Raw genomic sequence first — 72,089 nt, 5'->3', positions numbered from 1 at the left:
CAGACAGGAGATAGTGGATTGGAGTAGGGAGGTTTCAAAGAAACCAGACACTGCCTGGGGAGCACAAGGCTGCCCCTTGCAGGATCCGGCCAAACCGGTTCTGGGGCCTCCCAGCCCCTGTCCCAGCGCGGCCAGGATCAAAGGAGAGGGGTGTAACCACCCCCTTCCTGGGTCCCACCCATAGGAGGGGACCTAGCAGGATGTCCAACCCCCCAGATTCGAATAAGAGGGGGAGCAGTCCCAACGGACCTCAGATCATCCTGAAGAAACATAAGAAACGAAATCTGGACCCTTCGACTTTCTACACGACGTGAGAAGACTGAAGAATCTCCCTTGTGGTCAAGGAGTGACCACCCTGTGCAAACAGGCACCATCCAGCCCTCGACCCTTGCTTTGTTGCAGTTCCCGCTGGAACTCGAGCGACAGAGATCGACGAGATCAAGCTTGCCTGCCTTCTACCTGCCCGATCCACAGTCCCTGCAGAGCTGAGACCCGTGGAGGCGACCGGAAGCGTGGGGCACGCCATCTTGAAAAGGCCACGAGACGCTGACCGTGCAGCCCACGAGTGACCCTCGAAGCTGTACACCGGGGTTTGAGAAGCCCCAGCCCCGAGCTCCACTTGCACCAAAGCTCACCCCTCCACACTCGACGAGTGCTGCGTGGGGCCCTTCTGCTTGTGTGCGCTCGACGCGTTGGCCCGGTCACTTGCCAGCTGGCTTGTGGCCCCTGTGCCGGCGAAACTTGAAATACGACTTGCTTTTCTGGTTGCTCCAGATCTGCACCAGCTCCTGTGAAAAGGAGCACCCACTCTGACCCTCCTGGTTCGAGTGATAAGCAATCTCCCGGTTCTGCGTGGATTGCTTTTGCCAAGTGCTGTTTGCTGCAATCTTGAAGCCGACGGTGCTGACGGCGAGAGCCTACGTGGGACAGATCGTGACAACCGCCTGATTGCGCCCGACATTGCCTGGTTCCGTCCTGGTTCCACCCTGGTCACTGCTGAGTGACCCAGACTCTGTCCCCTCTGCTTTCAGGTACTTTTCTACTTCGATCCACCCTTGAATCGCACCGGACACTTCTGCTTCACAGCGCCTGCAGCTGCAACAGCTCCAAGCACCAAGAACCTGCGTGACAGAACCCGACGCCACTTCGACCCTGTGCACCCACGGCCTGTGGGTGAGGTAACTTTGCAACGCCGGTGTCCTTACACTGGTACACACCTCTAGGGTCTGTGTCTAAAGTTTTGTGTTCCTAGGTTCAGCGGAAGTATCATTTAATTCACTTTATCCAACTTTTACGCACCATTGACTTTGCATTGGTGCGCGCCGCACTTTCCGTGCTGCACCCGTCTCCTGTGGGCTACTCCCGACTTCATCATTGCTAGTCCTGACTGCTCCCAGCGAATCTCTAGGCCCTAGGCCTAACCATTGTTCGATAAGAGTTCCTTATACCATTTTTTTAGTATATGGTTTGAGTGGCCACCCGCCCTCATCCATAATTGTGCAACTTTATATGTTTTACTGTGCTTTTGATTTAACGCTTGTGCCCCTTTCCTCATAAAGAGTACTGGGGAGTAATTTAGAAATAAATACATATATTTTTACAATATATACTTGTGTGGTGTCCTTTCATTTGATTACAGGATTGTATGTGGTAAAACAGCTCGCTTAACACGACCTCTTAAGTTAAGCCTTTAAGGCTGCTTAGTCCATGCTACCACTAGGATAGCTTGTCTACAAGGTTGACTTACAACCTGACATCTTTGGGGTTTGTTTGGACTAATACCCAGTGGTTCCAGAATTGGAAACACTACATATCAGGCCAACTTCTCACATGTCATATATGTCATATATGTCATATGTGTCATTTGTCATATGTGTCATATGTCATGTGTCTCATATATGTCATATGTGTCATATATGTCATATGTGCGATATATGTCATGTGTGTCATATATGTCATATGTGTGATATATGTCATATATGTCATATATGTGATATGTGTTGTGAGAAGTTGGCCTGATATGTAGTGTTTCCAATTCTGGAACCACTGGGTATCAGTCCAAACAAACCCCAAAGATGTCTGGTTGTAAGTCAACCTTGTTAGACAAGCTATCCTAGTGGTAGCATGGACTAAGCAGCCTTAAAGGCTTAACTTAAGAGGTCGTGTTAAGCGAGCTGTTTTACCACATACAATCCTGTAATCAAATGAAAGGACACCACACAAGTATATATTGTAAAAATATATGTATTTATTTCTAAATTACTCCCCAGTACTCTTTATGAGGAAAGGGGCACAAGCGTTAAATCAAAAGCACAGTAAAACATATAAAGTTGCACAATTATGGATGAGGGCGGGTGGCCACTCAGACCATATATTAAAAAAGTGGTATAAGGAACACTTATCGAACAATGGTTAGGCCTAGGGCCTAGAGATTCGCTGGGAGCAGTCAGGACTAGCAATGCTGAAGTCGGGAGTAGCCCACAGGAGACGGGTGCAGCACGGAAAGTGCGGCTCGCATCAATGCAAAGTCAATGGTGCGTAAAAGTTGGATAAAGTGAATTAAAAGATACTTCCGCTGAACCTAGGAACACAAAACTTTAGACACAGACCCTAGAGGTGTGTACCAGTGTTAGGACACCGGCGTTGCAAAGTTACCTCACCCACAGGCCGTGGGTGCACAGGGTTGAAGTGGCGTCGGGTTCTGTCACGCAGGTTCTTGGTGCTTGGAGCTGTTGCAGCTGCAGGCGCTGTGAAGCAGAAGTGTCCGGTGCGATCCAAGGGTGGATCGAAGTAGAAAAGTACCTGAAAGCAGAGGGGACAGAGTCTGGGTCACTCAGCAGTGACCAGGGTGGAACCAGGACGGAACCAGGCAATGTCGGGCGCAATCAGGCGGTTGTCGATAGGCTTCTCTCCGCTGTCACGTGGGCTCTGGGGCATCTGTGACGTCCAGGAGCAGGTCACGATCTGTCCCACGTAGGCTCTCGCCGTCAGCACCGTCGGTTTCAAGATTGCAGCAAACAGCACTTGGCAAAAGCAATCCACGCAGAACCGGGAGATTGCTTATCACTTGAACCAGGAGGGTCAGAGTGGGTGCTCCTTTTCACAGGAGCTGGTGCAGATCTGGAGCAACCAGAAAAGCAAGTCGTATTTCAGTTTTCGTCGGCACAGGGGCCACAAGCCAGCTGGCAAGTGACCGGGCCAACGCGTCGAGCACACACAGGCAGAAGGGCCCCACGCAGCACTCGTCGAGTGTGGAGGGGTGAGCTTTGGTGCAAGTGGAGCTCGGGGCTGGGGCTTCTCAAACCCCGGTGTACAGCTTCGAGGGTCACTCGTGGGCTGCACGGTCAGCGTCTCGTGGCCTTTTCAAGATGGCGTGCCCCACGCTTCCGGTCGCCTCCACGGGTCTCAGCTCTGCAGGGACTGTGGATCGGGCAGGTAGAAGGCAGGCAAGCTTGATCTCGTCGATCTCTGTCACTCGAGTTCCGGCGGGAACTGCAACAAAGCAAGGGTCGAGGGCTGAATGTTGCCTGTTTGCACAGGGTGGTCACTCCTTGACCACAAGGGAGATTCTTCAGTCTTCTCACGTCGTGTAGAAAGTCGAAGGGTCCAGAATTCGTTTCTTATGTTTCTTCAGGATGATCTGAGTTGCATTGGCACTGCTCCCACTCTTATTCGAATCTGGTGGGCTGGACATCCTGCTAGGTCCCCTCCTATGGGTGGGACCCAGGAAGGGGGTGGTTACACCCCTTTTCTTTGATCCAGGCCGCGCTGGGACAGGGGCTGGGAGGCCCCAGAACCGGTTTGGCCGGATTATGCAAGGGGCAGCCTTGTGCTCCCCAGGCAGTGTCTGGTTTCTTTGAAACCTCCCTACTACAATCCACTATCTCCTGTCTGGGGTGGTTTGACACCACCCTGCGACAGGAAACCCTTTGTCCAGGCCACCATATGCTGAGTTTCGGTCAGCAGCAGGAGGCCAGACCCGTGTCTGTGGCAGGGGCATCCATTTTGTGGATCTGAGGCTCATTTTAAATCAACCGCGTTTCAGTAAAGTAACATGTCTTCTCCCTCTAGAAGGGTGGAATGCTACCCCCGTCGCCAGAACTGGCGAGGGGGTAGTATTCCAATTCGTATGACACCTTACACGACATGTTTTGATAAAGCCAAACCAAAGTTGCTATATAACCGCGAGGATTATAAGGCGCTTAAGAGTATATGGTATGGCATTATCCCGGATCAGCTTAGGGAGTTGTTCCCGACAGCTGCAGACAGGCTCAGCTCATGCCAGAGCTCCATCTCACATAAAACCACGCACTCTGCCTCCAGGATTGATGAGGCCTTCCATAGGAGTGGCTCACAGGTTATATATGTGTCCAGATATAGGTTTAGATATAGGTATACTATATCTAAGCAAGGGGTGATTACACCCACTTGCCCCAGCTGAGTGATCAGCCAGTTGTGTCAATTTAAGAACCGGCCAGGGGTGGCAAAAGCTATGCTTCAGCCCCTGGTAGGCCTTGGTGGCACCTATGCCCTGAGCACCTATAGTGCATGGTACAGGGGCTGACAAGGAGTCCATTTCCAATTGTGGTATGTACCTATAGCACATGTATTATAAATTTAGAGAGAGAACAGCAGGCTGGGGGTCTGATTAGCAGGCCCACAGCCTCAGTAAGTCGAAAACCAGTGAAGCAAAAAGCAAAAATTGGGGTGACCATAGGATAGCAGACCCTACTCTCCTACATAACCCCCCCCCCCAAACGCAGGGACATTAAACTTAACCTTGACCAGATAAGTCTTCATGTTCTAAGTGGAAGTACCTGGAGAGACCATCTGCATTACCATGGTCAGTCCCTGGGCGGTGCTCCACTGTAAAGTCTATCCCCTGTAGGGAAATGGACCACCTGAGCAGTTTGGGATTTTCACCCTTCATCTGATTTAGCCACAAGAGGGGCTTATGGTCTGTCTGAATTAGGAAGTGAGTGCCAAACAAGTATGGCCTCAACTTCTTCAGGGCCCAAACCACAGCAAAGGCCTCCCTCTCAATAGCTGACCAACGTTTCTCCCTGGGGGGCAGCCTTCTGCTAATAAAAGCAATGGGCTGGTCTTGACCATCTTGATTAAGTTGTGAAAGCACAGCTCCCACCCCCAACTCAGAAGCATCTGTCTGTACAATGAACTGTTTGGAGTAGTCAGGACTCTTCAGGATAGGTGCAGAGCACATGGCCTTCTTCAGGTCATCAAATGCCTTTTGACAGCTAACTGTCCACTGAACCTTTTTGGGCATCTTCTTGGATGTCAAGTCATTCAATGGTGTCACAATGGACCCATAGTTCTTTACAAATTTTCTGTAATACCCAGTCAGGCCCAAGAAGGCTCTGACTTGTGTCTGGGTAGTTGGAGGAGCCCAGTCCTGTATGGTCTGGATCTTGCTCTCCAGTGGTTGAACTTGACCCCCACCTACTAGGTGGCCCAAGTACACAACCTTGCTCTGCCCTATCTGGCACTTAGTAGCCTTGATAGTCAGGCCTGCCTTTTGCAGGGCCTCCAGAACCTTCTTCAGGTGGATCAGGTGATCCTCCCAGGTGGAGCTAAAGACAGCAATATCATCTAGATATGCTGCACAAAAGTCATCCAGCCCAGCAAGGACTTGATTCACCAACCTTTGGAAGGTGGCAGGTGCATTCTTCAAACCAAAGGGCATTACCACAAATTGATAATGTCCACTAGGGGTCGAAAATGCTGTTTTGGCTTTTGACTCTTCAGCTAGTCTGATTTGCCAGTAGCCAGCTGTCAAATCAAATGTGCTCAGAAACTTGGCAGAAGCCAATTTATCAATGAGCTCATCTGCTCTTGGAATGGGATGAGCATCTGTCCTAGTGACAGCATTGAGACCTCTGTAGTCCACACAAAACCTCATTTCTCTCTTCCCATCTTTGGTATGAGGTTTTGGCACAAGGACCACTGGGCTAGCCCATGGGCTCTCTGATGGCTCAATCACTCCAAGCTCCAACATCTTTTGCACCTCAGCCTTTATACAATCCCTGACATGGTCAGGTTGCCTGTAGATCTTATTCTTCACAGGCAGATTGTCACCAGTGTCCACCTCATGGGTGCACCAGTTAGTCTGACTGGGTGTGAGTGAAAACAAATGTCTGTGGGCCTGCAACACCTGTCTGCAGTCCACCTGTTGCTGCTCAGTGAGGCTGCCTGCCAAGGCTACTCCATCAACTGAACCATCATCAGGGTTCTGGGAAAGCAGGTCTGGGAGAGGGTCACTCTCTTCCTCCTGTTCCCCATCTGTGGCCATGAGGAGACTCATGTCCTCCCTGTCAACAAATGCTTTCAATCTGTTTACATGGAGCACCCTGTGGGGGCTCCTAGGGGTGCCAAAGTCAACCATGTAGGTGACTTCTCCCTTCTTTTCAATGATAGGGTAGGGTCCAGTCCATTTGTCCTGGAGAGCTGCTGGCCCCACTGGGTCCAACACCCACACCTTCTGTCCTGGCTGGAACTCAACCATGACAGCCTTTTGGTCATGCCAAGCTTTCTGTAATTCTTGGCTTGCCTCAAGGTTTTTGGATGCTCTCTCCATGTATTCAGCCATCCTGGAGCGGAGACCAAGTACATAGTCCACAATGTCTAGTTTAGGCTTTTTGAGAGGTAACTCCCATCCTTCCTTCACCAAACTCAATGGACCCCTTACAGGGTGGCCAAACAAAAGTTCAAAAGGGCTGTAGCCAACCCCCTTCTGTGGGACCTCTCTGTAAGCAAAGAGCAAGCAGGGTAAAAGGATGTCCCATTTCCGCCTAAGCTTCTCTGGTAGACCTTTTATCATTCCCTTTAGGGTCTTGTTGAACCTTTCCACAAGCCCATTGCACTGTGGATGGTAGGGTGTGGTAAACTTATAGTTTACTCCACACTCTTTCCACATTGCTTTTAAGTATCCAGACATAAAGTTAGTACCTCTGTCTGAAAGAACCTCCTTTGGAAAGCCCACTCTTGAGAAAACTGCAATGAGGGCTTTTGCCACCACAGGAGCTGTGGTGGTCCTCAGGGGAATTGCCTCTGGGTACCTGGTGGCATGATCCACTACCACCAGTATAAATCTGTGCCCAGATGCTGTTTGAGGATCCATGGGACCCACAATGTCTATTCCAACTCTTTCAAAGGGTACCCCCACCACAGGTAGTGGTATCAGGGGGGCCTTTGTTGTGCCACCTGACTTACCACTGGCTTGGCAAGTGACACAGGAGCGACAAAACTCCTTGACATTTTCTGACATGTGAGGCCAGTGAAAGTGTGGAACAAGCCTGTCCCAAGTCTTATTCTGGCCTAAGTGTCCTGCAAGGGGAATATCATGGGCCAAGGTAAGAAGGAAGCCCCTAAACTTCAAAGGTATAACCAACCTCCTGGTTGTGCCAGGCTTGGGGTCTCTAGCCTCTGAATAAAGGAGTCCCTCATCCCAATACACCTTATGGGTACCTTGAGCATTCCCTGCAGCCTCAGCAGCAGCCTGCTGTCTGAGGGGTTCAAGTGAAGGGCAATCTAATTGAGCCTGCCCCAGATCTGCCCTTGAGGGTCCCCCTGTCCCCAGAAACTCAACCTGTTCAGGTTCAAGCTCATCTGAGACAGTCTCCTCTTGGACTGCAGAATCAGTTTCCTGTGAAACTTGATCCTCAACCTGGGGCAAGTGGGAAGGCACAGCCTTAACCCTCTTGCTCCTCCTCTTGGGTTGTGGTTGGTCTATTGTCTCAAGATCCACCACTGGTTCAGGAAGGCACTTCTTAGCCTGAGACCTTGTCACTGCAAGGACATGAGCTGAAATCCCTAGCATTTCTGCATGAGTCCTGTACTCCACTTCTGACCAAGCTGAGCTTTCAAGATCATTGCCTAACAGACAGTCTACTGGGAGGTCTGCACTCACAACAACTTTCTTTAGGCCATCTACCCCTCCCCAGGAGAAGTTCACAACAGCCACACTATGTGAAGTAGTGGAGTTGCTTGCATTGGTCACTAGGTAACTTTCACCTAGTACAATCTGACCAGGGTCCACAAAGTCAGGTGTCACCATAGTGACACTGGCACAAGTGTCCCTGTAGGCCTGAGCCAGTTTCTCATTGATTAAGGGAGTCTGCCTATATTTGCCCAGGTTACTGGGGCTTACTGCAGTGGTCAAAGATAAGTCCACATCATATAGGAGAACTGCCTGTGTGGGGATTCTGACTAGGCCAGATTCCACCTCAGTACCCAGGGTCAACCCTACTAAACCCTTTGGCTGTGTACCACCACTGCTAACTGTACTAGGGGTTGCAGGTGCTTTAGGAGCTGCAGTGGTGGGGACTGGATTTTTCTTAGTGCATTCACTGCCCCAGTGTGAAACTGATTTGCAGGTATTACACCAAGGTTTCTTTGGGCCATCATTCTTCTTTTTCTTGTTTCCATTTTGGGAACCCCCCTCCTTATTGCTAGTTTGGGGGCCTGAAGACTTCTGGTCCTTTTCTTTATCTTTCTGATTCCCACCCTTCTGGTCTGTTTTCTTCTGGTCACCTTGGTTCTGATTTTTCTGCTTAATCCTTGTTCTGACCCATTTGTCTGCCTTCTTTCCCAATTCTTGGGGAGAGGTCAAATCAGAGTCAACAAGGTATTGATGCAACAGCTGGTTCTGACAGTTATTAAGGATCTGTTCTCTCATCATAAGATTGTACATTCCTGTATAGTCTGAAACTTTACTTCCCTGCAGCCAACCCTCCAGAGCCTTAGTGGCACAATCTACAAAATCAGTCCAGTCCTGAGTCTGTGCTTTTTGGGTGTCTCTGAACAACAACCTGTATTGCTCAGTGGTTAGGCCAAACCCTTCAATAAGAGCACTCTTCAGAACAGAGTAGTTTTTGGCATCCTCAGGTCTAACAGTGAGGAGCCTGTCCCTCCCTTTCTCAGAAAAGGAGTACCATAAAATTGCTGCCCACTGGTCCTCAGGGACCTGCTGTACCATGCAGGCCCTCTCAAGAGCAGTCATCCATTTGTGGATATCATCCCCTTCCTTGTAGGGGGGCACAATTTTTGTCAGGTTTCTATTGTCATAGGCCCTGTCTTTTTCTTTAGGAACTTTGCTGCCACCAGTGGCATCTAAGCCACACAATTTTCTTTCTCTTGCTAAAGCAAGTTTAGCTTGAGCCAAGGCTACCTCTTCCCTTTCTATTTGGAGTTGGACAGCCCTCATCCTGGCCCTATGCTCTTTTCTCTGGGAGGGAGTCATCCCTCTCTGAGATTCTCTTGAGGCACTAGAAAGGTGAGAGTCCCCTGATAGAGATCTCTCCCTTCTGTTACCTGGGAGAATTTGGTTATGAGATCTGGGGAGGTGCTGGCCCTCTCCATTCCCATGTAGGTCTAGGTTGGCCTGGTTAAGCCTGGCAACCTGTACCTGGTTTCCCCTCTGATCCTGATCTTCAGGCTCTTCTACATCAGAGCCTTCCTCTTCCTCTTCCTCCTCCTCTTCTTCTGGAAGATTCTCATTCTCAGGGGAGTTTATTCCTTCACCTGATTCTAAGGGAGCCTGACTCACCTTATCTAGGTCATCCTTTTCTAGGAGAGCTATTAGGGAAGGAATGGTAGGGCCTCTGCCCTTTTTTAGCCCCCTGGCTGTGCACAAGGCACTCAGGTCTTTGTGGCTAAGGTTGTCATATCTGGATGTTGTCCCTATAGGATCAACTTCTACAGGAGCAGAGCCTGAGGCTCTACCTGTATCAGACATGACTGCTAGTGAGGTGTAAGTGATGCACTTACCTACACTAAGTGTTTTCCTACTGTACCTTGCTAGTGAGTTGTAGTCAGGGTGTGCTAATCCCTTTAATCTACAACTACTAAGTTCAGTAGAACTTAATATGCTAAGCTTTTGATTTATATGTACCTAGAGGTACTTGATGTGATCTTTCAATTTGATAAAGATTGCAATGGTAAAACAAACAGCAAGCTCAAATCCCACCGCTGCCACCAATGTGAGAAGTTGGCCTGATATGTAGTGTTTCCAATTCTGGAACCACTGGGTATCAGTCCAAACAAACCCCAAAGATGTCTGGTTGTAAGTCAACCTTGTTAGACAAGCTATCCTAGTGGTAGCATGGACTAAGCAGCCTTAAAGGCTTAACTTAAGAGGTCGTGTTAAGCGAGCTGTTTTACCACATACAATCCTGTAATCATATGAAAGGACACCACACAAGTATATATTGTAAAAATATATGTATTTATTTCTAAATTACTCCCCAGTACTCTTTATGAGGAAAGGGGCACAAGCGTTAAATCAAAAGCACAGTAAAACATATAAAGTTGCACAATTATGGATGAGGGCGGGTGGCCACTCAGACCATATATTAAAAAAGTGGTATAAGGAACACTTATCGAACAATGGTTAGGCCTAGGGCCTAGAGATTCGCTGGGAGCAGTCAGGACTAGCAATGCTGAAGTCGGGAGTAGCCCACAGGAGACGGGTGCAGCACGGAAAGTGCGGCTCGCACCAATGCAAAGTCAATGGTGCGTAAAAGTTGGATAAAGTGAATTAAAAGATACTTCCGCTGAACCTAGGAACACAAAACTTTAGACACAGACCCTAGAGGTGTGTACCAGTGTTAGGACACCGGCGTTGCAAAGTTACCTCACCCACAGGCCGTGGGTGCACAGGGTCGAAGTGGCGTCGGGTTCTGTCACGCAGGTTCTTGGTGCTTGGAGCTGTTGCAGCTGCAGGCGCTGTGAAGCAGAAGTGTCCGGTGCGATCCAAGGGTGGATCGAAGTAGAAAAGTACCTGAAAGCAGAGGGGACAGAGTCTGGGTCACTCAGCAGTGACCAGGGTGGAACCAGGACGGAACCAGGCAATGTCGGGCGCAATCAGGCGGTTGTCGATAGGCTTCTCTCCGCTGTCACGTGGGCTCTGGGGCATCTGCGACGTCCAGGAGCAGGTCACGATCTGTCCCACGTAGGCTCTCGCCGTCAGCACCGTCGGCTTCAAGATTGCAGCAAACAGCACTTGGCAAAAGCAATCCACGCAGAACCGGGAGATTGCTTATCACTCGAACCAGGAGGGTCAGAGTGGGTGCTCCTTTTCACAGGAGCTGGTGCAGATCTGGAGCAACCAGAAAAGCAAGTCGTATTTCAGTTTTCGTTGGCACAGGGGCCACAAGCCAGCTGGCAAGTGACCGGGCCAACGCGTCGAGCACACACAGGCAGAAGGGCCCCACGCAGCACTCGTCGAGTGTGGAGGGGTGAGCTTTGGTGCAAGTGGAGCTCGGGGCTGGGGCTTCTCAAACCTCGGTGTACAGCTTCAAGGGTCACTCGTGGGCTGCACGGTCAGCGTCTCGTGGCCTTTTCAAGATGGCGTGCCCCACGCTTCCGGTCACGTCCACGGGTCTCAGCTCTGCAGGGACTGTGGATCGGGCAGGTAGAAGGCAGGCAAGCTTAATCTCGTCGATCTCTGTCGCTCGAGTTCTGGCGGGAACTGCAACAAAGCAAGGGTCGAGGGCTGGATGTTGCCTGTTTGCACAGGGTGGTCACTCCTTGACCACAAGGGAGATTCTTCAGTCTTCTCACGTCGTGTAGAAAGTCGAAGGGTCCAGAATTCGTTTCTTATGTTTCTTCAGGATGATCTGAGTTGCATTGGCACTGCTCCCACTCTTATTCGAATCTGGTGGGCTGGACATCCTGCTAGGTCCCCTCCTATGGGTGGGACCCAGGAAGGGGGTGGTTACACCCCTTTTCTTTGATCCAGGCCGCGCTGGGACAGGGGCTGGGAGGCCCCAGAACCGGTTTGGCCGGATTATGCAAGGGGCAGCCTTGTGCTCCCCAGGCAGTGTCTGGTTTCTTTGAAACCTCCCTACTACAATCCACTATCTCCTGTCTGGGGTGGTTTGACACCGCCCTGCGACAGGAAACCCTTTGTCCAGGCCACCATATGCTGAGTTTCGGTCAGCAGCAGGAGGCCAGACCCGTGTCTGTGGCAGGGGCATCCATTTTGTGGATCTGAGGCTCATTTTAAATCAACCGCGTTTCAGTAAAGTAACATGTCTTCTCCCTCTAGAAGGGTGGAATGCTACCCCCGTCGCCAGAACTGGCGAGGGGGTAGTATTCCAATTCGTATGACACCTTACACGACATGTTTTGATAAAGCCAAACCAAAGTTGCTATATAACCGCGAGGATTATAAGGCGCTTAAGAGTATATGGTATGGCATTATCCCGGATCAGCTTAGGGAGTTGTTCCCGACAGCTGCAGACAGGCTCAGCTCATGCCAGAGCTCCATCTCACATAAAACCACGCACTCTGCCTCCAGGATTGATGAGGCCTTCCATAGGAGTGGCTCACAGGTTATATATGTGTCCAGATATAGGTTTAGATATAGGTATACTATATCTAAGCAAGGGGTGATTACACCCACTTGCCCCAGCTGAGTGATCAGCCAGTTGTGTCAATTTAAGAACCGGCCAGGGGTGGCAAAAGCTATGCTTCAGCCCCTGGTAGGCCTTGGTGGCACCTATGCCCTGAGCACCTATAGTGCATGGTACAGGGGCTGACAAGGAGTCCATTTCCAATTGTGGTATGTACCTATAGCACATGTATTATAAATTTAGAGAGAGAACAGCAGGCTGGGGGTCTGATTAGCAGGCCCACAGCCTCAGTAAGTCGAAAACCAGTGAAGCAAAAAGCAAAAATTGGGGTGACCATAGGATAGCAGACCCTACTCTCCTACATGTGTCATGTGTCATATGTCATATGTGTCATATATGTCATATGTGTCATATGTCATATGTCATATGTCACATGTGTCATATATGTCATATGTGTCATATGTCATGTGTGTCATATGTCATATGTGTCATATATGTCTTATGTCATATGTGTCATATGTGTCATATATGTCATATGTGTCATATATGTCATATGTGTCATATATGTCATATGTGTCATATGTCTCATATATATCAAGTCTCATATATGTCATATTTGTCATATGTGTCATATGTGTCATATATCTCATATGTGTCATATGTGTTATATGTGTCATATATGTCATATGTCATATGTGTCATATATCTCATATGTGTCATATGTGTTATATGTGTCATATATGTCATATGTCATATGTGTCATATATGTCTTATGTGTCATATGTGTCATATATGTCATATGTGTCATGTGTTATATGTCATGTGTGGCATATATGTCATATGTCATACGTGTCATATGTGTCATAAGTGTTGTGAGAAGTTGGCCTGATATGTAGTGTTTCCAATTCTGGAACCACTGGGTATCAGTCCAAACAAACCCCAAAGATGTCAGGTTGTAAGTCAACCTTGTAGACAAGCTATCCTAGTGGTAGCATGGACTAAGCAGCCTTAAAGGCTTAACTTAAGAGGTCGTGTTAAGCGAGCTGTTTTACCACATACAATCCTGTAATCAAATGAAAGGACACCACACAAGTATATATTGTAAAAATATATGTATTTATTTCTAAATTACTCCCCAGTACTCTTTATGAGGAAAGGGGCACAAGCGTTAAATCAAAAGCACTGTTAAACATATAAAGTTGGCACAATTATGGCTGAGGGCGGGGGGCCACTCAGACCATATACTAAAAAAATGGTATAAGTAACACTTATCGAGCAATGGTTAGGCCTAGGGCCTAGAGATTCGCTGGGAGCAGTCAGGACAAGCAATGAAGAAGTCGGGAGTAGCCCACAGGATACGGGTGCAGCACGGAAAGTGCGGCACGCACCAATGTAATGTCAATGGTGCGTAAAAGTTAGTTAAAGTGAATTAAATGATACTTCCGCTGAACCTAGGAACACAAAACTTCAGACACAGACCCTAGAGGTGTGTGCCAGTGTAAGGACACCGGCGTTGCAAAGTTACCTCACCCACAGGCCGTGGGTGCACAGGGTCGAAGTGGCGTCGGGTTCTGTCACGCAGGTTCTTGGTGCTTGGAGCTGTTGCAGCTGCAGGCGCTGTGAAGCAGAAGTGTCCGGTGCGATCCAAGGGTGGATCGAAGTAGAAAAGTACCTGAAAGCAGAGGGGACAGAGTCTGGGTCACTCAGCAGTGACCAGGGTGGAACCAGGACGGAACCAGGCAATGTCGGGCGCAATCAGGCGGTTGTCGATAGGCTTCTCTCCGCTGTCACGTGGGCTCTGGGGCATCTGCGACGTCCAGGAGCAGGTCACGATCTGTCCCACGTAGGCTCTCGCCGTCAGCACCGTCGGCTTCAAGATTGCAGCAAACAGCACTTGGCAAAAGCAATCCACGCAGAACCGGGAGATTGCTTATCACTCGAACCAGGAGGGTCAGAGTGGGTGCTCCTTTTCACAGGAGCTGGTGCAGATCTGGAGCAACCAGAAAAGCAAGTCGGATTTCAAGTTTCGTCGGCACAGGGGCCACAAGCCAGCTGGCAAGTGACCGGGCCCACGCGTCGAGCACACACAGGCAGAAGGGCCCCACGCAGCACTCGTCGAGTGTGGAGGGGTGAGCTTTGGTGCAAGTGGAGCTCGGGGCTGGGGCTTCTCAAACCCCGGTGTACAGCTTCGAGGGTCACTCGTGGGCTGCACGGTCAGCGTCTCGTGGCCTTTTCAAGATGGCGTGCCCCACGCTTCCGGTCGCCTCCACGGGTCTCAGCTCTGCAGGGACTGTGGATCGGGCAGGTAGAAGGCAGGCAAGCTTGATCTCGTCGATCTCTGTCGCTCGAGTTCCGGCGGGAACTGCAACAAAGCAAGGGTCGAGGGCTGGATGGTGCCTGTTTGCACAGGGTGGTCACTCCTTGACCACAAAGGAGATTCTTCAGTCTTCTCACGTCGTGTAGAAAGTCGAAGGGTCCAGATTTCGTTTCTTATGTTTCTTCAGGATGATCTGAAGTCCGTTGGGACTGCTCCCCCTCTTATTCGAATCTAGGGGGTTGGACATCCTGCTAGGTCCCCTCCTATGGGTGGGACCCAGGAAGGGGGTGGTTACACCCCTCTCCTTTGATCCTGGCCGCGCTGGGACAGGGGCTGGGAGGCCCCAGAACCGGTTTGGCCGGATCCTGCAAGGGGCAGCCTTGTGCTCCCCAGGCAGTGTCTGGTTTCTTTGAAACCTCCCTACTCCAATCCACTATCTCCTGTCTGGGGTGGTTTGACACCGCCCTGTGACAGGAAACTCTTTGTCCAGGCCTCCTCTGCCGGGTTTCGGTCAGCAGCAGGAGGCCAGACCCGTGTCTGTGGCAGGGGCATCCATTTTGTGGATCTGAGGCTCATTTTAAATCAACCGCGTTTCAGTAAAGTAACATGTCTTCTCCCTCTAGAAGGGTGGAATGCTACCCCCGTCGCCAAAACTGGCGAGGGGGTAGTATTCCAATTCGTATGACACCTTACACGACATGTTTTGATAAAGCCAAACCAAAGTTGCTATATAACCGCGAGGATTATAAGGCGCTTAAGAGTATATGGTATGGCATTATCCCGGATCAGCTTAGGGAGTTGTTCCCGACAGCTGCAGACAGGCTCAGCTCATGCCAGAGCTCCATCTCACATAAAACCACGCACTCTGCCTCCAGGATTGATGAGGCCTTCCATAGGAGTGGCTCACAGGTTATATATGTGTCCAGATATAGGGTTAGATATAGGTATACTATATCTAAGCAAGGGGTGATTACACCCACTTGCCCCAGCTGAGTGATCAGCCAGTTGTGTCAATTTAAGAACCAGCCAGGGGTGGCAAAAGCTATGCTTCAGCCCCTGGTAGGCCTTGGTGGCACCTATGCCCTGAGCACCTATAGTGCATGGTACAGGGGCTGACAAGGAGTCCATTTCCAATTGTGGTATGTACCTATAGCACATGTATTATAAATTTAGAGAGAGAACAGCAGGCTGGGGGTCTGATTAGCAGGCCCACAGCCTCAGTAAGTCGAAAACCAGTGAAGCAAAAAGCAAAAATTGGGGTGACCATAGGATAGCAGACCCTACTCTCCTACATAACCCCCCCCAAACGCAGGGACATTAAACTTAACCTTGACCTGTGAGAAGTTGGCCTGATATGTAGTGTTTCCAATTCTGGAACCACTGGGTATCAGTCCAAACAAACCCCAAAGATGTCTGGTTGTAAGTCAACCTTGTTAGACAAGCTATCCTAGTGGTAGCATGGACTAAGCAGCCTAAAGGCTAAACTTAAGAGGTCGTGTTAAGCGAGCTGTTTTACCACATACAATCCTGTAATCAAATGAAAGGACACCACACAAGTATATATTGTAAAAATATATGTATTTATTTCTAAATTACTCCCCAGTACTCTTTATGAGGAAAGGGGCACAAGCGTTAAATCAAAAGCACTGTTAAACATATAAAGTTGGCACAATTATGGCTGAGGGCGGGGGGCCACTCAGACCATATACTAAAAAAGTGGTATAAGTAACACTTATCGAGCAATGGTTAGGCCTAGGGCCTAGAGATTCGCTGGGAGCAGTCAGGACAAGCAATGAAGAAGTCGGGAGTAGCCCACAGGATACGGGTGCAGCACGGAAAGTGCGGCGCGCACCAATGTAAAGTCAATGGTGCGTAAAAGTTAGTTAAAGTGAATTAAATGATACTTCCGCTGAACCTAGGAACACAAAACTTCAGACACAGACCCTAGAGGTGTGTGCCAGTGTAAGGACACCGGCGTTGCAAAGTTACCTCACCCACAGGCCGTGGGTGCACAGGGTCGAAGTGGCGTCGGGTTCTGTCACGCAGGTTCTTGGTGCTTGGAGCTGTTGCAGCTGCAGGCGCTGTGAAGCAGAAGTGTCCGGTGCGATCCAAGGGTGGATCGAAGTAGAAAAGTACCTGAAAGCAGAGGGGACAGAGTCTGGGTCACTCAGCAGTGACCAGGGTGGAACCAGGACGGAACCAGGCAATGTCGGGCGCAATCAGGCGGTTGTCGATAGGCTTCTCTCCGCTGTCACGTGGGCTCTGGGGCATCTGCGACGTCCAGGAGCAGGTCACGATCTGTCCCACGTAGGCTCTCGCCGTCAGCACCGTCGGCTTGAAGATTGTAGCAAACAGCACTTGGCAAAAGCAACCCACGCGGAACCGGGAGATTGCTTATCACTCGAACCAGGAGGGTCAGAGTGGGTGCTCCTTTTCACGGGAGCTGGTGCAGATCTGGAGCAACCAGAAAAGCAAGTCGGATTTCAAGTTTCGTCGGCACAGGGGCCACAAGCCAGCTGGCAAGTGACCGGGCCAACGCGTCGAGCACACACCGGCAGAAGGGCCCCACGCAGCACTCGTCGAGTGTGGAGGGGTGAGCTTTGGTGCAAGTGGAGCTCGGGGCTGGGGCTTCTCAAACCCCGGTGTACAGCTTCGAGGGTCACTCGTGGGCTGCACGGTCAGCGTCTCGTGGCCTTTTCAAGATGGCGTGCCCCACGCTTCCGGTCGCCTCCACGGGTCTCAGCTCTGCAGGGACTGTGGATCGGGCAGGTAGAAGGCAGGCAAGCTTGATCTCGTCGATCTCTGTCGCTCGAGTTCCGGCGGGAACTGCAACAAAGCAAGGGTCGAGGGCTGGATGGTGCCTGTTTGCACAGGGTGGTCACTCCTTGACCACAAGGGAGATTCTTCAGTCTTCTCACGTCGTGTAGAAAGTCGAAGGGTCCAGATTTCGTTTCTTATGTTTCTTCAGGATGATCTGAAGTCCGTTGGGACTGCTCCCCCCTCTTATTCGAATCTAGGGGGTTGGACATCCTGCTAGGTCCCCTCCTATGGGTGGGACCCAGGAAGGGGGTGGTTACACCCCTCTCCTTTGATCCTGGCCGCGCTGGGACAGGGGCTGGGAGGCCCCAGAACCGGTTTGGCCGGATCCTGCAAGGGGCAGCCTTGTGCTCCCCAGGCAGTGTCTGGTTTCTTTGAAACCTCCCTACTCCAATCCACTATCTCCTGTCTGGGGTGGTTTGACACCGCCCTGTGACAGGAAACTCTTTGTCCAGGCCTCCTCTGCCGGGTTTCGGTCAGCAGCAGGAGGCCAGACCCGTGTCTGTGGCAGGGGCATCCATTTTGTGGATCTGAGGCTCATTTTAAATCAACCGCGTTTCAGTAAAGTAACATGTCTTCTCCCTCTAGAAGGGTGGAATGCTACCCCCGTCGCCAGAACTGGCGAGGGGGTAGTATTCCAATTCGTATGACACCTTACACGACATGTTTTGATAAAGCCAAACCAAAGTTGCTATATAACCGCGAGGATTATAAGGCGCTTAAGAGTATATGGTATGGCATTATCCCGGATCAGCTTAGGGAGTTGTTCCCGACAGCTGCAGACAGGCTCAGCTCATGCCAGAGCTCCATCTCACATAAAACCACGCACTCTGCCTCCAGGATTGATGAGGCCTTCCATAGGAGTGGCTCACAGGTTATATATGTGTCCAGATATAGGGTTAGATATAGGTATACTATATCTAAGCAAGGGGTGATTACACCCACTTGCCCCAGCTGAGTGATCAGCCAGTTGTGTCAATTTAAGAACCAGCCAGGGGTGGCAAAAGCTATGCTTCAGCCCCTGGTAGGCCTTGGTGGCACCTATGCCCTGAGCACCTATAGTGCATGGTACAGGGGCTGACAAGGAGTCCATTTCCAATTGTGGTATGTACCTATAGCACATGTATTATAAATTTAGAGAGAGAACAGCAGGCTGGGGGTCTGATTAGCAGGCCCACAGCCTCAGTAAGTCGAAAACCAGTGAAGCAAAAAGCAAAAATTGGGGTGACCATAGGATAGCAGACCCTACTCTCCTACATAACCCCCCCCCAAACGCAGGGACATTAAACTTAACCTTGACCAGATAAGTCTTCATGTTCTAAGTGGAAGTACCTGGAGAGACCATCTGCATTACCATGGTCAGTCCCTGGGCGGTGCTCCACTGTAAAGTCCATCCCCTGTAGGGAAATGGACCACCTGAGCAGTTTGGGATTTTCACCCTTCATCTGATTTAGCCACAAGAGGGGCTTATGGTCTGTCTGAATTAGGAAGTGAGTACCAAACAAGTATGGCCTCAACTTCTTCAGGGCCCAAACCACAGCAAAGGCCTCCCTCTCAATAGCTGACCAACGTTTCTCCCTGGGGGTCAGCCTTCTGCTAATAAAAGCAATGGGCTGGTCTTGACCATCTTGATTAAGTTGTGAAAGCACAGCTCCCACCCCCAACTCAGAAGCATCTGTCTGTACAATGAACTGTTTGGAGTAGTCAGGACTCTTCAGGATAGGTGCAGAGCACATGGCCTTCTTCAGGTCATCAAATGCCTTTTGACAGCTAACTGTCCACTGAACCTTTTTGGGCATCTTCTTGGATGTCAAGTCATTCAATGGTGTCACAATGGACCCATAGTTCTTTACAAATTTTCTGTAATACCCAGTCAGGCCCAAGAAGGCTCTGACTTGTGTCTGGGTAGTTGGAGGAGCCCAGTCCTGTATGGTCTGGATCTTGCTCTCCAGTGGTTGAACTTGACCCCCACCTACTAGGTGGCCCAAGTACACAACCTTGCTCTGCCCTATCTGGCACTTAGTAGCCTTGATAGTCAGGCCTGCCTTTTGCAGGGCCTCCAGAACCTTCTTCAGGTGGATCAGGTGATCCTCCCAGGTGGAGCTAAAGACAGCAATATCATCTAGATATGCTGCACAAAAGTCATCCAACCCAGCAAGGACTTGGTTCACCAACCTTTGGAAAGTGGCAGGTGCATTTTTCAAGCCAAAGGGCATTACCACAAATTGATAATGTCCACTAGGGGTCGAAAATGCTGTTTTGGCTTTTGACTCCTCAGCTAGTCTGATTTGCCAGTAGCCAGCTGTCAAATCAAATGTGCTCAGAAACTTGGCAGAAGCCAATTTATCAATGAGCTCATCTGCTCTTGGAATGGGATGAGCATCTGTCCTAGTGACAGCATTGAGACCTCTGTAGTCCACACAAAACCTCATTTCTCTCTTCCCATCTTTGGTATGAGGTTTTGGCACAAGGACCACTGGGCTAGCCCATGGGCTCTCTGATGGCTCAATCACTCCAAGCTCCAACATCTTTTGCACCTCAGCCTTTATACAATCCCTGACATGGTCAGGTTGCCTGTAGATCTTATTCTTCACAGGCAGATTGTCACCAGTGTCCACCTCATGGGTGCACCAGTTAGTCTGACTGGGTGTGAGTGAAAACAATTGTCTGTGGGCCTGCAACACCTGTCTGCAGTCCACCTGTTGCTGCTCAGTGAGGCTGCCTGCCAAGGCTACTCCATCAACTGAACCATCATCAGGGTTCTGGGAAAGCAGGTCTGGGAGAGGGTCACTCTCTTCCTCCTGTTCCCCATCTGTGGCCATGAGGAGACTCATGTCCTCCCTGTCAACAAATGCTTTCAATCTGTTCACATGGAGCACCCTGTGGGGGCTCCTAGGGGTACCAAAGTCAACCAAGTAGGTGACTTCTCCCTTCTTTTCAATGATAGGGTAGGGTCCAGTCCATTTGTCCTGGAGAGCTGCTGGCCCCACTGGGTCCAACACCCACACCTTCTGTCCTGGCTGGAACTCAACCATAACAGCCTTTTGGTCATGCCAGGCTTTCTGTAATTCCTGACTTGCCTCAAGGTTTTTGGATGCTCTCTCCATGTATTCAGCCATCCTGGAGCGGAGACCAAGTACATAGTCCACAATGTCTAGTTTAGGCTTTTTGAGAGGTAACTCCCATCCTTCCTTCACCAAACTCAATGGACCTCTTACAGGGTGGCCAAACAAAAGTTCAAAAGGGCTGTAGCCAACCCCCTTCTGTGGGACCTCTCTGTAAGCAAAGAGCAAGCAGGGTAAAAGGATGTCCCATTTCCGCCTAAGCTTCTCTGGTAAACCTTTTATCATTCCCTTTAGGGTCTTGTTGAACCTTTCCACAAGCCCATTGCACTGTGGATGGTAGGGTGTGGTAAACTTATAGTTTACTCCACACTCTTTCCACATTGCTTTTAAGTATCCAGACATAAAGTTAGTACCTCTGTCTGAAAGAACCTCCTTTGGAAAGCCCACTCTTGAGAAAACTGCAATGAGGGCTTTTGCCACCACAGGAGCTGTGGTGGTCCTCAGGGGAATTGCCTCTGGGTACCTGGTGGCATGATCCACTACCACCAGTATAAATCTGTGCCCAGATGCTGTTTGAGGATCCATGGGACCCACAATGTCTATTCCAACTCTTTCAAAGGGTACCCCCACCACAGGTAGTGGTATCAGGGGGGCCTTTGTTGTGCCACCTGACTTACCACTGGCTTGGCAAGTGACACAGGAGCGACAAAACTCCTTGACATTTTCTGACATGTGAGGCCAGTGAAAGTGTGGAACAAGCCTGTCCCAAGTCTTATTCTGGCCTAAGTGTCCTGCAAGGGGAATATCATGGGCCAAGGTAAGAAGGAAGCCCCTAAACTTCAAAGGTATGACCAACCTCCTGGTTGTGCCAGGCTTGGGGTCTCTAGCCTCTGAATAAAGGAGCCCTTCATCCCAATACACCTTATGGGTACCTTGAGCATTCCCTGCAGCCTCAGCAGCAGCTTGCTGTCTGAGGGGTTCAAGTGAAGGGCAATCTAATTGGGCCTGCCCCAGGTCTGCCCTTGAGGGTCCCCCTGTCCCCAGAAACTCAACCTGTTCAGGTTCAAGCTCATCTGAGACAGTCTCCTCTTGGACTGCAGAATCAGTTTCCTGTGAAACTTGATCCTCAACCTGGGGCAAGTGGGAAGGCACAGCCTTAACCCTCTTGCTCCTCCTCTTGGGTTGTGGTTGGTCTATTGTTTCAAGATCCACCACTGGTTCAGGAAGGCACTTCTTAGCCTGAGACCTTGTCACTGCAAGGACATGAGCTGAAATCCCTAGCATTTCTGCATGAGTCCTGTACTCCACTTCTGACCAAACTGAGCTTTCAAGATCATTGCCTAACAGACAGTCTACTGGGAGGTCTGCACTCACAACAACTTTCTTTAGGCCATCTACCCCTCCCCAGGAGAAGTTCACAACAGCCACACTATGGGAAGTAGTGGAGTTGCTTGCATTGGTCACTAGGTAACTTTCACCTAGTACAATCTGTCCAGGGTCCACAAAGCCAGGTGTCACCATTGTGACACTGGCACAAGTGTCCCTGTAGGCCTGAGCCAGTTTCTCATTAATTAAGGGAGTCTGCCTATATTTGCCCAGGTTACTGGGGCTTACTGCAGTGGGCAAAGATATGTCCACATCATATAGGAGAACTGCCTGTGTGGGGATTCTGACTAGGCCAGATTCCACCTCAGTACCCAGGGTCAACCCTACTAAACCCTTTGGCTGTGTACCACCACTGTTAACTGTACTAGGGGGTGCAGGTGCTTTAGGAGCTGCAGTGGTGGGGACTGGATTTTTCTTAGTGCATTCACTGCCCCAGTGTGAAACTGATTTGCAGGTATTACACCAAGGTTTCTTTGGGCCATCATTCTTCTTTTTCTTGTTTCCATTTTGGGAACCCCCCTCCTTATTGCTAGTTTGGGGGCCTGAAGACTTCTGGTCCTTTTCTTTATCTTTCTGATTCCCACCCTTCTGGTCTGTTTTCTTCTGGTCACCTTGGTTCTGGTTTTTCTGCTTAATCCTTGTTCTGACCCATTTGTCTGCCTTCTTTCCCAATTCTTGGGGAGAGGTCAGATCAGAGTCAACAAGGTATTGATGCAACAGCTGGTTCTGACAGTTATTAAGGATCTGTTCTCTCATCATAAGATTGTACAATCCTGTATAGTCTGAAACTTTACTTCCCTGCAGCCAACCCTCCAGAGCCTTAGTGGCACAATCTACAAAATCAGTCCAGTCCTGAGTCTGTGCTTTTTGGGTGTCTCTGAACAACAACCTGTATTGCTCAGTGGTTAGGCCAAACCCTTCAATAAGAGCACTCTTCAGAACAGAGTAGTTTTTGGCATCCTCAGGTCTAACAGTGAGGAGCCTGTCCCTCCCTTTCTCAGAAAAGGAGTACCATAAAATTGCTGCCCACTGATCCTCAGGGACCTGCTGTACCAGGCAGGCCCTCTCAAGAGCAGTCATCCATTTGTGGATATCATCCCCTTCCTTGTAGGGGGGCACAATTTTTGTCAGGTTTCTATTGTCATAGGCCCTGTCTTTTTCTTTAGGAACTTTGCTGCCACCAGTGGCATCTAAGCCACTTATTTTTTTCTCCCTTGCCAAGGTAAGTTTAGCTTGTTCCAAGGTAAGCTTAGCTTGAGCCAGGGCTACCTCTTCCCTCTCTATCTGGAGTTGGACAGCCCTCATTCTGGCCCTATGCTCTTTTCTCTGGGAGGAAGTCATTCCTCTTTGAGATTCTCTTGAGGCACTAGAAAGGTGAGAGTCCCTTGATAGAGATCTCTCCCTTCTATTGCCTGGGAGAATTAGGTTATGAGATCTGGGGTGGTGCTGGCCTCCTCCATTCCCATGTAGGTCCAAGTTGGCCTGGTTAAGGCTGGCAACCTGTACCTGGTTTCCCTGCTGATCCTGATCTTCAGGCTCTTCTACATCAGAGCCTTCCTCTTCCTCTTCCTCCTCCTCTTCTTCTTCTGGAAGATTCTCATTCTCAGGGGAGTGTATCCCTTCACCTGATTCTAAGGGAGCCTGACTCACCTTATCTAGGTCATCCCTTTCTAGGAGAGCTATTAGGGAAGGAATGGTAGGGCCTCTGCCCTTTTTTAGCCCCCTGGCTGTGCACAAGGCACTCAGGTCTTTGTGGCTAAGGTTGTCATATCTGGATGTTGTCCCTATAGGATCAACTTCTACAGGAGCAGAGCCTGAGGCTCTATCTGCATCAGACATGACTGCTAGTGAGGTGTAAGTGGTGCACTTACCTACACTAAGTGGTTTCCTACTGTACCTTGCTAGTGAGTTGTAGTCAGGGTGTGCTACTCCCTTTAATCTACAACTACTAAGTTCAGTAGAACTTAATATGCTAAGCTTTTGATTTATATGTACCTAGAGGTACTTGATGTGATCTTTCAATTTGATAAAGATTGCAATGGTAAAACAAACAGCAAGCTCAAATCCGCACCGCTGCACACCAATGTGAGAAGTTGGCCTGATATGTAGTGTTTCCAATTCTGGAACCACTGGGTATCAGTCCAAACAAACCCCAAAGATGTCAGGTTGTAAGTCAACCTTGTAGACAAGCTATCCTAGTGGTAGCATGGACTAAGCAGCCTTAAAGGCTTAACTTAAGAGGTCGTGTTAAGCGAGCTTGTTTTACCACATACAATCCTGTAATCAAATGAAAGGACACCACACAAGTATATATTGTAAAAATATATGTATTTATTTCTAAATTACTCCCCAGTACTCTTTATGAGGAAAGGGGCACAAGCGTTAAATCAAAAGCACTGTTAAACATATAAAGTTGGCACAATTATGGCTGAGGGCGGGGGGCCACTCAGACCATATACTAAAAAAATGGTATAAGTAACACTTATCGAGCAATGGTTAGGCCTAGGGCCTAGAGATTCGCTGGGAGCAGTCAGGACAAGCAATGAAGAAGTCGGGAGTAGCCCACAGGAGACGGGTGCAGCACGGAAAGTGCGGCGCGCACCAATGTAAAGTCAATGGTGCGTAAAAGTTAGTTAAAGTGAATTAATTGATACTTCCGCTGAACCTAGGAACACAAAACTTCAGACACAGACCCTAGAGGTGTGTGCCAGTGTAAGGACACCGGCGTTGCAAAGTTACCTCACCCACAGGCCGTGGGTGCACAGGGTCGAAGTGGCGTCGGGTTCTGTCACGCAGGTTCTTGGTGCTTGGAGCTGTTGCAGCTGCAGGCGCTGTGAAGCAGAAGTGTCCGGTGCGATCCAAGGGTGGATCAAAGTAGAAAAGTACCTGAAAGCAGAGGGGACAGAGTCTGGGTCACTCAGCAGTGACCAGGGTGGAACCAGGACGGAACCAGGCAATGTCGGGCGCAATCAGGCGGTTGTCGATAGGCTTCTCTCCGCTGTCACGTGGGCTCTGGGGCATCTGCGACGTCCAGGAGCAGGTCACAATCTGTCCCACGTAGGCTCTCGCCGTCAGCACCGTCGGCTTCAAGATTGCAGCAAACAGCACTTGGCAAAAGCAATCCACGCAGAACCGGGAGATTGCTTATCACTCAAACCAGGAGGGTCAGAGTGGGTGCTCCTTTTCACAGGAGCTGGTGCAGATCTGGAGCAACCAGAAAAGCAAGTCGGATTTCAAGTTTCGTCGGCACAGGGGCCACAAGCCAGCTGGCAAGTGACCGGGCCAATGCGTCGAGCACACACAGGCAGAAGGGCCCCACGCAGCACTCGTCGAGTGTGGAGGGGTGAGCTTTGGTGCAAGTGGAGCTCGGGGCTGGGGCTTCTCAAACCCCGGTGTACAGCTTCGAGGGTCACTCGTGGGCTGCACGGTCAGCGTCTCGTGGCCTTTTCAAGATGGCGTGCCCCACGCTTCCGGTCGCCTCCACGGGTCTCAGCTCTGCAGGGACTGTGGATCGGGCAGGTAGAAGGCAGGCAAGCTTGATCTCGTCGATCTCTGTCGCTCGAGTTCCGGCGGGAACTGCAACAAAGCAAGGGTCGAGGGCTGGATGGTGCCTGTTTGCACAGGGTGGTCACTCCTTGACCACAAGGGAGATTCTTCAGTCTTCTCACGTCGTGTAGAAAGTCGAAGGGTCCAGATTTCGTTTCTTATGTTTCTTCAGGATGATCTGAAGTCCGTTGGGACTGCTCCCCCTCTTATTCGAATCTAGGGGGTTGGACATCCTGCTAGGTCCCCTCCTATGGGTGGGACCCAGGAAGGGGGTGGTTACACCCCTCTCCTTTGATCCTGGCCGCGCTGGGACAGGGGCTGGGAGGCCCCAGAACCGGTTTGGCCGGATCCTGCAAGGGGCAGCCTTGTGCTCCCCAGGCAGTGTCTGGTTTCTTTGAAACCTCCCTACTCCAATCCACTATCTCCTGTCTGGGGTGGTTTGACACCGCCCTGTGACAGGAAACTCTTTGTCCAGGCCTCCTCTGCCGGGTTTCGGTCAGCAGCAGGAGGCCAGACCCGTGTCTGTGGCAGGGGCATCCATTTTGTGGATCTGAGGCTCATTTTAAATCAACCGCGTTTCAGTAAAGTAACATGTCTTCTCCCTCTAGAAGGGTGGAATGCTACCCCCGTCGCCAGAACTGGCGAGGGGGTAGTATTCCAATTCGTATGACACCTTACACGACATGTTTTGATAAAGCCAAACCAAAGTTGCTATATAACCGCGAGGATTATAAGGCGCTTAAGAGTATATGGTATGGCATTATCCCGGATCAGCTTAGGGAGTTGTTCCCGACAGCTGTAGACAGGCTCAGCTCATGCCAGAGCTCCATCTCACATAAAACCACGCACTCTGCCTCCAGGATTGATGAGGCCTTCCATAGGAGTGGCTCACAGGTTATATATGTGTCCAGATATAGGTTTAGATATAGGTATACTATATCTAAGCAAGGGGTGATTACACCCACTTGCCCCAGCTGAGTGATCAGCCAGTTGTGTCAATTTAAGAACCAGCCAGGGGTGGCAAAAGCTATGCTTCAGCCCCTGGTAGGCCTTGGTGGCACCTATGCCCTGAGCACCTATAGTGCATGGTACAGGGGCTGACAAGGAGTCCATTTCCAATTGGGGTATGTACCTATAGCACATGTATTATAAATTTAGAGAGAGAACAGCAGGCTGGGGGTCTGATTAGCAGGCCCACAGCCTCAGTAAGTCGAAAACCAGTGAAGCAAAAAGCAAAAATTGGGGTGACCATAGGATAGCAGACTCTACTCTCCTACACACACCCTGACTACAACTCACTAGCAAGGTACAGTAGGAAACACTTAGTGTAGGTAAGTGCACCACTTACACCTCACTAGCAGTCATGTCTGATACAGGTAGACCCTCAGGCTCTGCTCCTGTAGAAGTTGATCCTATAGGGACAACATCCAGATATGACAACCTTAGCCACAAAGACCTGAGTGCCTTGTGCACAGCCAGGGGGCTAAAAAAGGGCAGAGGCCCTACCATTCCTTCCCTAATAGCTCTCCTAGAAAAGGATGACCTAGATAAGGTGAGTCAGGCTCCCTTAGAATCAGGTGAAGGGATAAACTCCCCTGAGAATGAGAATCTTCCAGAAGAAGAGGAGGAGGAAGAGGAAGAGGAAGGCTCTGATGTAGAAGAGCCTGAAGATCAGGATCAGAGGGGAAACCAGGTACAGGTTGCCAGGCTTAACCAGGCCAACTTGGACCTACATGGGAATGGAGAGGGCCAGCACCTCCCCAGATCTCATAACCACATTCTCCCAGGTAATAGGAGGGAGAGATCCCTATCAAGGGACTCTCACCTTTCTAGTGCCTCAAGAGAATCTCAAAGAGGGATGACTTCCTCCCAGAGAAAAGAGCATAGGGCCAGGATGAGGGCTGTCCAACTCCAAATAGAAAGGGAAGAGGTAGCCTTGGCTCAAGCTAAACTTGCTTTAGCAAGAGAAAGAAAATTGTGTGGCTTAGATGCCACTGGTGGCAGCAAAGTTCCTAAAGACAGGGCCTATGACAATAGAAACCTGACAAAAATTGTGCCCCCCTACAAGGAAGGGGATGATATCCACAAATGGATGACTGCTCTTGAGAGGGCCTGCATGGTACAGCAGGTCCCTGAGGATCAGTGGGCAGCAATTTTATGGTACTCCTTTTCTGAGAAAGGGAGGGACAGGCTCCTCACTGTTAGACCTGAGGATGCCAAAAACTACTCTGTTCTGAAGAGTGCTCTTATTGAAGGGTTTGGCCTAACCACTGAGCAATACAGGTTGTTGTTCAGAGACACCCAAAAAGCACAGACTCAGGACTGGACTGATTTTGTAGATTGTGCCACTAAGGCTCTGGAGGGTTGGCTGCAGGGAAGTAAAGTTTCAGACTATACAGGATTGTACAATCTTATGATGAGAGAACAGATCCTTAATAACTGTCAGAACCAGCTGTTGCATCAATACCTTGTTGACTCTGATTTGACCTCTCCCCAAGAATTGGGAAAGAAGGCAGACAAATGGGTCAGAACAAGGATTAAGCAGAAAAACCAGAACCAAGGTGACCAGAAGAAAACAGACCAGAAGGGTGGGAATCAGAAAGATAAAGAAAAGGACCAGAAGTCTTCAGGCCCCCAAACTAGCAATAAGGAGGGGGGTTCCCAAAATGGAAACAAGAAAAAGAAGAATGATGGCCCAAAGAAACCTTGGTGTAATACCTGCAAATCAGTTTCACACTGGGGCAGTGAATGCACTAAGAAAAATCCAGTCCCCACCACTGCAGCTCCTAAAGCACCTGCACCCCCTAGTACAGTTAACAGTGGTGGTACACAGCCAAAGGGTTTAGTAGGGTTGACCCTGGGTACTGAGGTGGAATCTGGCCTAGTCAGAATCCCCACACAGGCAGTTCTCCTATATGATGTGGACTTATCTTTGCCCACTGCAGTAAGCCCCAGTAACCTGGGCAAATATAGGCAGACTCCCTTAATTAATGAGAAGCTGGCTCAGGCCTACAGGGACACTTGTGCCAGTGTCACAATGGTGACACCTGGCTTTGTGGATCCTGGACAGATTGTACTAGGTGAAAGTTACCTAGTGACCAATGCAAGCAACTCCACTACTTCCCATAGTGTGGCTGTTGTGAACTTCTCCTGGGGAGGGGTAGATGGCCTAAAGAAAGTTGTTGTGAGTGCAGATGTGAGAAGTTGGCCTGATATGTAGTGTTTCCAATTCTGGAACCACTGGGTATCAGTCCAAACAAACCCCAAAGATGTCAGGTTGTTAGTCAACCTTGTTAGACAAGCTATCCTAGTGGTAGCATGGACTAAGCAGCCTTAAAGGCTTAACTTAAGAGGTCGTGTTAAGCGAGCTGTTTTACCACATACAATCCTGTAATCAAATGAAAGGACACCACACAAGTATATATTATAAAAATATATGTATTTATTTCTAAATTACTCCCCAGTACTCTTTATGAGGAAAGGGGCACAAGCGTTAAATCAAAAGCACAGTAAAACATATAAAGTTGCACAATTATGGATGAGGGCGGGTGGCCACTCAAACCATATATTAAAAAAGTGGTATAAGGAACACTTATCGAACAATGGTTAGGCCTAGGGCCTAGAGATTCGCTGGGAGCAGTCAGGACTAGCAATGCTGAAGTCGGGAGTAGCCCACAGGAGACGGGTGCAGCACGGAAAGTGCGGCTCGCACCAATGCAAAGTCAATGGTGCGTAAAAGTTGGATAAAGTGAATTAAAAGATACTTCCGCTGAACCTAGGAACATAAAACTTTAGACACAGACCCTAGAGGTGTGTACCAGTGTAAGGACACCGGCGTTGCAAAGTTACCTCACCCACAGGCCGTGGGTGCACAGGGTCGAAGTGGCGTCGGGTTGTGTCACGCAGGTTCTTGGCGCTTGAAGCTGAAGATGCTGCAGGCGCTGTGAAGGAGAAGTGTCCGGTGGATCCAAGGGTGGATCTGAAGTGGTGAAGACCTGAAAGCAGAGGGGACAATGTTCAAAGTCACTGACCAGTGACCACCGTGGAACCAGATTGGAACCAGGCAAAGTCGGGTGCAAACAGGTGATCAGGGGTTGCTTCTCTCTGCAGCTGCGTGGACACGAAGAGGTCAAGGACGTCCAGGAGTCGATCACGAGCTGTCCCTCAAAGGCTCTAGCTGATGGCGGTGTCGGCAACTCGATTGAAGCAAACAAGCCTTGGCTAATGCAAGCCACGGGGAAAGTGAAAAAGGCTTATTACTCCGACCAGCAAGGTCAGAGCGGGTACTCCTTTCTACAGGAGCGAGGGCAGATCTGGAGCAACCAGACCCACAGTGTAAATCGTAGGATTCGTCGCCAAGATGGCCGCTGACCACGTGACAAGCGGCTGGGATGGCGAGTCGAGTGGCACAAAACAAAAGGGCCCCACGCAGATCGTGGAGATGCTGGAGGGCTGATCTTTGGTGCAAATGCTGCTCGGTTGTGAGGCTTCTCAAACCCCAAAGCACAGAGTCGAGGGTGCCTCGGGTGCTGCGCAGTCAGCGTCTCGGGGGTCTTTCAAGATGGCCGCTCCCACGTCTCTCGGTGCCTCCACGGGTCCCTTCTTTGCAGGGACTGTGGATCGGGCTGTGAGAAGTCTGGGAAGCTGGGTCTTGTCAGGCTCTGCACTCGGGCTCCGGCGGGAGGCGGCGGCAAAGCAGACGTCGAGGTGCTGGGTGATGCCTGTGTTCACAGGGTGGCCCCTCCTAGGCCACAAGGGAGATGCTCTTCAGTCTTCTATTCATCAGAAAGTCGAAGTCCAGTCGTCTTCTTAGTTTAAAGTTGATTTCAGGATGATCTGAGTTGCATTGGCACTGCTCCCCCTCTTATTCCAATCTGAGGGGTGGATCTCCTGCTAGGTCCCTCCCCTATGGGTGGGACCAGGAAGGGGGGTGGTTACACCCCCTTTCCTTTGTCCAGGTCTCACTGGAGCTGGGGCTGGGCTGCCCCAGAACCGCTTTGACCGGATTATGCAAGGGGAAGCCTTGTGCTCCCCAGGCACTGTCTGGTTTCATTCAAACCTCCCTGCTACAATCCACTATCTCCTGTCTGGGGTGGTGTCACACCTCCCTGTGACAGGAAATCCTTTGTCCAGGCCTCCTCTGCTGAGTTTCGGTCAGCAGCAGGAGGTCAGACATGTGTCTGTGGCAGAAGCATCCATTTTGTGGATCTGAGGCTCTTTTAAAAATCAACCGCGTTTTAGCAAAAGTAACATGTCGTCCCCTCTAGAGGGGTGGAATGCTACCCCCGTCACCAGGACTGGCGAGGGGGTAGTATTCCAAATCGTATGACACCTTACACGACATGTTTTGATAAAGCCAAACCAAAGTTGACATATAACCGCGAGGATTATAATGCACTTAATAGTATATGGTTTGGCATTATCCCGGAACAGCTAAGGGAATTGGTCCCGACAGCTGCAGACAGGCTCAGCTCATGCTAGAGCACCATCTCACATTAAACCACGCACTCTGCCTTCAGGATTGTTATGGCCTGCCATAGGAGTGGCTCACAGGTTTATATGTGTCCAGATAGGTTTAGATATAGGCATACTATATCTAAGCAAGGGGTGATTACACCACCTTGCCCCAGCTGAGTGATCAGCCAATTGTGTCAATTTTAGATAGCCAGCCAGGGGTGGCAAAAGATATGCTGCAGCCCCTGGTAGGCCTTGGATGCACCTATGCCCTGGGCACCTATAGTGCTCTGTACAGGGGCTGATAAGGTGACCCAAGCCAATCTAGTTATGCACCTAGGGTACATGGAATCCATTTTACAGAGAGAGCAGATAGCCTGGGGCCCTGATTAGCAGGGAACCAGGCCAACTAAGTCGAAAACCAGCTAAACACAAGGCAAAAAATCTGGGGTAACCATAGTCAGGTAGCCACCTTCCTACATAACCCCCCCCCAAACGAAAGGAGATAAGGCTATCCTTGGCCAGGTAAGCCTTTATTGCCTGAGTGGCCATATAAGGAAGTACCTGCACTAGCATGGGTACCCCCTGTCTCATGGTCCACTAAGCAGTCCCTCACCCTAGGGGTATTAGAGGGTCTCCAGCATAGGGAATCACTACCTTGGGTGTGTTTATGCAAAGTTAAAGGCTGGTTTGGATATGGAGTATTGAAGTGAGGCTCCACTATTTTTGGGCTCAACTTCCTCCAATTATCTTCCACCATGTGTGCCTTTCTTTCTTCAACTGAGTTGCACTGAGCTCTCAGGGTCAACCTCTGGCTACCTAAAGCTGGAGGCTGGGTCCCTCTGTTTGGCTTGCTGGAGGGACAGTTCAGGTTTGGGCCCTTTGGGTCCCAGGTTTGGCTGTGCCCAACAGAATCCATCTGTGGGAGGTCCCTAACTGTTTTTAAGGGGGCTCCCTCAGGAGTTTTTAAAGTTTTCACCTTACTAGGCCTACTAGTTTTGGTGCCCCTAATCTGTTGATGGGGGTGCTTTATTTGACAGGGGGCCCTCTGGGTCTCACTGTCCTTCTTGTCCTCTGCAGCCCTGGGCTGACTGAGGCAAGGTAGAGAGGGGCAGGTTACCTGCTCCAGACTGGATCCCACCTGAGAAGGGTCCACTGCCATCAGAGGCTCTGTCAGGCCAGGCCTAACAACCTCTGGGGCAGTTCCTTCATCAGGGGTAAGATCAGTTCCCTGAGGAGGCTGATCCTGTCCTACTGTCTGGTGAGGGGGAGATTTCTCTTCCTCCTCCATGCTCTCAGTTTGGGTGGAGTGATCCATCATTTCAGGCTTCACAACACACATATCTGTTTGAGTTTGGGCTGTGGCCATCACAGCCCCACCAACCTTTTCAGGAGGAGACTCAGTTTGGGTTTCTGCTGTTATCATAACAGCTTTGCTATTCTGTTTTGGAAGAGCTTCTGGTAAAGATGGGGCAGAGAGTTGCTCAGCCCTACCAACCTTTTCAGGAAGGACATCTTGAATTGGGGCTATAGCCAGTACAGCCCCACTAACCTTTCCATTGGAATTTACCATTCTAGAATGGATTTCCTGTTCAACCTCAGCCCAGGCTGAGATTTCCAAATCATTACCCAGTAGACAGTCTACAGGCAAGTTTGGTGACACTGCCACTCTCTTTGGGCCAATGACACCTCCCCAGCTGAGACTTACTACTGCCATGGGATGATTTGTTTGGATGCCTTCAATGTTTGTTACCTGGTATGTGGCACCTGGTAAAAGCTGCTTAGAGGGGACTATACAGTCAGCCACCATGGTGATGCTAGCCCCTGTGTCTCTAAAAGCTTCAACTTTCAAACCATTGATGATGGGTTCTTGTCTATATTTGCTCAAGGTATTTGGGCAAACTGAGAAGTTGGCAAACCCCATGCCAGTCTCATAAACAAGATCATTTGGGGATGGGGACCTGGATAGGCCAGGGTCCCCTTGGGCTCCAAAAGTAAACCCACCCAGATTCCTGGGTGTGCTCCCACTTCCTGGGGGATTACTGCTGACAGTAACAGGAGGTGTTGGAGCTGGCTTTGGAGGTATGTTTTCTTTATTGCCATTCTTGGGACAACAGCTGTCTGTTTTGTAATGCCCAACCTGTTTACAGGCATGACAATAAGGCTTTTTGTCAGTTGATGAAGTGTCTTGGGACCCACCCCCCTTCTTGGAGTTTTGGGGCCCTGGGGAAGTGTTTTCTTTACTTTTATCCCCACCCTTATCTTGAGGCTTGGTAGACTCCTTCTTCTGGTTATTGTCCTGATTCTTAGGCCTAATCCTGGTTCTGACCCATTTATCTGCCCTCTTTCCCAATTTTTGGGGAGAGGTCAAATCTGAGTCCACCAGGTGCTGGTGTAAGAGCTGGTTCTGACAATTACTTAGGATCTGCTCCCTCATAATCAAATTATACAATCCTGTGAAGTCATGTACTTTGCTGCCATTTAGCCAACCCTCCAGAGCCTTAGTTGCACAATCAACAAAATCAGTCCAGTCCTGAGTCTGTGTCTTCTGGGTGTCTCTGAACTTTAACCTGTACTGTTCAGTGGTTAAGCCAAACCCATCTATTAGAACACTCTTCAGGACTTTGTAATTGCTGGCATCCTCATGTCTGACAGTGAGGAGCCTATCTCTCCCTTTCTCTGAAAAGGAGTACCATAAGATTGCTGCCCACTGTTCCTCAGGAACCTGCTGTACCATGCAGGCTCTCTCAAGAGCAGTCATCCATTTGTGGATGTCATCCCCTTCCTTGTAGGGGGGCACAATCTTTGTCAGGTTTCTACTATCATAGGACCTGGGTTTCTCTTTAGGAACGTTGCTGCCACCAGTGGCATCTAAGCCACACAATTTTCTTTCTCTTGCTAAAGCAAGTTTAGCTTGAGCCAAGGCTACCTCTTCCCTTTCTATTTGGAGTTGGACAGCCCTCATCCTGGCCCTATGCTCTTTTCTCTGGGAGGGAGTCATCCCTCTTTGAGATTCTCTTGAGGCACTAGAAAGATGAGAGTCCCTTGATTGAGATCTCACCCTCCTGTTACCTGGGAGAATTTGGTTATGAGATCTGGAGTGGTGCTGGCCCTCTCCATTCTCATGTAGGTCCAGGTTGGCCTGGTTAAGCCTGGCAACCTGTACCTGGTTTCCCCTCTGATCCTGATCTTCAGGCTCTTCTACATCAGAGCCTTCCTCTTCCTCTTCCTCCTCCTCTTCTTCTTCTGGAAGATTCTCATTCTCAGGGGAGTTGTTCCCTTCACCTGAATCTAAGGGAGCCTGACTCACCTTATCTAGATCATCCTTTTCTAGGAGAGCTATTAGGGAAGGAATGGTAGGGCCTCTGCCCTTTTTTAGCCCCCTGGCTGTGCACAAGGCACTCAGGTCTTTGTGGCTAAGGTTGTCATATCTGGATGTTGTCCCTATAGGATCAACTTCTACAGGAGCAGAGCCTGAGGCTCTATCTGCATCAGACATGACTGCTAGTGAGGTGTAAGTGGTGCACTTACCTACACTAAGTGGTTTCCTACTGTACCTTGCTAGTGAGTTGTAGTCAGGGTGTGCTACTCCCTTTAATCTACAACTACTAAGTTCAGTAGAACTTAATATGCTAAGCTTTTGATTTATATGTACCTAGAGGTACTTGATGTGATCTTTCAATTTGATAAAGATTGCAATGGTAAAACAAACAGCAAGCTCAAATCCGCACCGCTGCACACCAATGTGAGAAGTTGGCCTGATATGTAGTGTTTTCAATTCTGGAACCACTGGGTATCAGTCCAAACAAACCCCAAAGATGTCAGGTTGTTAGTCAACCTTGTTAGACAAGCTATCCTAGTGGTAGCATGGACTAAGCAGCCTTAAAGGCTTAACTTAAGAGGTCGTGTTAAGCGAGCTGTTTTACCACATACAATCCTGTAATCAAATGAAAGGACACCACACAAGTATATATTATAAAAATATATGTATTTATTTCTAAATTACTCCCCAGTACTCTTTATGAGGAAAGGGGCACAAGCGTTAAATCAAAAGCACAGTAAAACATATAAAGTTGCACAATTATGGATGAGGGCGGGTGGCCACTCAAACCATATATTAAAAAAGTGGTATAAGGAACACTTATCGAACAATGGTTAGGCCTAGGGCCTAGAGATTCGCTGGGAGCAGTCAGGACTAGCAATGCTGAAGTCGGGAGTAGCCCACAGGAGACGGGTGCAGCACGGAAAGTGCGGCTCGCACCAATGCAAAGTCAATGGTGCGTAAAAGTTGGATAAAGTGAATTAAAAGATACTTCCGCTGAACCTAGGAACATAAAACTTTAGACACAGACCCTAGAGGTGTGTACCAGTGTAAGGACACCGGCGTTGCAAAGTTACCTCACCCACAGGCCGTGGGTGCACAGGGTCGAAGTGGCGTCGGGTTCTGTCACGCAGGTTCTTGGCGCTTGAAGCTGAAGATGCTGCAGGCGCTGTGAAGGAGAAGTGTCCGGTGGATCCAAGGGTGGATCTGAAGTGGTGAAGACCTGAAAGCAGAGGGGACAATGTTCAAAGTCACTGACCAGTGACCACCGTGGAACCAGATTGGAACCAGGCAAAGTCGGGTGCAAACAGGTGATCAGGGGTTGCTTCTCTCTGCAGCTGCGTGGACACGAAGAGGTCAAGGACGTCCAGGAGTCGATCACGAGCTGTCCCTCAAAGGCTCTAGCTGATGGCGGTGTCGGCAACTCGATTGAAGCAAACAAGCCTTGGCTAATGCAAGCCACGGGGAAAGTGAAAAAGGCTTATTACTCCGACCAGCAAGGTCAGAGCGGGTACTCCTTTCTACAGGAGCGAGGGCAGATCTGGAGCAACCAGACCCACAGTGTAAATCGTAGGATTCGTCGCCAAGATGGCCGCTGACCACGTGACAAGCGGCCGGGATGGCGAGTCGAGTGGCACAAAACAAAAGGGCCCCACGCAGATCGTGGAGATGCTGGAGGGCTGATCTTTGGTGCAAATGCTGCTCGGTTGTGGGGCTTCTCAAACCCCAAAGCACAGAGTCGAGGGTGCCTCGGGTGCTGCGCAGTCAGCGTCTCGGGGGTCTTTCAAGATGGCCGCTCCCACGTCTCTCGGTGCCTCCACGGGTCCCTTCTTTGCAGGGACTGTGGATCGGGCTGTGAGAAGTCTGGGAAGCTGGGTCTTGTCAGGCTCTGCACTCGGGCTCCGGCGGGAGGCGGCGGCAAAGCAGACGTCGAGGTGCTGGGTGATGCCTGTGTTCACAGGGTGGCCCCTCCTAGGCCACAAGGGAGATGCTCTTCAGTCTTCTATTCATCAGAAAGTCGAAGTCCAGTCGTCTTCTTAGTTTAAAGTTGATTTCAGGATGATCTGAGTTGCATTGGCACTGCTCCCCCTCTTATTCCAATCTGAGGGGTGGATCTCCTGCTAGGTCCCTCCCCTATGGGTGGGACCAGGAAGGGGGGTGGTTACACCCCCTTTCCTTTGTCCAGGTCTCACTGGAGCTGGGGCTGGGCTGCCCCAGAACCGCTTTGACCGGATTATGCAAGGGGAAGCCTTGTGCTCCCCAGGCACTGTCTGGTTTCATTCAAACCTCCCTGCTACAATCCACTATCTCCTGTCTGGGGTGGTGTCACACCTCCCTGTGACAGGAAATCCTTTGTCCAGGCCTCCTCTGCTGAGTTTCGGTCAGCAGCAGGAGGTCAGACATGTGTCTGTGGCAGAAGCATCCATTTTGTGGATCTGAGGCTCTTTTAAAAATCAACCGCGTTTTAGCAAAAGTAACATGTCGTCCCCTCTAGAGGGGTGGAATGCTACCCCCGTCACCAGGACTGGCGAGGGGGTAGTATTCCAAATCGTATGACACCTTACACGACATGTTTTGATAAAGCCAAACCAAAGTTGACATATAACCGCGAGGATTATAATGCACTTAATAGTATATGGTTTGGCATTATCCCGGAACAGCTAAGGGAATTGGTCCCGACAGCTGCAGACAGGCTCAGCTCATGCTAGAGCACCATCTCACATTAAACCACGCACTCTGCCTTCAGGATTGTTATGGCCTGCCATAGGAGTGGCTCACAGGTTTATATGTGTCCAGATAGGTTTAGATATAGGCATACTATATCTAAGCAAGGGGTGATTACACCACCTTGCCCCAGCTGAGTGATCAGCCAGTTGTGTCAATTTTAGATAGCCAGCCAGGGGTGGCAAAAGATATGCTGCAGCCCCTGGTAGGCCTTGGATGCACCTATGCCCTGGGCACCTATAGTGCTCTGTACAGGGGCTGATAAGGTGACCCAAGCTGTAGGAGAGTAGGGTCTGCTATCCTATGGTCACCCCAATTTTTGCTTTTTGCTTCACTGGTTTTCGACTTACTGAGGCTGTGGGCCTGCTAATCAGACCCCCAGCCTGCTGTTCTCTCTCTAAATTTATAATACATGTGCTATAGGTACATACCACAATTGGAAATGGACTCCTTGTCAGCCCCTGTACCATGCACTATAGGTGCTCAGGGCATAGGTGCCACCAAGGCCTACCAGGGGCTGAAGCATAGCTTTTGCCACCCCTGGCTGGTTCTTAAATTGACACAACTGGCTGATCACTCAGCTGGGGCAAGTGGGTGTAATCACCCCTTGCTTAGATATAGTATACCTATATCTAACCCTATATCTGGACACATATATAACCTGTGAGCCACTCCTATGGAAGGCCTCATCAATCCTGGAGGCAGAGTGCGTGGTTTTATGTGAGATGGTGCTCTGGCATGAGCTGAGCCTGTCTGCAGCTGTCGGGAACAACTCCCTAAGCTGATCCGGGATAATGCCATACCATATACTCTTAAGCGCCTTATAATCCTCGCGGTTATATAGCAACTTTGGTTTGGCTTTATCAAAACATGTCGTGTAAGGTGTCATACGAATTGGAATACTACCCCCTCGCCAGTTCTGGCGACGGGGGTAGCATTCCACCCTTCTAGAGGGAGAAGACATGTTACTTTACTGAAACGCGGTTGATTTAAAATGAGCCTCAGATCCACAAAATGGATGCCCCTGCCACAGACACGGGTCTGGCCTCCTGCTGCTGACCGAAACCCGGCAGAGGAGGCCTGGACAAAGAGTTTCCTGTCACAGGGCGGTGTCAAACCACCCCAGACAGGAGATAGTGGATTGGAGTAGGGAGGTTTCAAAGAAACCAGACACTGCATGGGGAGCACAAGGCTGCCCCTTGCAGGATCCGGCCAAACCGGTTCTGGGGCCTCCCAGCCCCTGTCCCAGCGCGGCCAGGATCAAAGGAGAGGGGTGTAACCACCCCCTTCCTGGGTCCCACCCATAGGAGGGGACCTAGCAGGATGTCCAACCCCCTAGATTCGAATAAGAGGGGGAGCAGTCCCAACGGACTTCAGATCATCCTGAAGAAACATAAGAAACGAAATCTGGACCCTTCGACTTTCTACACGACGTGAGAAGACTGAAGAATCTCCCTTGTGGTCAAGGAGTGACCACCCTGTGCAAACAGGCACCATCCAGCCCTCGACCCTTGCTTTGTTGCAGTTCCCGCCGGAACTCGAGCGACAGAGATCGACGAGATCAAGCTTGCCTGCCTTCTACCTGCCCGATCCACAGTCCCTGCAGAGCTGAGACCCGTGGAGGCGACCGGAAGCGTGGGGCACGCCATCTTGAAAAGGCCACGAGACGCTGACCGTGCAGCCCACGAGTGACCCTCGAAGCTGTACACCGGGGTTTGAGAAGCCCCAGCCCCGAGCTCCACTTGCACCAAAGCTCAGCCCTCCACACTCGACGAGTGCTGCGTGGGGCCCTTCTGCCTGTGTGTGCTCGACGCGTTGGCCCGGTCACTTGCCAGCTGGCTTGTGGCCCCTGTGCCGACGAAACTTGAAATCCGACTTGCTTTTCTGGTTGCTCCAGATCTGCACCAGCTCCTGTGAAAAGGAGCACCCACTCTGACCCTCCTGGTTCGAGTGATAAGCAATCTCCCGGTTCCGCGTGGATTGCTTTTGCCAAGTGCTGTTTGCTACAATCTTCAAGCCGACGGTGCTGACGGCGAGAGCCTACGTGGGACAGATCGTGACCTGCTCCTGGACGTCGCAGATGCCCCAGAGCCCACGTGACAGCGGAGAGAAGCCTATCGACAACCGCCTGATTGCGCCCGACATTGCCTGGTTCCGTCCTGGTTCCACCCTGGTCACTGCTGAGTGACCCAGACTCTGTCCCCTCTGCTTTCAGGTACTTTTCTACTTCGATCCACCCTTGGATCGCACCGGACACTTCTGCTTCACAGCGCCTGCAGCTGCAACAGCTCCAAGCACCAAGAACCTGCGTGACAGAACCCGACGCCACTTCGACCCTGTGCACCCACGGCCTGTGGGTGAGGTAACTTTGCAACGCCGGTGTCCTTACACTGGTACACACCTCTAGGGTCTGTGTCTAAAGTTTTGTGTTCCTAGGTTCAGCGGAAGTATCATTTAATTCACTTTATCCAACTTTTACGCACCATTGACATTGCATTGGTGCGAGCCGCACTTTCCGTGCTGCACCCGTCTCCTGTGGGCTACTCCCGACTTCAGCATTGCTAGTCCTGACTGCTCCCAGCGAATCTCTAGGCCCTAGGCCTAACCATTGTTCGATAAGTGTTACTTATACCATTTTTTTTAGTATATGGTCTGAGTGGCCCCCCGCCCTCAGCCATAATTGTGCCAACTTTATATGTTTAACAGTGCTTTTGATTTAACGCTTGTGCCCCTTTCCTCATAAAGAGTACTGGGGAGTAATTTAGAAATAAATACATATATTTTTACAATATATACTTGTGTGGTGTCCTTTCATTTGATTACAGGATTGTATGTGGTAAAACAAGCTCGCTTAACACGACCTCTTAAGTTAAGCCTTTAAGGCTGCTTAGTCCATGCTACCACTAGGATAGCTTGTCTACAAGGTTGACTTACAACCTGACATCTTTGGGGTTTGTTTGGACTGATACCCAGTGGTTCCAGAATTGGAAACACTACATATCAGGCCAACTTCTCACATTGGTGTGCAGCGGTGCGGATTTGAGCTTGCTGTTTGTTTTACCATTGCAATCTTTATCAAATTGAAAGATCACATCAAGTACCTCTAGGTACATATAAATCAAAAGCTTAGCATATTAAGTTCTACTGAACTTAGTAGTTGTAGATTAAAGGGATTAGCACACCCTGACTACAACTCACTAGCAAGGTACAGTAGGAAACCACTTAGTGTAGGTAAGTGCACCACTTACACCTCACTAGCAGTCATGTCTGATGCAGATAGAGCCTCAGGCTCTGCTCCTGTAGAAGTTGATCCTATAGGGACAACATCCAGATATGACAACCTTAGCCACAAAGACCTGAGTGCCTTGTGCACAGCCAGGGGGCTAAAAAAGGGCAGAGGCCCTACCATTCCTTCCCTAATAGCTCTCCTAGAAAAGGATGACCTAGATAAGGTGAGTCAGGCTCCCTTAGAATCAGGTGAAGGGATAAACTCCCCTGAGAATGAGGATCTTCCAGATGATGATGCAGTGGAGGAGGAAGAGGAAGAGGAAGGCTCTGACTTAGAAGAGCCTGAAGATCAGGATCAGAGGGGAAACCAGGTACAGGTTGCCAGCCTTAACCAGGCCAACTTGGACCTACATGGGAATGGGGAGGGCCAGCACCACCCCAGATCTCATAACCAAATTCTCCCAGGTAATAGGAGGGAGAGGTCTCTATCAGGGGACTCTCACCTTTCTAGTGCCTCAAGAGAATCTCAAAGAGGGATGACTTCCTCCCAGAGAAAAGAGCATAGGGCCAGAATGAGGGCTGTCCAACTCCAGATAGAGAGGGAAGAGGTAGCCCTGGCTCAAGCTAAGCTTACCTTGGAACAAGCTAAACTTACCTTGGCAAGGGAGAAAAAAATAAGTGGCTTAGATGCCACTGGTGGCAGCAAAATTCCTAAAGAAAAAGACAGGGCCTATGACAATAGAAACCTGACAAAAATTGTGCCCCCCTACAAGGAAGGGGATGATATCCACAAATGGATGACTGCTCTTGAGAGGGCCTGCATGGTACAGCAGGTCCCTGAGGATCAGTGGGCAGCAATTTTATGGTACTCCTTTTCTGAGAAAGGGAGGGACAGGCTCCTCACTGTTAGACCTGAGGATGCCAAAAACTACTCTGTTCTGAAGAGTGCTCTTATTGAAGGGTTTGGCCTAACCACTGAGCAATACAGGTTGTTGTTCAGAGACACCCAAAAAGCACAGACTCAGGACTGGACTGATTTTGTAGATTGTGCCACTAAGGCTCTGGAGGGTTGGCTGCAGGGAAGTAAAGTTTCAGACTATACAGGATTGTACAATCTTATGATGAGAGAACAGATCCTTAATAACTGTCAGAACCAGCTGTTGCATCAATACCTTGTTGACTCTGATTTGACCTCTCCCCAAGAATTGGGAAAGAAGGCAGACAAATGGGTCAGAACAAGGATTAAGCAGAAAAACCAGAACCAAGGTGACCAGAAGAAAACAGACCAGAAGGGTGGGAATCAGAAAGATAAAGAAAAGGACCAGAAGTCTTCAGGCCCCCAAACTAGCAATAAGGAGGGGGGTTCCCAAAATGGAAACAAGAAAAAGAAGAATGATGGCCCAAAGAAACCTTGGTGTAATACCTGCAAATCAGTTTCACACTGGGGCAGTGAATGCACTAAGAAAAATCCAGTCCCCACCACTGCAGCTCCTAAAGCAACTGCACCCCCTAGTACAGTCAGCAGTGGTGGTACACAGCCAAAGGGTTTAGTAGGGTTGACCCTGGGTACTGAGGTGGAATCTGGCCTAGTCAGAATCCCCACACAGGCAGTTCTCCTATATGATGTGGACATATCTTTGCCCACTGCAGTAAGCCCCAGTAACCTGGGCAAATATAGGCAGACTCCCTTAATTAATGAGAAACTGGCTCAGGCCTACAGGGACACTTGTGCCAGTGTCACAATGGTGACACCTGGCTTTGTGGACCCTGGACAGATTGTACTAGGTGAAAGTTACCTAGTGACCAATGCAAGCAACTCCACTACTTCCCATAGTGTGGCTGTTGTGAACTTCTCCTGGGGAGGGGTAGATGGCCTAAAGAAAGTTGTTGTGAGTGCAGACCTCCCAGTAGACTGTCTGTTAGGCAATGATCTTGAAAGCTCAGTTTGGTCAGAAGTGGAGTACAGGACTCATGCAGAAATGCTAGGGATTTCAGCTCATGTCCTTGCAGTGACAAGGTCTCAGGCTAAGAAGTGCCTTCCTGAACCAGTGGTGGATCTTGAAACAATAGACCAACCACAACCCAAGAGGAGGAGCAAGAGGGTTAAGGCTGTGCCTTCCCACTTGCCCCAGGTTGAGGATCAGGTTTCACAGGAAACTGATTCTGCAGTCCAAGAGGAGACTGTCTCAGATGAGCTTGAACCTGAACAGGTTGAGTTTCTGGGGACAGGGGGACCCTCAAGGGCAGACCTGGGGCAGGCCCAATTAGATTGCCCTTCACTTGAACCCCTCAGACAGCAAGCTGCTGCTGAGGCTGCAGGGAATGCTCAAGGTACCCATAAGGTGTATTGGGATGAAGGGCTCCTTTATTCAGAGGCTAGAGACCCCAAGCCTGGCACCACCAGGAGGTTGGTTATACCTTTGAAGTTTAGGGGCTTCCTTCTTACCTTGGCCCATGATATTCCCCTTGCAGGACACTTAGGCCAGAATAAGACTTGGGACAGGCTTGTTCCACACTTTCACTGGCCTCACATGTCAGAAAATGTCAAGGAGTTTTGTCGCTCCTGTGTCACTTGCCAAGCCAGTGGCAAGTCAGGTGGCACAACAAAGGCCCCCCTGATACCACTACCTGTGGTGGGGGTACCCTTTGAAAGAGTTGGAATAGACATTGTGGGTCCCATGGATCCTCAAACAGCATCTGGGCACAGATTTATACTGGTGGTAGTGGATCATGCCACCAGGTACCCAGAGGCAATTCCCCTGAGGACCACCACAGCTCCTGTGGTGGCAAAAGCCCTCATTGCAGTTTTCTCAAGAGTGGGCTTTCCAAAGGAGGTTCTTTCAGACAGAGGTACTAACTTTATGTCTGGATACTTAAAAGCAATGTGGAAAGAGTGTGGAGTAAACTATAAGTTTACCACACCCTACCATCCACAGTGCAATGGGCTTGTGGAAAGGTTCAACAAGACCCTAAAGGGAATGATAAAAGGTTTACCAGAGAAGCTTAGGCGGAAATGGGACATCCTTTTACCCTGCTTGCTCTTTGCTTACAGAGAGGTCCCACAGAAGGGGGTTGGCTACAGCCCTTTTGAACTTTTGTTTGGCCACCCTGTAAGAGGTCCATTGAGTTTGGTGAGGGAAGGATGGGAGTTACCTCTCAAAAAGCCTAAACTAGACATTGTGGACTATGTACTTGGTCTCCGCTCCAGGATGGCTGAATACATGGAGAGAGCATCCAAAAACCTTGAGGCAAGTCAGGAATTACAGAAAGCCTGGCATGACCAAAAGGCTGTTATGGTTGAGTTCCAGCCAGGACAGAAGGTGTGGGTGTTGGACCCAGTGGGGCCAGCAGCTCTCCAGGACAAATGGACTGGACCCTACCCTATCATTGAAAAGAAGGGAGAAGTCACCTACTTGGTTGACTTTGGTACCCCTAGGAGCCCCCACAGGGTGCTCCATGTGAACAGATTGAAAGCATTTGTTGACAGGGAGGACATGAGTCTCCTCATGGCCACAGATGGGGAACAGGAGGAAGAGAGTGACCCTCTCCCAGACCTGCTTTCCCAGAACCCTGATGATGGTTCAGTTGATGGAGTAGCCTTGGCAGGCAGCCTCACTGAGCAGCAACAGGTGGACTGCAGACAGGTGTTGCAGGCCCACAGACAATTGTTTTCACTCACACCCAGTCAGACTAACTGGTGCACCCATGAGGTGGACACTGGTGACAATCTGCCTGTGAAGAATAAGATCTACAGGCAACCTGACCATGTCAGGGATTGTATAAAGGCTGAGGTGCAAAAGATGTTGGAGCTTGGAGTGATTGAGCCATCAGAGAGCCCATGGGCTAGCCCAGTGGTCCTTGTGCCAAAACCTCATACCAAAGATGGGAAGAGAGAAATGAGGTTTTGTGTGGACTACAGAGGTCTCAATGCTGTCACTAGGACAGATGCTCATCCCATTCCAAGAGCAGATGAGCTCATTGATAAATTGGCTTCTGCCAAGTTTCTGAGCACATTTGATTTGACAGCTGGCTACTGGCAAATCAGACTAGCTGAGGAGTCAAAAGCCAAAACAGCATTTTCGACCCCTAGTGGACATTATCAATTTGTGGTAATGCCCTTTGGCTTGAAGAATGCACCTGCCACTTTCCAAAGGTTGGTGAACCAAGTCCTTGCTGGGTTGGATGACTTTTGTGCAGCATATCTAGATGATATTGCTGTCTTTAGCTCCACCTGGGAGGATCACCTGATCCACCTGAAGAAGGTTCTGGAGGCCCTGCAAAAGGCAGGCCTGACTATCAAGGCTACTAAGTGCCAGATAGGGCAGAGCAAGGTTGTGTACTTGGGCCACCTAGTAGGTGGGGGTCAAGTTCAACCACTGGAGAGCAAGATCCAGACCATACAGGACTGGGCTCCTCCAACTACCCAGACACAAGTCAGAGCCTTCTTGGGCCTGACTGGGTATTACAGAAAATTTGTAAAGAACTATGGGTCCATTGTGACACCATTGAATGACTTGACATCCAAGAAGATGCCCAAAAAGGTTCAGTGGACAGTTAGCTGTCAAAAGGCATTTGATGACCTGAAGAAGGCCATGTGCTCTGCACCTATCCTGAAGAGTCCTGACTACTCCAAACAGTTCATTGTACAGACAGATGCTTCTGAGTTGGGGGTGGGAGCTGTGCTTTCACAACTTAATCAAGATGGTCAAGACCAGCCCATTGCTTTTATTAGCAGAAGGCTGACCCCCAGGGAGAAACGTTGGTCAGCTATTGAGAGGGAGGCCTTTGCTGTGGTTTGGGCCCTGAAGAAGTTGAGGCCATACTTGTTTGGTACTCACTTCCTAATTCAGACAGACCATAAGCCCCTCTTGTGGCTAAATCAGATGAAGGGTGAAAATCCCAAACTGCTCAGGTGGTCCATTTCCCTACAGGGGATGGACTTTACAGTGGAGCACCGCCCAGGGACTGACCATGGTAATGCAGATGGTCTCTCCAGGTACTTCCACTTAGAACATGAAGACTTATCTGGTCAAGGTTAAGTTTAATGTCCCTGCGTTTGGGGGGGGGTTATGTAGGAGAGTAGGGTCTGCTATCCTATGGTCACCCCAATTTTTGCTTTTTGCTTCACTGGTTTTCGACTTACTGAGGCTGTGGGCCTGCTAATCAGACCCCCAGCCTGCTGTTCTCTCTCTAAATTTATAATACATGTGCTATAGGTACATACCACAATTGGAAATGGACTCCTTGTCAGCCCCTGTACCATGCACTATAGGTGCTCAGGGCATAGGTGCCACCAAGGCCTACCAGGGGCTGAAGCATAGCTTTTGCCACCCCTGGCTGGTTCTTAAATTGACACAACTGGCTGATCACTCAGCTGGGGCAAGTGGGTGTAATCACCCCTTGCTTAGATATAGTATACCTATATCTAACCCTATATCTGGACACATATATAACCTGTGAGCCACTCCTATGGAAGGCCTCATCAATCCTGGAGGCAGAGTGCGTGGTTTTATGTGAGATGGTGCTCTGGCATGAGCTGAGCCTGTCTGCAGCTGTCGGGAACAACTCCCTAAGCTGATCCGGGATAATGCCATACCATATACTCTTAAGCGCCTTATAATCCTCGCGGTTATATAGCAACTTTGGTTTGGCTTTATCAAAACATGTCGTGTAAGGTGTCATACGAATTGGAATACTACCCCCTCGCCAGTTCTGGCGACGGGGGTAGCATTCCACCCTTCTAGAGGGAGAAGACATGTTACTTTACTGAAACGCGGTTGATTTAAAATGAGCCTCAGATCCACAAAATGGATGCCCCTGCCACAGACACGGGTCTGGCCTCCTGCTGCTGACCGAAACCCGGCAGAGGAGGCCTGGACAAAGAGTTTCCTGTCACAGGGCGGTGTCAAACCACCCCAGACAGGAGATAGTGGATTGGAGTAGGGAGGTTTCAAAGAAACCAGACACTGCCTGGGGAGCACAAGGCTGCCCCTTGCAGGATCCGGCCAAACCGGTTCTGGGGCCTCCCAGCCCCTGTCCCAGCGCGGCCAGGATCAAAGGAGAGGGGTGTAACCACCCCCTTCCTGGGTCCCACCCATAGGAGGGGACCTAGCAGGATGTCCAACCCCCTAGATTCGAATAAGAGGGGGAGCAGTCCCAACGGACTTCAGATCATCCTGAAGAAACATAAGAAACGAAATCTGGACCCTTCGACTTTCTACACGACGTGAGAAGACTGAAGAATCTCCCTTGTGGTCAAGGAGTGACCACCCTGTGCAAACAGGCACCATCCAGCCCTCGACCCTTGCTTTGTTGCAGTTCCCGCCGGAACTCGAGCGACAGAGATCAACGAGATCAAGCTTGCCTGCCTTCTACCTGCCCGATCCACAGTCCCTGCAGAGCTGAGACCCGTGGAGGCGACCGGAAGCGTGGGGCACGCCATCTTGAAAAGGCCACGAGACGCTGACCGTGCAGCCCACGAGTGACCCTCGAAGCTGTACACCGGGGTTTGAGAAGCCCCAGCCCCGAGCTCCACTTGCACCAAAGCTCAGCCCTCCACACTCGACGAGTGCTGCGTGGGGCCCTTCTGCCTGTGTGTGCTCGACGCGTTGGCCCGGTCACTTGCCAGCTGGCTTGTGGCCCCTGTGCCGACGAAACTTGAAATCCGACTTGCTTTTCTGGTTGCTCCAGATCTGCACCAGCTCCTGTGAAAAGGAGCACCCACTCTGACCCTCCTGGTTCGAGTGATAAGCAATCTCCCGGTTCCGCGTGGATTGCTTTTGCCAAGTGCTGTTTGCTACAATCTTCAAGCCGACGGTGCTGACGGCGAGAGCCTACGTGGGACAGATCGTGACCTGCTCCTGGACGTCGCAGATGCCCCAGAGCCCACGTGACAGCGGAGAGAAGCCTATCGACAACCGCCTGATTGCGCCCGACATTGCCTGGTTCCGTCCTGGTTCCACCCTGGTCACTGCTGAGTGACCCAGACTCTGTCCCCTCTGCTTTCAGGTACTTTTCTACTTCGATCCACCCTTGGATCGCACCGGACACTTCTGCTTCACAGCGCCTGCAGCTGCAACAGCTCCAAGCACCAAGAACCTGCGTGACAGAACCCGACGCCACTTCGACCCTGTGCACCCACGGCCTGTGGGTGAGGTAACTTTGCAACGCCGGTGTCCTTACACTGGTACACACCTCTAGGGTCTGTGTCTAAAGTTTTGTGTTCCTAGGTTCAGCGGAAGTATCATTTAATTCACTTTATCCAACTTTTACGCACCATTGACATTGCATTGGTGCGAGCCGCACTTTCCGTGCTGCACCCGTCTCCTGTGGGCTACTCCCGACTTCAGCATTGCTAGTCCTGACTGCTCCCAGCGAATCTCTAGGCCCTAGGCCTAACCATTGTTCGATAAGTGTTACTTATACCATTTTTTTAGTATATGGTCTGAGTGGCCCCCCGCCCTCAGCCATAATTGTGCCAACTTTATATGTTTAACAGTGCTTTTGATTTAACGCTTGTGCCCCTTTCCTCATAAAGAGTACTGGGGAGTAATTTAGAAATAAATACATATATTTTTACAATATATACTTGTGTGGTGTCCTTTCATTTGATTACAGGATTGTATGTGGTAAAACAAGCTCGCTTAACACGACCTCTTAAGTTAAGCCTTTAAGGCTGCTTAGTCCATGCTACCACTAGGATAGCTTGTCTACAAGGTTGACTTACAACCTGACATCTTTGGGGTTTGTTTGGACTGATACCCAGTGGTTCCAGAATTGGAAACACTACATATCAGGCCAACTTCTCACACAAGCCAATCTAGTTATGCACCTAGGGTACATGGAATCCATTTTACAGAGAGAGCAGATAGCCTGGGGCCCTGATTAGCAGGGAACCAGGCCAACTAAGTCGAAAACCAGCTAAACACAAGGCAAAAAATCTGGGGTAACCATAGTCAGGTAGCCACCTTCCTACAGCAGACCTGCCAGTAGACTGTCTGTTAGGCAATGATCTTGAAAGCTCAGTTTGGTCAGAAGTGGAGTACAGGACTCATGCAGAAATGCTAGGGATTTCAGCTCATGTCCTTGCAGTGACAAGGTCTCAGGCTAAGAAGTGCCTTCCTGAACCAGTGGTGGATCTTGAAACAATAGACCAACCACAACCCAAGAGGAGGAGCAAGAGGGTTAAGGCTGTGCCTTCCCACTTGCCCCAGGTTGAGGATCAAGTTTCACAGGAAACTGATTCTGCAGTCCAAGAGGAGACTGTCTCAGATGAGCTTGAACCTGAACAGGTTGAGTTTCTGGGGACAGGGGGACCCTCAAGGGCAGACCTGGGGCAGGCTCAGTTAGATTGCCCTTCACTTGAACCCCTCAGACAGCAAGCTGCTGCTGAGGCTGCAGGGAATGCTCAAGGTACCCATAAGGTGTATTGGGATGAAGGGCTCCTTTATTCAGAGGCTAGAGACCCCAAGCCTGGCACAACCAGGAGGTTGGTCATACCTTTGAAGTTTAGGGGCTTCCTTCTTACCTTGGCCCATGATATTCCCCTTGCAGGACACTTAGGCCAGAATAAGACTTGGGACAGGCTTGTTCCACACTTTCACTGGCCTCACATGTCAGAAAATGTCAAGGAGTTTTGTCGCTCCTGTGTCACTTGCCAAGCCAGTGGTAAGTGTAGGAGAGTAGGGTCTGCTATCCTATGGTCACCCCAATTTTTGCTTTTTGCTTCACTGGTTTTCGACTTACTGAGGCTGTGGGCCTGCTAATCAGACCCCCAGCCTGCTGTTCTCTCTCTAAATTTATGATACATGTGCTATAGGTACATACCACAATTGGAAATGGACTCCTTGTCAGCCCCTGTACCATGCACTATAGGTGCTCAGGGCATAGGTGCCACCAAGGCCTACCAGGGGCTGAAGCATAGCTTTTGCCACCCCTGGCTGGTTCTTAAATTGACACAACTGGCTGATCACTCAGCTGGGGCAAGTGGGTGTAATCACCCCTTGCTTAGATATAGTATACCTATATCTAACCCTATATCTGGACACATATATAACCTGTGAGCCACTCCTATGGAAGGCCTCATCAATCCTGGAGGCAGAGTGCGTGGTTTTATGTGAGATGGAGCTCTGGCATGAGCTGAGCCTGTCTGCAGCTGTCGGGAACAACTCCCTAAGCTGATCCGGGATAATGCCATACCATATACTCTTAAGCGCCTTATAATCCTCGCGGTTATATAGCAACTTTGGTTTGGCTTTATCAAAACATGTCGTGTAAGGTGTCATACGAATTGGAATACTACCCCCTCGCCAGTTCTGGCGACGGGGGTAGCATTCCACCCTTCTAGAGGGAGAAGACATGTTACTTTACTGAAACGCGGTTGATTTAAAACGAGCCTCAGATCCACAAAATGGATGCCCCTGCCACAGACACGGGTCTGGCCTCCTGCTGCTGACCGAAACCCGGCAGAGGAGGCCTGGACAAAGAGTTTCCTGTCACAGGGCGGTGTCAAACCACCCCAGACAGGAGATAGTGGATTGGAGTAGGGAGGTTTCAAAGAAACCAGACACTGCCTGGGGAGCACAAGGCTGCCCCTTGCAGGATCCGGCCAAACCGGTTCTGGGGCCTCCCAGCCCCTGTCCCAGCGCGGCCAGGATCAAAGGAGAGGGGTGTAACCACCCCCTTCCTAGGTCCCACCCATAGGAGGGGACCTAGCAGGATGTCCAACCCCCTAGATTCGAATAAGAGGGGGAGCAGTCCCAACGGACTTCAGATCATCCTGAAGAAACATAAGAAACGAAATCTGGACCCTTCGACTTTCTACACGACGTGAGAAGACTGAAGAATCTCCCTTGTGGTCAAGGAGTGACCACCCTGTGCAAACAGGCACCATCCAGCCCTCGACCCTTGCTTTGTTGCAGTTCCCGCCGGAACTCGAGCGACAGAGATCGACGAGATCAAGCTTGCCTGCCTTCTACCTGCCCGATCCACAGTCCCTGCAGAGCTGAGACCCGTGGAGGCGACCGGAAGCGTGGGGCACGCCATCTTGAAAAGGCCACGAGACGCTGACCGTGCAGCCCACGAGTGACCCTCGAAGCTGTACACCGGGGTTTGAGAAGCCCCAGCCCCGAGCTCCACTTGCACCAAAGCTCACCCCTCCACACTCGACGAGTGCTGCGTGGGGCCCTTCTGCCTGTGTGTGCTCGACGCGTTGGCCCGGTCACTTGCCAGCTGGCTTGTGGCCCCTGTGCCGACGAAACTTGAAATCCGACTTGCTTTTCTGGTTGCTCCAGATCTGCACCAGCTCCTGTGAAAAGGAGCACCCACTCTGACCCTCCTGGTTCGAGTGATAAGCAATCTCCCGGTTCTGCGTGGATTGCTTTTGCCAAGTGCTGTTTGCTGCAATCTTGAAGCCGACAGTGCTGACGGCGAGAGCCTACGTGGGACAGATCGTGACCTGCTCCTGGACGTCGCAGATGCCCCAGAGCCCACGTGACAGCGGAGAGAAGCCTATCGACAACCGCCTGATTGCGCCCGACATTGCCTGGTTCCGTCCTGGTTCCACCCTGGTCACTGCTGAGTGACCCAGACTCTGTCCCCTCTGCTTTCAGGTACTTTTCTACTTCGATCCACCCTTGGATCGCACCGGACACTTCTGCTTCACAGCGCCTGCAGCTGCAACAGCTCCAAGCACCAAGAACCTGCGTGACAGAACCCGACGCCACTTCGACCCTGTGCACCCACGGCCTGTGGGTGAGGTAACTTTGCAACGCCAGTGTCCTTACACTGGCACACACCTCTAGGGTCTGTGTCTGAAGTTTTGTGTTCCTAGGTTCAGCGGAAGTATCATTTAATTCACTTTAACTAACTTTTACGCACCATTGACTTTACATTGGTGCGCGCCGCACTTTCCGTGCTGCACCCGTATCCTGTGGGCTACTCCCGACTTCTTCATTGCTTGTCCTGACTGCTCCCAGCGAATCTCTAGGCCCTAGGCCTAACCATTGCTCGATAAGTGTTACTTATACCATTTTTTTAGTATATGGTCTGAGTGGCCCCCCGCCCTCAGCCATAATTGTGCCAACTTTATATGTTTAACAGTGCTTTTGATTTAACGCTTGTGCCCCTTTCCTCATAAAGAGTACTGGGGAGTAATTTAGAAATAAATACATATATTTTTACAATATATACTTGTGTGGTGTCCTTTCATTTGATTACAGGATTGTATGTGGTAAAACAAGCTCGCTTAACACGACCTCTTAAGTTAAGCCTTTAAGGCTGCTTAGTCCATGCTACCACTAGGATAGCTTGTCTACAAGGTTGACTTACAACCTGACATCTTTGGGGTTTGTTTGGACTGATACCCAGTGGTTCCAGAATTGGAAACACTACATATCAGGCCAACTTCTCACATTGGTGTGCAGCGGTGCGGATTTGAGCTTGCTGTTTGTTTTACCATTGCAATCTTTATCAAATTGAAAGATCACATCAAGTACCTCTAGGTACATATAAATCAAAAGCTTAGCATATTAAGTTCTACTGAACTTAGTAGTTGTAGATTAAAGGGATTAGCACACCCTGACTACAACTCACTAGCAAGGTACAGTAGGAAACCACTTAGTGTAGGTAAGTGCACCACTTACACCTCACTAGCAGTCATGTCTGATACAGGTAGACCCTCAGGTTCTGCTCCTGTAGAAGTTGATCCTATAGGGACAACATCCAGATATGACAACCTTAGCCACAAAGACCTGAGTGCCTTGTGCACAGCCAGGGGGCTAAAAAAGGGCAGAGGCCCTACCATTCCTTCCCTGATAGCTCTCCTAGAAAAGGATGACCTAGATAAGGTGAGTCAGGCTCCCTTAGAATCAGGTGAAGGGATACACTCCCCTGAGAATGAGAATCTTCCAGAAGAAGAAGAGGAGGAGGAAGAGGAAGAGGAAGGCTCTGATGTAGAAGAGCCTGAAGATCAGGATCAGCAGGGAAACCAGGTACAGGTTGCCAGCCTTAACCAGGCCAACTTGGACCTACATGGGAATGGAGGAGGCCAGCACCACCCCAGATCTCATAACCTAATTCTCCCAGGCAATAGAAGGGAGAGATCTCTATCTAGGGACTCTCACCTTTCTAGTGCCTCAAGAGAATCTCAAAGAGGAATGACTTCCTCCCAGAGAAAAGAGCATAGGGCCAGGATGAGGGCTGTCCAACTCCAAATAGAAAGGGAAGAGGTAGCCTTGGCTCAAGCTAAACTTGCTTTAGCAAGAGAAAGAAAATTGTGTGGCTTAGATGCCACTGGTGGCAGCAAAGTTCCTAAAGAAAAAGACAGGGCCTATGACAATAGAAACCTGACAAAAATTGTGCCCCCCTACAAGGAAGGGGATGATATCCACAAATGGATGACTGCTCTTGAGAGGGCCTGCATGGTACAGCAGGTCCCTGAGGATCAGTGGGCAGCAATTTTATGGTACTCCTTTTCTGAGAAAGGGAGGGACAGGCTCCTCACTGTTAGACCTGAGGATGCCAAAAACTACTCTGTTCTGAAGAGTGCTCTTATTGAAGGGTTTGGCCTAACCACTGAGCAATACAGGTTGTTGTTCAGAGACACCCAAAAAGCACAGACTCAGGACTGGACTGATTTTGTAGATTGTGCCACTAAGGCTCTGGAGGGTTGGCTGCAGGGAAGTAAAGTTTCAGACTATACAGGATTGTACAATCTTATGATGAGAGAACAGATCCTTAATAACTGTCAGAACCAGCTGTTGCATCAATACCTTGTTGACTCTGATTTGACCTCTCCCCAAGAATTGGGAAAGAAGGCAGACAAATGGGTCAGAACAAGGATTAAGCAGAAAAACCAGAACCAAGGTGACCAGAAGAAAACAGACCAGAAGGGTGGGAATCAGAAAGATAAAGAAAAGGACCAGAAGTCTTCAGGCCCCCAAACTAGCAATAAGGAGGGGGGTTCCCAAAATGGAAACAAGAAAAAGAAGAATGATGGCCCAAAGAAACCTTGGTGTAATACCTGCAAATCAGTTTCACACTGGGGCAGTGAATGCACTAAGAAAAATCCAGTCCCCACCACTGCAGCTCCTAAAGCAACTGCACCCCCTAGTACAGTCAGCAGTGGTGGTACACAGCCAAAGGGTTTAGTAGGGTTGACCCTGGGTACTGAGGTGGAATCTGGCCTAGTCAGAATCCCCACACAGGCAGTTCTCCTATATGATGTGGACATATCTTTGCCCACTGCAGTAAGCCCCAGTAACCTGGGCAAATATAGGCAGACTCCCTTAATTAATGAGAAACTGGCTCAGGCCTACAGGGACACTTGTGCCAGTGTCACAATGGTGACACCTGGCTTTGTGGACCCTGGACAGATTGTACTAGGTGAAAGTTACCTAGTGACCAATGCAAGCAACTCCACTACTTCCCATAGTGTGGCTGTTGTGAACTTCTCCTGGGGAGGGGTAGATGGCCTAAAGAAAGTTGTTGTGAGTGCAGACCTCCCAGTAGACTGTCTGTTAGGCAATGATCTTGAAAGCTCAGTTTGGTCAGAAGTGGAGTACAGGACTCATGCAGAAATGCTAGGGATTTCAGCTCATGTCCTTGCAGTGACAAGGTCTCAGGCTAAGAAGTGCCTTCCTGAACCAGTGGTGGATCTTGAAACAATAGACCAACCACAACCCAAGAGGAGGAGCAAGAGGGTTAAGGCTGTGCCTTCCCACTTGCCCCAGGTTGAGGATCAAGTTTCACAGGAAACTGATTCTGCAGTCCAAGAGGAGACTGTCTCAGATGAGCTTGAACCTGAACAGGTTGAGTTTCTGGGGACAGGGGGACCCTCAAGGGCAGACCTGGGGCAGGCCCAATTAGATTGCCCTTCACTTGAACCCCTCAGACAGCAAGCTGCTGCTGAGGCTGCAGGGAATGCTCAAGGTACCCATAAGGTGTATTGGGATGAAGGGCTCCTTTATTCAGAGGCTAGAGACCCCAAGCCTGGCACCACCAGGAGGTTGGTTATACCTTTGAAGTTTAGGGGCTTCCTTCTTACCTTGGCCCATGATATTCCCCTTGCAGGACACTTAGGCCAGAATAAGACTTGGGACAGGCTTGTTCCACACTTTCACTGGCCTCACATGTCAGAAAATGTCAAGGAGTTTTGTCGCTCCTGTGTCACTTGCCAAGCCAGTGGTAAGTCAGGTGGCACAACAAAGGCCCCCCTGATACCACTACCTGTGGTGGGGGTACCCTTTGAAAGAGTTGGAATAGACATTGTGGGTCCCATGGATCCTCAAACAGCATCTGGGCACAGATTTATACTGGTGGTAGTGGATCATGCCACCAGGTACCCAGAGGCAATTCCCCTGAGGACCACCACAGCTCCTGTGGTGGCAAAGCCCTCATTGCAGTTTTCTCAAGAGTGGGCTTTCCAAAGGAGGTTCTTTCAGACAGAGGTACTAACTTTATGTCTGGATACTTAAAAGCAATGTGGAAAGAGTGTGGAGTAAACTATAAGTTTACCACACCCTACCATCCACAGTGCAATGGGCTTGTGGAAAGGTTCAACAAGACCCTAAAGGGAATGATAAAAGGTTTACCAGAGAAGCTTAGGCGGAAATGGGACATCCTTTTACCCTGCTTGCTCTTTGCTTACAGAGAGGTCCCACAGAAGGGGGTTGGCTACAGCCCTTTTGAACTTTTGTTTGGCCACCCTGTAAGAGGTCCATTGAGTTTGGTGAAGGAAGGATGGGAGTTACCTCTCAAAAAGCCTAAACTAGACATTGTGGACTATGTACTTGGTCTCCGCTCCAGGATGGCTGAATACATGGAGAGAGCATCCAAAAACCTTGAGGCAAGTCAGGAATTACAGAAAGCCTGGCATGACCAAAAGGCTGTTATGGTTGAGTTCCAGCCAGGACAGAAGGTGTGGGTGTTGGACCCAGTGGGGCCAGCAGCTCTCCAGGACAAATGGACTGGACCCTACCCTATCATTGAAAAGAAGGGAGAAGTCACCTACTTGGTTGACTTTGGTACCCCTAGGAGCCCCCACAGGGTGCTCCATGTGAACAGATTGAAAGCATTTGTTGACAGGGAGGACATGAGTCTCCTCATGGCCACAGATGGGGAACAGGAGGAAGAGAGTGACCCTCTCCCAGACCTGCTTTCCCAGAACCCTGATGATGGTTCAGTTGATGGAGTAGCCTTGGCAGGCAGCCTCACTGAGCAGCAACAGGTGGACTGCAGACAGGTGTTGCAGGCCCACAGACAATTGTTTTCACTCACACCCAGTCAGACTAACTGGTGCACCCATGAGGTGGACACTGGTGACAATCTGCCTGTGAAGAATAAGATCTACAGGCAACCTGACCATGTCAGGGATTGTATAAAGGCTGAGGTGCAAAAGATGTTGGAGCTTGGAGTGATTGAGCCATCAGAGAGCCCATGGGCTAGCCCAGTGGTCCTTGTGCCAAAACCTCATACCAAAGATGGGAAGAGAGAAATGAGGTTTTGTGTGGACTACAGAGGTCTCAATGCTGTCACTAGGACAGATGCTCATCCCATTCCAAGAGCAGATGAGCTCATTGATAAATTGGCTTCTGCCAAGTTTCTGAGCACATTTGATTTGACAGCTGGCTACTGGCAAATCAGACTAGCTGAGGAGTCAAAAGCCAAAACAGCATTTTCGACCCCTAGTGGACATTATCAATTTGTGGTAATGCCCTTTGGCTTGAAGAATGCACCTGCCACTTTCCAAAGGTTGGTGAACCAAGTCCTTGCTGGGTTGGATGACTTTTGTGCAGCATATCTAGATGATATTGCTGTCTTTAGCTCCACCTGGGAGGATCACCTGATCCACCTGAAGAAGGTTCTGGAGGCCCTGCAAAAGGCAGGCCTGACTATCAAGGCTACTAAGTGCCAGATAGGGCAGAGCAAGGTTGTGTACTTGGGCCACCTAGTAGGTGGGGGTCAAGTTCAACCACTGGAGAGCAAGATCCAGACCATACAGGACTGGGCTCCTCCAACTACCCAGACACAAGTCAGAGCCTTCTTGGGCCTGACTGGGTATTACAGAAAATTTGTAAAGAACTATGGGTCCATTGTGACACCATTGAATGACTTGACATCCAAGAAGATGCCCAAAAAGGTTCAGTGGACAGTTAGCTGTCAAAAGGCATTTGATGACCTGAAGAAGGCCATGTGCTCTGCACCTATCCTGAAGAGTCCTGACTACTCCAAACAGTTCATTGTACAGACAGATGCTTCTGAGTTGGGGGTGGGAGCTGTGCTTTCACAACTTAATCAAGATGGTCAAGACCAGCCCATTGCTTTTATTAGCAGAAGGCTGACCCCCAGGGAGAAACGTTGGTCAGCTATTGAGAGGGAGGCCTTTGCTGTGGTTTGGGCCCTGAAGAAGTTGAGGCCATACTTGTTTGGCACTCACTTCCTAATTCAGACAGACCATAAGCCCCTCTTGTGGCTAAATCAGATGAAGGGTGAAAATCCCAAACTGCTCAGGTGGTCCATTTCCCTACAGGGGATGGACTTTACAGTGGAGCACCGCCCAGGGACTGACCATGGTAATGCAGATGGTCTCTCCAGGTACTTCCACTTAGAACATGAAGACTTATCTGGTCAAGGTTAAGTTTAATGTCCCTGCGTTTGGGGGGGGGGTTATGTAGGAGAGTAGGGTCTGCTATCCTATGGTCACCCCAATTTTTGCTTTTTGCTTCACTGGTTTTCGACTTACTGAGGCTGTGGGCCTGCTAATCAGACCCCCAGCCTGCTGTTCTCTCTCTAAATTTATGATACATGTGCTATAGGTACATACCACAATTGGAAATGGACTCCTTGTCAGCCCCTGTACCATGCACTATAGGTGCTCAGGGCATAGGTGCCACCAAGGCCTACCAGGGGCTGAAGCATAGCTTTTGCCACCCCTGGCTGGTTCTTAAATTGACACAACTGGCTGATCACTCAGCTGGGGCAAGTGGGTGTAATCACCCCTTGCTTAGATATAGTATACCTATATCTAACCCTATATCTGGACACATATATAACCTGTGAGCCACTCCTATGGAAGGCCTCATCAATCCTGGAGGCAGAGTGCGTGGTTTTATGTGAGATGGAGCTCTGGCATGAGCTGAGCCTGTCTGCAGCTGTCGGGAACAACTCCCTAAGCTGATCCGGGATAATGCCATACCATATACTCTTAAGCGCCTTATAATCCTCGCGGTTATATAGCAACTTTGGTTTGGCTTTATCAAAACATGTCGTGTAAGGTGTCATACGAATTGGAATACTACCCCCTCGCCAGTTCTGGCGACGGGGGTAGCATTCCACCCTTCTAGAGGGAGAAGACATGTTACTTTACTGAAACGCGGTTGATTTAAAACGAGCCTCAGATCCACAAAATGGATGCCCCTGCCACAGACACGGGTCTGGCCTCCTGCTGCTGACCGAAACCCGGCAGAGGAGGCCTGGACAAAGAGTTTCCTGTCACAGGGCGGTGTCAAACCACCCCAGACAGGAGATAGTGGATTGGAGTAGGGAGGTTTCAAAGAAACCAGACACTGCCTGGGGAGCACAAGGCTGCCCCTTGCAGGATCCGGCCAAACCGGTTCTGGGGCCTCCCAGCCCCTGTCCCAGCGCGGCCAGGATCAAAGGAGAGGGGTGTAACCACCCCCTTCCTGGGTCCCACCCATAGGAGGGGACCTAGCAGGATGTCCAACCCCCTAGATTCGAATAAGAGGGGGAGCAGTCCCAACGGACTTCAGATCATCCTGAAGAAACATAAGAAACGAAATCTGGACCCTTCGACTTTCTACACGACGTGAGAAGACTGAAGAATCTCCCTTGTGGTCAAGGAGTGACCACCCTGTGCAAACAGGCACCATCCAGCCCTCGACCCTTGCTTTGTTGCAGTTCCCGCCGGAACTCGAGCGACAGAGATCGACGAGATCAAGCTTGCCTGCCTTCTACCTGCCCGATCCACAGTCCCTGCAGAGCTGAGACCCGTGGAGGCGACCGGAAGCGTGGGGCACGCCATCTTGAAAAGGCCACGAGACGCTGACCGTGCAGCCCACGAGTGACCCTCGAAGCTGTACAGCGGGGTTTGAGAAGCCCCAGCCCCGAGCTCCACTTGCACCAAAGCTCACCCCTCCACACTCGACGAGTGCTGCGTGGGGCCCTTCTGCCTGTGTGTGCTCGACGCGTTGGCCCGGTCACTTGCCAGCTGGCTTGTGGCCCCTGTGCCGACGAAACTTGAAATCCGACTTGCTTTTCTGGTTGCTCCAGATCTGCACCAGCTCCTGTGAAAAGGAGCACCCACTCTGACCCTTCTGGTTCGAGTGATAAGCAATCTCCCGGTTCTGCGTGGATTGCTTTTGCCAAGTGCTGTTTGCTGCAATCTTGAAGCCGACAGTGCTGACGGCGAGAGCCTACGTGGGACAGATCGTGACCTGCTCCTGGACGTCGCAGATGCCCCAGAGCCCACGTGACAGCGGAGAGAAGCCTATCGACAACCGCCTGATTGCGCCCGACATTGCCTGGTTCCGTCCTGGTTCCACCCTGGTCACTGCTGAGTGACCCAGACTCTGTCCCCTCTGCTTTCAGGTACTTTTCTACTTCGATCCACCCTTGGATCGCACCGGACACTTCTGCTTCACAGCGCCTGCAGCTGCAACAGCTCCAAGCACCAAGAACCTGCGTGACAGAACCCGACGCCACTTCGACCCTGTGCACCCACGGCCTGTGGGTGAGGTAACTTTGCAACGCCGGTGTCCTTACACTGGCACACACCTCTAGGGTCTGTGTCTGAAGTTTTGTGTTCCTAGGTTCAGCGGAAGTATCATTTAATTCACTTTAACTAACTTTTACGCACCATTGACTTTACATTGGTGCGCGCCGCACTTTCCGTGCTGCACCCGTATCCTGTGGGCTACTCCCGACTTCTTCATTGCTTGTCCTGACTGCTCCCAGCGAATCTCTAGGCCCTAGGCCTAACCATTGCTCGATAAGTGTTACTTATACCATTTTTTTAGTATATGGTCTGAGTGGCCCCCCGCCCTCAGCCATAATTGTGCCAACTTTATATGTTTAACAGTGCTTTTGATTTAACGCTTGTGCCCCTTTCCTCATAAAGAGTACTGGGGAGTAATTTAGAAATAAATACATATATTTTTACAATATATACTTGTGTGGTGTCCTTTCATTTGATTACAGGATTGTATGTGGTAAAACAAGCTCGCTTAACACGACCTCTTAAGTTAAGCCTTTAAGGCTGCTTAGTCCATGCTACCACTAGGATAGCTTGTCTACAAGGTTGACTTACAACCTGACATCTTTGGGGTTTGTTTGGACTGATACCCAGTGGTTCCAGAATTGGAAACACTACATATCAGGCCAACTTCTCACAGTAAGTCAGGTGGCACAACAAAGGCCCCCCTGATACCACTACCTGTGGTGGGGGTACCCTTTGAAAGAGTTGGAATAGACATTGTGGGTCCCATGGATCCTCAAACAGCATCTGGGCACAGATTTATACTGGTGGTAGTGGATCATGCCACCAGGTACCCAGAGGCAATTCCCCTGAGGACCACCACAGCTCCTGTGGTGGCAAAAGCCCTCATTGCAGTTTTCTCAAGAGTGGGCTTTCCAAAGGAGGTTCTTTCAGACAGAGGTACTAACTTTATGTCTGGATACTTAAAAGCAATGTGGAAAGAGTGTGGAGTAAACTATAAGTTTACCACACCCTACCATCCACAGTGCAATGGGCTTGTGGAAAGGTTCAACAAGACCCTAAAGGGAATGATAAAAGGTTTACCAGAGAAGCTCAGGCGGAAATGGGACATCCTTTTACCCTGCTTGCTCTTTGCTTACAGAGAGGTCCCACAGAAGGGGGTTGGCTACAGCCCTTTTGAACTTTTGTTTGGCCACCCTGTAAGAGGTCCATTGAGTTTGGTGAAGGAAGGATGGGAATTACCTCTCAAAAAGCCTAAACTAGACATTGTGGACTATGTACTTGGTCTCCGCTCCAGGATGGCTGAATACATGGAGAGAGCATCCAAAAACCTTGAGGCAAGTCCGGAATTACAGAAAGCCTGGCATGACCAAAAGGCTGTTATGGTTGAGTTCCAGCCAGGACAGAAGGTGTGGGTGTTGGACCCAGTGGGGCCAGCAGCTCTCCAGGACAAATGGACTGGACCCTACCCTATCATTGAAAAGAAGGGAGAAGTCACCTATTTGGTTGACTTTGGTACCCCTAGGAGCCCCCACAGGGTGCTCCATGTGAACAGATTGAAAGCATTTGTTGACAGGGAGGACATGAGTCTCCTCATGGCCACAGATGGGGAACAGGAGGAAGAGAGTGACCCTCTCCCAGACCTGCTTTCCCAGAACCCTGATGATGGTTCAGTTGATGGAGTAGCCTTGGCAGGCAGCCTCACTGAGCAGCAACAGGTGGACTGCAGACAGGTGTTGCAGGCCCACAGACAATTGTTTTCACTCACACCCAGTCAGACTAACTGGTGCACCCATGAGGTGGACACTGGTGACAATCTGCCTGTGAAGAATAAGATCTACAGGCAACCTGACCATGTCAGGGATTGTATAAAGGCTGAGGTGCAAAAGATGTTGGAGCTTGGAGTGATTGAGCCATCAGAGAGCCCATGGGCTAGCCCAGTGGTCCTTGTGCCAAAACCTCATACCAAAGATGGGAAGAGAGAAATGAGGTTTTGTGTGGACTACAGAGGTCTCAATGCTGTCACTAGGACAGATGCTCATCCCATTCCAAGAGCAGATGAGCTCATTGATAAATTGGCTTCTGCCAAGTTTCTGAGCACATTTGATTTGACAGCTGGCTACTGGCAAATCAGACTAGCTGAGGAGTCAAAAGCCAAAACAGCATTTTCGACCCCTAGTGGACATTATCAGTTTGTGGTAATGCCCTTTGGCTTGAAAAATGCACCTGCCACTTTCCAAAGGTTGGTGAACCAAGTCCTTGCTGGGTTGGATGACTTTTGTGCAGCATATCTAGATGATATTGCTGTCTTTAGCTCCACCTGGGAGGATCACCTGATCCACCTGAAGAAGGTTCTGGAGGCCCTGCAAAAGGCAGGCCTGACTATCAAGGCTACTAAGTGCCAGATAGGGCAGAGCAAGGTTGTGTACTTGGGCCACCTAGTAGGTGGGGGTCAAGTTCAACCACTGGAGAGCAAGATCCAGACCATACAGGACTGGGCTCCTCCAACTACCCAGACACAAGTCAGAGCCTTCTTGGGCCTGACTGGGTATTACAGAAAATTTGTAAAGAACTATGGGTCCATTGTGACACCATTGAATGACTTGACATCCAAGAAGATGCCCAAAAAGGTTCAGTGGACAGTTAGCTGTCAAAAGGCATTTGATGACCTGAAGAAGGCCATGTGCTCTGCACCTATCCTGAAGAGTCCTGACTACTCCAAACAGTTCATTGTACAGACAGATGCTTCTGAGTTGGGGGTGGGAGCTGTGCTTTCACAACTTAATCAAGATGGTCAAGACCAGCCCATTGCTTTTATTAGCAGAAGGCTGACCCCCAGGGAGAAACGTTGGTCAGCTATTGAGAGGGAGGCCTTTGCTGTGGTTTGGGCCCTGAAGAAGTTGAGGCCATACTTGTTTGGTACTCACTTCCTAATTCAGACAGACCATAAGCCCCTCTTGTGGCTAAATCAGATGAAGGGTGAAAATCCCAAACTGCTCAGGTGGTCCATTTCCCTACAGGGGATGGACTTTACAGTGGAGCACCGCCCAGGGACTGACCATGGTAATGCAGATGGTCTCTCCAGGTACTTCCACTTAGAACATGAAGACTTATCTGGTCAAGGTTAAGTTTAATGTCCCTGCGTTTGGGGGGGGGTTATGTAGGAGAGTAGGGTCTGCTATCCTATGGTCACCCCAATTTTTGCTTTTTGCTTCACTGGTTTTCGACTTACTGAGGCTGTGGGCCTGCTAATCAGACCCCCAGCCTGCTGTTCTCTCTCTAAATTTATAATACATGTGCTATAGGTACATACCACAATTGGAAATGGACTCCTTGTCAGCCCCTGTACCATGCACTATAGGTGCTCAGGGCATAGGTGCCACCAAGGCCTACCAGGGGCTGAAGCATAGCTTTTGCCACCCCTGGCTGGTTCTTAAATTGACACAACTGGCTGATCACTCAGCTGGGGCAAGTGGGTGTAATCACCCCTTGCTTAGATATAGTATACCTATATCTAAACCTATATCTGGACACATATATAACCTGTGAGTCACTCCTATGGAAGGCCTCATCAATCCTGGAGGCAGAGTGCGTGGTTTTATGTGAGATGGTGCTCTGGCATGAGCTGAGCCTGTCTGCAGCTGTCGGGAACAACTCCCTAAGCTGATCCGGGATAATGCCATACCATATACTCTTAAGCGCCTTATAATCCTCGCGGTTATATAGCAACTTTGGTTTGGCTTTATCAAAACATGTCGTGTAAGGTGTCATACGAATTGGAATACTACCCCCTCGCCAGTTCTGGCGACGGGGGTAGCATTCCACCCTTCTAGAGGGAGAAGACATGTTACTTTACTGAAACGCGGTTGATTTAAAATGAGCCTCAGATCCACAAAATGGATGCCCCTGCCACAGACACGGGTCTGGCCTCCTGCTGCTGACCGAAACCCGGCAGAGGAGGCCTGGACAAAGAGTTTCCTGTCACAGGGCGGTGTCAAACCACCCCAGACAGGAGATAGTGGATTGGAGTAGGGAGGTTTCAAAGAAACCAGACACTGCCTGGGGAGCACAAGGCTGCCCCTTGCAGGATCCGGCCAAACCGGTTCTGGGGCCTCCCAGCCCCTGTCCCAGCGCGGCCAGGATCAAAGGAGAGGGGTGTAACCACCCCCTTCCTGGGTCCCACCCATAGGAGGGGACCTAGCAGGATGTCCAACCCCCTAGATTCGAATAAGAGGGGGAGCAGTCCCAACGGACCTCAGATCATCCTGAAGAAACATAAGAAACGAAATCTGGACCCTTCGACTTTCTACACGACGTGAGAAGACTGAAGAATCTCCCTTGTGGTCAAGGAGTGACCACCCTGTGCAAACAGGCACCATCCAGCCCTCGACCCTTGCTTTGTTGCAGTTCCCGCCGGAACTCGAGCGACAGAGATCGACGAGATCAAGCTTGCCTGCCTTCTACCTGTCCGATCCACAGTCCCTGCAGAGCTGAGACCCGTGGAGGCGACCGGAAGCGTGGGGCACGCCATCTTGAAAAGGCCACGAGACGCTGACCGTGCAGCCCACGAGTGACCCTCGAAGCTGTACACCGGGGTTTGAGAAGCCCCAGCCCCGAGCTCCACTTGCACCAAAGCTCACCCCTTGTAGGAGAGTAGGGTCTGCTATCCTATGGTCACCCCAATTTTTGCTTTTTGCTTCACTGGTTTTCGACTTACTGAGGCTGTGGGCCTGCTAATCAGACCCCCAGCCTGCTGTTCTCTCTCTAAATTTATGATACATGTGCTATAGGTACATACCACAATTGGAAATGGACTCCTTGTCAGCCCCTGTACCATGCACTATAGGTGCTCAGGGCATAGGTGCCACCAAGGCCTACCAGGGGCTGAAGCATAGCTTTTGCCACCCCTGGCTGGTTCTTAAATTGACACAACTGGCTGATCACTCAGCTGGGGCAAGTGGGTGTAATCACCCCTTGCTTAGATATAGTATACCTATATCTAAACCTATATCTGGACACATATATAACCTGTGAGCCACTCCTATGGAAGGCCTCATCAATCCTGGAGGCAGAGTGCGTGGTTTTATGTGAGATGGAGCTCTGGCATGAGCTGAGCCTGTCTGCAGCTGTCGGGAACAACTCCCTAAGCTGATCCGGGATAATGCCATACCATATACTCTTAAGCGCCTTATAATCCTCGCGGTTATATAGCAACTTTGGTTTGGCTTTATCAAAACATGTCGTGTAAGGTGTCATACGAATTGGAATACTACCCCCTCGCCAGTTCTGGCGACGGGGGTAGCATTCCACCCTTCTAGAGGGAGAAGACATGTTACTTTACTGAAACGCGGTTGACTTAAAATGAGCCTCAGATCCACAAAATGGATGCCCCTGCCACAGACACGGGTCTGGCCTCCTGCTGCTGACCGAAACCCGGCAGAGGAGGCCTGGACAAAGAGTTTCCTGTCACAGGGCGGTGTCAAACCACCCCAGACAGGAGATAGTGGATTGGAGTAGGGAGGTTTCAAAGAAACCAGACACTGCCTGGGGAGCACAAGGCTGCCCCTTGCAGGATCCGGCCAAACCGGTTCTGGGGCCTCCCAGCCCCTGTCCCAGCGCGGCCAGGATCAAAGGAGAGGGGTGTAACCACCCCCTTCCTGGGTCCCACCCATAGGAGGGGACCTAGCAGGATGTCCAACCCCCTAGATTCGAATAAGAGGGGGAGCAGTCCCAACGGACTTCAGATCATCCTGAAGAAACATAAGAAACGAAATCTGGACCCTTCGACTTTCTACACGACGTGAGAAGACTGAAGAATCTCCCTTGTGGTCAAGGAGTGACCACCCTGTGCAAACAGGCACCATCCAGCCCTTGACCCTTGCTTTGTTGCAGTTCCCGCCGGAACTCGAGCGACAGAGATCGACGAGATCAAGCTTGCCTGCCTTCTACCTGCCCGATCCACAGTCCCTGCAGAGCTGAGACCCGTGGAGGCGACCGGAAGCGTGGGGCACGCCATCTTGAAAAGGCCACGAGACGCTGACCGTGCAGCCCACGAGTGATCCTCGAAGCTGTGCACCGGGGTTTGAGAAGCCCCAGCCCCGAGCTCCACTTGCACCAAAGCTCACCCCTCCACACTCGACGAGTGCTGCGTGGGGCCCTTCTGCTTGTGTGCGCTCGACGCGTTGGCCCGGTCACTTGCCAGCTGGCTTGTGGCCCCTGTGCCGACGAAACTTGAAATCGGACTTGCTTTTCTGGTTGCTCCAGATCTGCACCAGCTCCTGTGAAAAGGAGCACCCACTCTGACCCTCCTGGTTCGAGTGATAAGCAATCTCCCGGTTCCGCGTGGATTGCTTTTGCCAAGTGCTGTTTGCTGCAATCTTGAAGCCGACGGTGCTGACGGCGAGAGCCTACGTGGGACAGATCGTGACCTGCTCCTGGACGTCGCAGATGCCCCAGAGCCCACGTGACAGCGGAGAGAAGCCTATCGACAACCGCCTGATTGCGCCCGACATTGCCTGGTTCCGTCCTGGTTCCACCCTGGTCACTGCTGAGTGACCCAGACTCTGTCCCCTCTGCTTTCAGGTACTTTTCTACTTCGATCCACCCTTGGATCGCACCGGACACTTCTGCTTCACAGCGCCTGCAGCTGCAACAGCTCCAAGCACCAAGAACCTGCGTGACAGAACCCGACGCCACTTCGACCCTGTGCACCCACGGCCTGTGGGTGAGGTAACTTTGCAACGCCGGTGTCCTTACACTGGCACACACCTCTAGGGTCTGTGTCTAAAGTTTTGTGTTCCTAGGTTCAGCGGAAGTATCATTTAATTCACTTTAACTAACTTTTACGCACCATTGACATTACATTGGTGCGCGCCGCACTTTCCGTGCTGCACCCGTATCCTGTGGGCTACTCCCGACTTCTTCATTGCTTGTCCTGACTGCTCCCAGCGAATCTCTAGGCCCTAGGCCTAACCATTGCTCGATAAGTGTTACTTATACCATTTTTTTAGTATATGGTCTGAGTGGCCCCCCGCCCTCAGCCATAATTGTGCCAACTTTATATGTTTAACAGTGCTTTTGATTTAACGCTTGTGCCCCTTTCCTCATAAAGAGTACTGGGGAGTAATTTAGAAATAAATACATATATTTTTACAATATATACTTGTGTGGTGTCCTTTCATTTGATTACAGGATTGTATGTGGTAAAACAGCTCGCTTAACACGACCTCTTAAGTTAAGCCTTTAAGGCTGCTTAGTCCATGCTACCACTAGGATAGCTTGTCTACAAGGTTGACTTACAACCTGACATCTTTGGGGTTTGTTTGGACTGATACCCAGTTGTAGGAGAGTAGGGTCTGCTATCCTATGGTCACCCCAATTTTTGCTTTTTGCTTCACTGGTTTTCGACTTACTGAGGCTGTGGGCCTGCTAATCAGACCCCCAGCCTGCTGTTCTCTCTCTAAATTTATGATACATGTGCTATAGGTACATACCACAATTGGAAATGGACTCCTTGTCAGCCCCTGTACCATGCACTATAGGTGCTCAGGGCATAGGTGCCACCAAGGCCTACCAGGGGCTGAAGCATAGCTTTTGCCACCCCTGGCTGGTTCTTAAATTGACACAACTGGCTGATCACTCAGCTGGGGCAAGTGGGTGTAATCACCCCTTGCTTAGATATAGTATACCTATATCTAAACCTATATCTGGACACATACATAACCTGTGAGCCACTCCTATGGAAGGCCTCATCAATCCTGGAGGCAGAGTGCGTGGTTTTATGTGAGATGGAGCTCTGGCATGAGCTGAGCCTGTCTGCAGCTGTCGGGAACAACTCCCTAAGCTGATCCGGGATAATGCCATACCATATACTCTTAAGCGCCTTATAATCCTCGCGGTTATATAGCAACTTTGGTTTGGCTTTATCAAAACATGTCGTGTAAGGTGTCATACGAATTGGAATACTACCCCCTCGCCAGTTCTGGCGACGGGGGTAGCATTCCACCCTTCTAGAGGGAGAAGACATGTTACTTTACTGAAACGCGGTTGACTTAAAATGAGCCTCAGATCCACAAAATGGATGCCCCTGCCACAGACACGGGTCTGGCCTCCTGCTGCTGACCGAAACCCGGCAGAGGAGGCCTGGACAAAGAGTTTCCTGTCACAGGGCGGTGTCAAACCACCCCAGACAGGAGATAGTGGATTGGAGTAGGGAGGTTTCAAAGAAACCAGACACTGCCTGGGGAGCACAAGGCTGCCCCTTGCAGGATCCGGCCAAACCGGTTCTGGGGCCTCCCAGCCCCTGTCCCAGCGCGGCCAGGATCAAAGGAGAGGGGTGTAACCACCCCCTTCCTGGGTCCCACCCATAGGAGGGGACCTAGCAGGATGTCCAACCCCCTAGATTCGAATAAGAGGGGGAGCAGTCCCAACGGACTTCAGATCATCCTGAAGAAACATAAGAAACGAAATCTGGACCCTTCGACTTTCTACACGACGTGAGAAGACTGAAGAATCTCCCTTGTGGTCAAGGAGTGACCACCCTGTGCAAACAGGCACCATCCAGCCCTCGACCCTTGCTTTGTTGCAGTTCCCGCCGGAACTCGAGCGACAGAGATCGACGAGATCAAGCTTGCCTGCCTTCTACCTGCCCGATCCACAGTCCCTGCAGAGCTGAGACCCGTGGAGGCGACCGGAAGCGTGGGGCACGCCATCTTGAAAAGGCCACGAGACGCTGACCGTGCAGCCCACGAGTGATCCTCGAAGCTGTGCACCGGGGTTTGAGAAGCCCCAGCCCCGAGCTCCACTTGCACCAAAGCTCACCCCTCCACACTCGACGAGTGCTGCGTGGGGCCCTTCTGCTTGTGTGCGCTCGACGCGTTGGCCCGGTCACTTGCCAGCTGGCTTGTGGCCCCTGTGCCGACGAAACTTGAAATCCGACTTGCTTTTCTGGTTGCTCCAGATCTGCACCAGCTCCTGTGAAAAGGAGCACCCACTCTGACCCTCCTGGTTCGAGTGATAAGCAATCTCCCGGTTCCGCGTGGATTGCTTTTGCCAAGTGCTGTTTGCTGCAATCTTGAAGCCGACGGTGCTGACGGCGAGAGCCTACGTGGGACAGATCGTGACCTGCTCCTGGACATCGCAGATGCCCCAGAGCCCACGTGACAGCGGAGAGAAGCCTATCGACAACCGCCTGATTGCGCCCGACATTGCCTGGTTCCGTCCTGGTTCCACCCTGGTCACTGCTGAGTGACCCAGACTCTGTCCCCTCTGCTTTCAGGTACTTTTCTACTTCGATCCACCCTTGGATCGCACCGGACACTTCTGCTTCACAGCGCCTGCAGCTGCAACAGCTCCAAGCACCAAGAACCTGCGTGACAGAACCCGACGCCACTTCGACCCTGTGCACCCACGGCCTGTGGGTGAGGTAACTTTGCAACGCCGGTGTCCTTACACTGGCACACACCTCTAGGGTCTGTGTCTAAAGTTTTGTGTTCCTAGGTTCAGCGGAAGTATCATTTAATTCACTTTAACTAACTTTTACGCACCATTGACATTACATTGGTGCGCGCCGCACTTTCCGTGCTGCACCCGTATCCTGTGGGCTACTCCCGACTTCTTCATTGCTTGTCCTGACTGCTCCCAGCGAATCTCTAGGCCCTAGGCCTAACCATTGCTCGATAAGTGTTACTTATACCATTTTTTTAGTATATGGTCTGAGTGGCCCCCCGCCCTCAGCCATAATTGTGCCAACTTTATATGTTTAACAGTGCTTTTGATTTAACGCTTGTGCCCCTTTCCTCATAAAGAGTACTGGGGAGTAATTTAGAAATAAATACATATATTTTTACAATATATACTTGTGTGGTGTCCTTTCATTTGATTACAGGATTGTATGTGGTAAAACAGCTCGCTTAACACGACCTCTTAAGTTAAGCCTTTAAGGCTGCTTAGTCCATGCTACCACTAGGATAGCTTGTCTACAAGGTTGACTTACAACCTGACATCTTTGGGGTTTGTTTGGACTGATACCCAGTGGTTCCAGAATTGGAAACACTACATATCAGGCCAACTTCTCACACCAGTGGTTCCAGAATTGGAAACACTACATATCAGGCCAACTTCTCACATTGGTGTGCAGCGGTGCGGATTTGAGCTTGCTGTTTGTTTTACCATTGCAATCTTTATCAAATTGAAAGATCACATCAAGTACCTCTAGGTACATATAAATCAAAAGCTTAGCATATTAAGTTCTACTGAACTTAGTAGTTGTAGATTAAAGGGATTAGCACACCCTGACTACAACTCACTAGCAAGGTACAGTAGGAAACCACTTAGTGTAGGTAAGTGCACCACTTACACCTCACTAGCAGTCATGTCTGATGCAGATAGAGCCTCAGGCTCTGCTCCTGTAGAAGTTGATCCTATAGGGACAACATCCAGATATGACAACCTTAGCCACAAAGACCTGAGTGCCTTGTGCACAGCCAGGGGGCTAAAAAAGGGCAGAGGCCCTACCATTCCTTCCCTAATAGCTCTCCTAGAAAAGGATGATCTAGATAAGGTGAGTCAGGCTCCCTTAGGTGCAGGTGAAGGGATAAACTCCCCTGAGAATGAGGATCTTCCAGATGATGATGTAGTGGAGGAGGAAGAGGAAGAGGAAGGCTCTGATTTAGAAGAGCCTGAAGATCAGGATCAGAGGGGAAACCAGGTACAGGTTGCCAGCCTTAACCAGGCCAACTTGGACCTACATGGGAATGGGGGGGGGCCAGCACCACCCCAGATCTCATAACCAAATTCTCCCAGGTAATAGGAGGGAGAGATCTCTATCAGGGGACTCTCACCTTTCTAGTGCCTCAAGAGAATCTCAAAGAGGAATGACTTCCTCCCAGAGAAAAGAGCATAGGGCCAGGATGAGGGCTGTCCAACTCCAAATAGAAAGGGAAGAGGTAGCCTTGGCACAAGCTAAACTTGCTTTAGCAAGAGAGAGAAAATTGTGTGGCTTAGATGCCACTGGTGGCAGCAAAGTTCCTAAAGAAAAAGACAGGGCCTATGACAATAGAAACCTGACAAAAATTGTGCCCCCCTACAAGGAAGGGGATGATATCCACAAATGGATGACTGCTCTTGAGAGGGCCTGCATGGTACAGCAGGTCCCTGAGGATCAGTGGGCAGCAATTTTATGGTACTCCTTTTCTGAGAAAGGGAGGGACAGGCTCCTCACTGTTAGACCTGAGGATGCCAAAAACTACTCTGTTCTGAAGAGTGCTCTTATTGAAGGGTTTGGCCTAACCACTGAGCAATACAGGTTGTTGTTCAGAGACACCCAAAAAGCACAGACTCAGGACTGGACTGATTTTGTAGATTGTGCCACTAAGGCTCTGGAGGGTTGGCTGCAGGGAAGTAAAGTTTCAGACTATACAGGATTGTACAATCTTATGATGAGAGAACAGATCCTTAATAACTGTCAGAACCAGCTGTTGCATCAATACCTTGTTGACTCTGATTTGACCTCTCCCCAAGAATTGGGAAAGAAGGCAGACAAATGGGTCAGAACAAGGATTAAGCAGAAAAACCAGAACCAAGGTGACCAGAAGAAAACAGACCAGAAGGGTGGGAATCAGAAAGATAAAGAAAAGGACCAGAAGTCTTCAGGCCCCCAAACTAGCAATAAGGAGGGGGGTTCCCAAAATGGAAACAAGAAAAAGAAGAATGATGGCCCAAAGAAACCTTGGTGTAATACCTGCAAATCAGTTTCACACTGGGGCAGTGAATGCACTAAGAAAAATCCAGTCCCCACCACTGCAGCTCCTAAAGCAACTGCACCCCCTAGTACAGTCAGCAGTGGTGGTACACAGCCAAAGGGTTTAGTAGGGTTGACCCTGGGTACTGAGGTGGAATCTGGCCTAGTCAGAATCCCCACACAGGCAGTTCTCCTATATGATGTGGACTTATCTTTGCCCACTGCAGTAAGCCCCAGTAACCTGGGCAAATATAGGCAGACTCCCTTAATTAATGAGAAACTGGCTCAGGCCTACAGGGACACTTGTGCCAGTGTCACAATGGTGACACCTGGCTTTGTGGACCCTGGACAGATTGTACTAGGTGAAAGTTACCTAGTGACCAATGCAAGCAACTCCACTACTTCCCATAGTGTGGCTGTTGTGAACTTCTCCTGGGGAGGGGTAGATGGCCTAAAGAAAGTTGTTGTGAGTGCAGACCTCCCAGTAGACTGTCTGTTAGGCAATGATCTTGAAAGCTCAGTTTGGTCAGAAGTGGAGTACAGGACTCATGCAGAAATGCTAGGGATTTCAGCTCATGTCCTTGCAGTGACAAGGTCTCAGGCTAAGAAGTGCCTTCCTGAACCAGTGGTGGATCTTGAAACAATAGACCAACCACAACCCAAGAGGAGGAGCAAGAGGGTTAAGGCTGTGCCTTCCCACTTGCCCCAGGTTGAGGATCAAGTTTCACAGGAAACTGATTCTGCAGTCCAAGAGGAGACTGTCTCAGATGAGCTTGAACCTGAACAGGTTGAGTTTCTGGGGACAGGGGGACCCTCAAGGGCAGACCTGGGGCAGGCCCAATTAGATTGCCCTTCACTTGAACCCCTCAGACAGCAAGCTGCTGCTGAGGCTGCAGGGAATGCTCAAGGTACCCATAAGGTGTATTGGGATGAAGGGCTCCTTTATTCAGAGGCTAGAGACCCCAAGCCTGGCACCACCAGGAGGTTGGTTATACCTTTGAAGTTTAGGGGCTTCCTTCTTACCTTGGCCCATGATATTCCCCTTGCAGGACACTTAGGCCAGAATAAGACTTGGGACAGGCTTGTTCCACACTTTCACTGGCCTCACATGTCAGAAAATGTCAAGGAGTTTTGTCGCTCCTGTGTCACTTGCCAAGCCAGTGGTAAGTCAGGTGGCACAACAAAGGCCCCCCTGATACCACTACCTGTGGTGGGGGTACCCTTTGAAAGAGTTGGAATAGACATTGTGGGTCCCATGGATCCTCAAACAGCATCTGGGCACAGATTTATACTGGTGGTAGTGGATCATGCCACCAGGTACCCAGAGGCAATTCCCCTGAGGACCACCACAGCTCCTGTGGTGGCAAAAGCCCTCATTGCAGTTTT

The sequence above is a fragment of the Lissotriton vulgaris genome, chromosome 2_2 (assembly GCF_964263255.1).
Source record: "Lissotriton vulgaris chromosome 2_2, aLisVul1.2, whole genome shotgun sequence".
Classification (NCBI taxonomy): Eukaryota; Metazoa; Chordata; class Amphibia; order Caudata; family Salamandridae; genus Lissotriton; species Lissotriton vulgaris.
The sequence above is the reverse complement of the archived record's forward strand: the minus strand, read 5'-3'. Positions refer to the sequence as shown.